A 70,600-nucleotide genomic window follows, 5' to 3' on the forward strand; every position below is an offset into this window, starting at 1 on the left:
CAGAATAGCATCACTGCTAAGACAAAGGAACAAACGAAGCCATTTGGATCATGCAGATTTACCCCTTGGGCCAGTGTAAGGCCATTAGCAATCTCACCCTTAAATCCTCGAGCATGTTTCCATATTTTCTTTCCCAAGATGAGTGTCATCCTGAGATAGCTTTATTTTTTAGTTTTGTTTTTAAAACAAAGTAGAACTAAAAGGCAAACAAACAAAAACCCTGACCATTTAGAACCCTGTAAATACGATAAATAAATTGCATATATTGTATTAAAATGTATTTAATAAATAAATACACCCCATGTAACATTCTACCAACACCATCCCCTGAAAAGAGGGAAATAATGGAGGAACTTTGTCCTTTCTTCTGGAAATACTTTTCATTTCATTTTTGTTGAGTTAAATGGCATTCATCTTTCAAATTTGTTATGTGGGGATTCCTTGAAATATAGGTAGTCTATGTACGGTTCGGTCAAGCTTTCCCTGAGGTCATGAAACAAAAAGGCTCGCAATAAGATTCTCCAATAATGTGGTTTATTCAACAGATTTAAACTGGCCAGGCACAGTGGCTCACACCTGTAATCCCAGTGCTCTGGGAGGCTGAGGCAAGAGGACTGCTCGGGGTCAGGTGTTCAAGACCAGCCTGGGCAACATAATGACACCCCCATATCTACAAAAAGTACAAAAACTAGCCGGGTATGGTGGTCCATGCCTGTAGTCCCAGCTACTCAGGAGGCTGAGACGGAAGGATAGCTTGAGCCCAGGAGTTTGAGGCTGCAGTGAGCTATGATTGTGTCACTGCACTCCGGCCTGAGCAAGACCCTGTCTCTAAATAAATAAATAAATTCAAACAATCAGCAAGAAGCAAAGGAAAACAGGCAGGACAGGTTAACACACACGGAGGATAGAGCCACGTGAGCAGATTCCTTGGTTGTACGCTGCTCGTTTGTCCTGTGTCTTTCTCTCTCTGACGCATGAGTCTTTCCCACTGTTGACGGGGTTTGGAAGAGCAGAATTTTTTTTTTTTTTTGCACACAAAACAATAAACATTTTCTAAAAATACATACAAACAAAAAGATGCGTATCAAACATATTAGGAAGGTTGCACATGGGAAGACGGGGAATAGAAATGGGGAGTGGGAATTAAAGAAAATAAATGAGAGAGGGACTTTATATGGATCAGTGATAATAACTCAATCCTCTATTTGACAAAGAAGAAGGAGAAGGAAGAGGAAGAAAAAGAAAGTGGCATAAAGGATCAGAAAGGGAGGAAAATAGAAAAGATTAGAGTAGGACTCCAGGGTAGACCTGTTCTGTTGTCACTGGGTTGGTTGGTTGGTTTGTCTGTTGTATTTTTCATATGTTTTGCCATGTTGGCCAGGCTGGTCTCGAACTCCTAGCCTCAAGTGATCAACCCGCCCCGGCCCCCCAGAGTGCCAGGACCACAGGCGTGAGCCACCACGTCCAGCCCCCACATTGCTTCTGGCCTCCGTGGTAGACCTCCCAGACGGGGCGGTCGGGCAGAGGCGCTCCCCACATCCCAGACGGGGTGGCCGGGCAGAGGTGCTCCTTACTTCTTCCCAGACGGGACGGCCGGGCAGAGGTGCTCCTCACTTCTTCCCAGACGGGGTGGCCGGGCAGAGACGCTCCTCACTTCTTCCCAGACGGACGGCCGGGCAGAGGCGCTCCTCACTTCCCAGAGGGGGCCGCCGGGCAGACGCGCTGCTCATTTCTTCCCAGACGGGGCGGCCGGGCAGAGACGCTCCTCACTTCTTCCCAGACGGGGCGGCCGGGCACAGGCGCTCCTAACTTCTTCCCAGACGATGGGTGGCCGGGCAGAGGCGCTCCTCACTTCCCAGACGATGGGTGGCCGGGCAGAGATGCTCCTCACTTCCCAGATGGGGCGGCCGGGCAGAGGAGCTCCTCACTTCTTCCCGGACGGGGCGGCCGGGCAGAGGCGTGAAGAGCAGAATTGAGGGCAAGCAAAGGTCTACACAGAGGCAATGCCTGCTCTCTTTTTTCTTTTCTTTTCTTTTTTTTTTTTTTGAGACAGTCTCACCCTGTCATCCAGGCTAGAGTGCAGGGTGCGATCTTGGCTTACTGCAACCCCTGCCTCCCAGGTTCAAGTGATTCCCCTGCCTCAGCCTCCCAAGTAGCTGAGATTACAGGCATGCACCATCATGCCCAGCTAATTTTTTATTTTTTAGTAGAGCCTGGGTTTCACTGTTTTGGCCAGGCTGGTCTCGAACTCCTGGCCTCAAGTGATCAGCTGGCTTCAACCTCCCAAAGTGCTGGGATTACAGGTGCGAGCCACCACGCCTGGCCCGTGCTTGCTTGGTCTATCAGAGAGCAGAGGCAGGAATGTGGGTCCCACTGCCCAGCTGCAGCTTCTTAATGATCCACCGGGCAGCATATGGGTTTTTATCTGTGTCCCTCCATCTGGAGAGCCCCCTTGTTTGTCCTCAGCCCTAGTACCAGCTACGTTAACTCTTTCTTTGCAGGAAAACTCAGCTGAGCTATACTTAACTAGAGTGTCCAGCATATATCAAGTAGATCAAGTGACTATAAATGGGGAGGTTTCTTAATTTATATATATATATATATTATTTTTTTTTTAGAGATGGGGTCTCACTCTGTTGCCCAGGCTACATTTGAACTGCTGGGCTCAAACGATCCTCCCGCCTCAGCCTCCAGAGTAGCTGGGACTTCAGGCACATGCCACTGTGGCCGGCTTTTATTTTTTATTGCTATGTTTATTCCTTCATTTAATGCCAAAAAAGGCTTAGAGGAGTTTTCTGGCCCCAACATTGACAGCACACACAGGAGGTCCTCATTAAGTCTTTTTGCCTAATTGGCTTAATTGTGGTGCACTTGGTAAATCCGTGAGGAAATCCCGTGCTCTGCTCCGGGGCGAGAGGACCTTGCCACTCTGCGCATTCCGCGGCCAAGCCTGGAAGGTTGGGGACTGTGAAGGGGACGCCCCTGACTACATGGGGAGAGGCAGCCTTGCGGTGAGCGTTGAGTTTGAGTCCGGGAACCTGACCAGGAAGGCTCAGCTCTCTCCTTGCCTGCTCCATGGCCCTGAGCGACCCTCGCATTCTTTTTCGCTAAATCTCGGTCTGTCTCTCTCCCTCACAAGCGTACTGCAAGGCCTACCTGGAAGAGTGAGTGAGGATGCTTTGTACACCGCAGAGTGGCCCCACGTAGGGCCCTGCCGTCAGGGCCTCAGGGCAGGGAAGGTTCTAAGGCTGGGCCAGGCCTGGGAGTTGTGTCAGGGAGCTGTGTGACAGACTGGCCACAGTCCTGGTCACTCCAGTTCCATCCAGGTGACCGGCAGCCTCCTGGGGCATCCGAGCCCAGCAGCCCCAGGGATAGCCAGGAGGGAGTCGGTTCTGACCTGCTGCCGGGCCGGGGAGGGGTCAGGCCCGGCTGGGAGTTACCTAATGGCAGCGAAGAGCATGTCTGATTGCTTGACCGCTGCCCTCCTGCAGCTGGATTAGCAGCTGTGGCTTGAGGGAATAGGCTTGTTTATCATGCCTGAGACAAAAGGAGGAAACTGAGAGCAGTTAAAACAACAGTTCTTCCTGTTGCCCCTACGCCTTTCATCCAAGGAGGCCGTTGTGAAGGAGAGTCCTCTTGGTGGTCAGGCCAGGGCCTGGGATGCCATTCGAGGGGGAAGGGAAGAAGGCAGGGCCTCAACTGTGCAGGCAAGGCTCAGCCAATTCCACTACAGCCCCACAGGGCAAATGCGATGTCCCCATTTTACACAGGATGGTGACTGGCTCAGAGAGGTTGATTCATTCCTCCCAGACTTCACAGCTGCCAAAGGCTAGCCCTGGGATGCTGAGGGGTCTGGCCGCATGCAGACCGGCTCCTCTTCCCTTTGCCTCATGTTGACACTTTCATGCTGGACAAAGAAAGAGTCACCGGCCCCAGATGCCCCCACAACCCTTCTTTTAAGCCCAGATGTTTGGTGTCCTGGAACTCTTGTTAGAGACTCAGAAAGTCTGAGCAATGGCAAGGCCCATAAGCATTGTGGAGTCCAACTGCATTGCAAATAAGTTATTTGACAGACGAGGAAACTGAAGTCCAGAGAGGTGAAGCAACTCATCCACGCGAAAATAGCATGTTAGTATCTTGCAGAAGGCACGTGGTCAGCAGAGCTGTTGAATGATGGAATACGTGGCAGGGAGCCAGACTCGCATCCCCACCCCAGCAACCTGTGCTCTCGGGCCTGTGCCAGCCTCTTCAATGGGGATGGTTTTGTCCGGATTGATGCTACAGCCTGACCCGTGGGGTCTTCCAGCATCTGCTGGCTCCAATCATCCCACCTGGTGGCCTTCTGCTGATCCTGAGTCCCCCACTCTCTGCACTTTGTAGGTAACTAGTATTTATCCTGGATTAGTTCCAAATCTGCAAAGTTGCAAGAATGGTACAAAAGTCTCCCACATCCTCCACCGTCTCCACAAGCACTCGCTGCTCTTACCACTTACTTTCCTGGCCATCAGTAGCTCTGTGCCAGGAGGGCAAGAAAGAAAAGAACAGAGAAGATGGAGGCTGTGGGCATTGTGTAGATCAAAGACTCCTCCCTTTCTCAATTCCACGGTCCCCTGGAGAGTAACAGAGTAAAGAAGTTACCTGGTCTTCTTTTGTGACCATGCCCAGGCTCAGTAGGTATTCAGTAGGGATTGGTAGAGTAGAGGAATGGATTGATCTCATACAACCTGAATTGCGTTGGCTACATTCCTTCAGGACACCTGGGGGAGCAGAAAGTGCATGAGGCGTTGGATCTCTGGGGTGCGCTGGGAATAACCCGCCATGGTAGGGTGAAGAAGACCAGGGATTAGCCTGGGACCGGGGAGCATTTCTGGATGCCCAGAAGGGTCGCCTCTTAGAGAAGGTGACAGAATTATGGGCTGCTGAGGCTAAGGGGTCAGTTGGAGGGCACCTGAGCCTCCATTTCCTCCCCTACTTTTCAGAGGGGAAAGCCAGGTCCTGGGGAGGTAAAGTGACTTCGTCAAGGACATGCCCTGGCCAGTGGCAAGATGAGATGAAGACCGCATCACCCGAGTCCCCAGCCTCTGCCTGTTCCCTCCCTGGTTCCATTGCTCTGTGCGTTTATGAGGATTAGCCCATGTTAATGCGGCAAAGCTCACAAACACTTTCATACATCCCAAGTGGCGCTGCAGGGAAAAAGTGACTAAGAAGCCCCAGCACTCTCTAGGGTTGTGGTGGATGCATTTCTAGGGGAGATGGGCCTCTTGTTCCTGGTGAAGAGAGTCTTGGGGAGACTAGAGGGGCAATGACTCTTGGTGTCCCTTGAGGAGAGGGAGTTCCAGTTGGGGTTGGGTAGACTCACACCAGGTGGAAGAGCCATAATGCCTGCAGGTGGACTTGCTCTACCTGAAGGTGGACAGGGGTCCCCTGGGCTGGTGGTTTCTGTGTGGGGGCCCCTGCAATGCTAGGTATAGCAGCCACTGTAGCAGCCGTTCCCAGGCCAGTGGACTCATTCCTGGGGATGGCTCCTAATCCAGCAGGAGCCTGGGTGATTGGCACTCTTCTGCCAAACCTAGAGCCTTCTGCAGTTCCAACAATGCCAGGAAGGCTGGGGGTGGTCCCCGGATGGAAATGGAAACCCATTTCTCTCCACACAGCAACACCAGACCTGATCCTCACTTTCTGCATGTCGGCTGTTTTGTATTCTTTGTGTTGATCTTCCCTACAAGCCACATCATAGAAAACTGGTCCATATGGCGGGAGAAGCCTCACAGATGCCGATGATGACGATGCCGTTGTCCTGGACGGTGGGGCTCTTCCTAGGGTCCGTTGTTGCAGCCTCTTGCAGCTCTGCCCACAAGCATCAGTGCTGCTCCTTCTTGGGTCCTGGGAGAGCGCATATTCAGAACTGTTTGCAGGAGAGGGTGAGAGGCACGTGGTTGAGTTCATTTAGAAGGTGGATAAGTGGGGTGGTGTCAGAGATGAGCCAGGGGACTCTTCTTTCCTCTGGCAGGTGCTGTGTGGCATGAGTACTGTGCCGTGTTATGCTCCCATCACTTCTCTTCTTATTCAGACAGCTGTGGTATGGTCCAGCCTGACCCTCTGAGCACTATCTGCTGTGCTGTAGTAGCTGAGGCTGCCTCAGGCCTGCAGCTGGGGATCAGGGTGAGTTGAGCCGCCTGGTCAGGTCCTCGGGCACCCTCCTCCACAGGCAGAGAGAGAGGGAGGATAGGGTGTCAACAGTCCTGAAGCCTGGGTTCCCCTCACATCGCTCAATCAGTTTTCTCAGCTGAAAAACTTCAGGGAAGCTGAAAAGGGATATAATTCATGTGTCCCTCATGGAACTGTGTGGAGATTAATGGGACGTATACCTTGTATTGTAAACCTACAATAACTGGAATATGCCTTACCATGAAGCAGTGGTTACTGAAGCTCGTGTAGTCTGTACGTAGGTCTGGAGAATGTTCCAGGGCAGTTTGGGTCACGCCCCGGAGGTTCGGAGTCCTCCTGGTGCTCTGGGTGGGTGGTGGACTCAAATGATGACCACAGAACAGAAGTTGTTCTGCCTCCTGTGCGGGACGCTGAGCTCCTCTGAGTGGGCTTGCGATTTCCCGGGCCTCTCCTGCGCTTAGCGCATAGTAGAGCCATGGAGGGTGTTTGTGGGGCCGAAGGGCACTCGAGTTTGCAGGGATTGGACTGGTGTCCTTGCCTGGGGTTTTTTTTAGCTGGAAGCTGATGTGATTTGGCGTTTGGGCTTATTACATCCCTGTCTGCCCCGGCCCCCAGATCTACCCTTTGTCCTTTGAACTAAGGGTCTGGCCTCTCTGGGTTGCCTTGTCAGGCTTCTTGCCCTCTGATTTCGGGTTGGATTTGGTCAATGGGGGCACCAGTGGGAGATCAGAGAACGGAGGGAGAGAGAGGTCAGCATCTCTGCTTCCCCATCCTTGACCTGGCTGCGGCTTTGTGAGGCCAGCATTCCCGGCTCACGGCCCCGGGGCAGCTGCTGGTCCCCTCTAGCTCCCACTGGCCAGCAGTCTCCCCTCATCCCTCCAGCCACAAGTGCGGTCATCGCTGCTGCCGTCTCCTGGGAACGTTGCTGTGCTCTGTTGGATTCAGAGTGTTGGACACAGCCCATGTCTCTTCCATAAACCCCACGGTGCAGACCCTCACTTTCAGAGTGACCCCCAAGGCACTGGTGCTCCTCTGCCCCCAGCAGTGAGTGAGGAAGCACACATGTCATTTTGCAGCCTCCCCCCAAGGAGAGGAGAGTGGACATGGATGGCGCTGAAGGATGGGCTGGGCATCCTTAAAGGGATAGCTCATTCTTGGCTCTGAGTTGTGTCAGAGCCATCAAGGGGTCCTCAAAGGCTTCCAAGTCCTCAACTTGACCTCATCCATCCTATATCAGGTCAACCTCAGGCTGGGAATCAGGGGACCCCTGTGTCGGATGAATGTTGATCCGTTTACTCATTCGGTCACTCAACAAATAGTTCCTGAGCACCTGCAAGGTGCTGTGCACTGTGCTGCACACTGGGGAGCCAAAGTCAGCGGCCTCATCCTCACACTTGGTCTAGCGGGAGAAATAAGGCGTGTACACACACGGGGATTCTATAGGCCGTGAGTTGGCAGCAGAATGAGAGGAGCGGAGACAAGGAGCTGCAGGCGTGTAGGGGGAAAGGAAAAAGTCCGGATGAGACGGGGGCCCTCCCCAGGATTTTAGGTGGAGATATCTGTATATGTCAATCAATCAGATTCATAGCCAGGAGCTATTGTTACCAAGGAGTTAAATGAAAATATGTGAAAGGTGGTTTATAACCACCATCTCAGACATGCTGCCTCCATTTCCAGAGGAGAAAAGGCTGAGGAAAAATGTTCTAGAACGTTCTAGATGACGCCAACCCAACTCTAGCATCACAGAGTATTGCCCAGTTATAGCTAAATCTAAGCAAGGAAAATGGGGGATTTCCCAGAATCAGACATTGGTGCCCCTGGTTGCCTCCCGTTGTTTGTTGGAAGCAGGGCGGGACTGCAAAACCACACTCCTGCCTTCACCCGAAACCTCCTCCAGGCCAGGGTCGTCCCATCTTTGTGCTCTTTGCTTCCTCGACAGGACCTGTCCTCTGGTGGCCTTCAAAGGCTCCCTCCCCCACTGCCCACCGTGTGAAGCACGATGACAAAATGACAAAAACATTCTCAAGGAAATGAGCTGCTCTGTTCCTGGGGCCACCGCGAGTGTCAGAGAAAGCAGGTCTGGGAGTGATTCACTCACGTCCATGGCCTGACTCCAAATCCGCCCCGTGCTGGCTTCCCCCTTCCTGTTTTTGAATCCAGACCTTGCCTGGCGGTGTCTTCCCCGCCGTGGAGAGCCCCCCAGGACCCATCGCCCTTGGTCTTCGTCTGTTCAGGGGTGGGCTGCTTCCCTTCGGCCTCCAACCAGCCCTTGTCCACAGGCTCGGGCGGCACCGGCAAAGAGAACCCAGCGCTTGCGGTCTGAGAGCCAGCTCCAGCCTTGCTGTGGTCGTCTCGGAAGTGGAGGAGGGGGGACAGGGACAAACCGTGGAACTTTGCCAAGCCTCGGATGTCTCCTTTGTTCAGTGGGATTTCCCGGCCATCTCTCTAGGTAACTGTAGGAACAGTTGAGATAATGTTTATGTGTATATATAATCCCGCTATAAATGGAAAAGAGCTTCACACATGTCATTACGTATTTGAAGAAGTGCTCCCTACCCAGAGTGCGTGTGTGTGTGTGCATGTGTGTGTGTGCATGTGTGTACGTGTGGGTGCGTGTGTGTGTGTGTTTTTGCAGGTGCTTTTGCCATGACAACATTCTCGCCTGGGCCCTCCAAAATATCCTGCTGGTTGATCTTGGGTGATCAGCGCTTTCACAACGTTTGGCCCTGCTCCGAAGTTGACCATGGCTCCCAACTGTGGCAGCCGTAAACAAACCTCCTCCCCACAAACCCGGCAAAGCCATTCCCCCTGAGAGCCAGGCGTTCGCTCCACTCAAGCAAGACTCCACCTGCAACGGGGCCTCCCTTAGCCCCACTCTGCCGGTGTACACCTCCCAGCCCCCACAAGCCCAGCTGGGAAGTCTCATCCAAATTCTCCTACTGCGATGACCGGACTCCTACGAATCTCTGTTGTAGACTTAACATCACATGAGTTGGCATGCAGTTGTCATTCCACCATGTCCAGTGTTTTAGCTCAGTGGGTTTCAACACTGGCTGAGAATCACCTGGAAAGCTTTTTAAACATGAAAAAATTCACTTCTTTGTGCAAGAAGTGAATTTAGAGGTCACTTTACTGATGGGAACCTGAGTCTCAGCCATGGAGGGCAATTTGCCTATGGTTATCTACGGAGGCAGAGCCCAGGCAAGCAGAGGTGCAAAGCTCCCTCCTCTGACCCCAGCTCCCCTACAGGCTGGGAAACAGAAAGTGAAACTGAAACCCTCGACTCTCCGGAATTTGTCTTGACATTTTCTTTCAACCTGTCCTTGACAACTCTCAAACTTTACCCCCCTTTCTCTTTTCTCCACTTGAAGGCCCAGGCTGGCTGAGAGTGACATCCCTGCCGTCCCTTCCTCCTGGCTCTCTGCGTGTGTAGGGACAGTCCTTGAACTCAGCTCTTCAGTGGGGCGGAGGCAGGACTCGTTAGATGGAGAGGTCAGGTCAACCTCATATGAGGCCAACTCAGTCTGTGCCTTTGCCTCTCCCCATCCTCCTGCCTGGGGTGTGGATGGGGTGGCAGAGAGAAGAAAGGTTAGGGACGGAAGACAGCAAGATGGGATCTGGTCCCCACTCTACTGCACTCGCAGCTGGGGGTCAAGGGGGGGCCATCCAGATATAGAGATAGATGCTCCAGGGACAGAGGGCCTTTGCCCAGCTAAGACCCACGACTGAGCTCTAAAGGAGACCCCCCACCAACCTGACTCCCACTCAGGATGGGGCCTCAGCAAGGCATGTTAAAGGCAAAAAGATTGGAGAAGTCTCCGACCTTTGACTCCCTGAGCCACCTTGATGCCTATGTGGTGTGGATAGGGCCATGCGGGTGCAGGGGATTAGTGGTCTTGGTGAGCACAGAGACTTGGGGACAGACCACTAATGCCAGGCAGAATGGGATCTCAGTCAAACTACAGGGCCCACAACAACCTTCCTCTGACTGTGAGGCATCTTGAGGAGGGAATAAGTGGTAAGGACGGCAGGGTGGAAAGACAGGAGGAGCCGGGGACATGGGTGGCACCATGGAGCCCCCATGCCAGCGTGGGAGTGGCCGTCTCTAGACTATTTCTATGTGAGAAGAAAATAAACCTCTACCTGGTTTAAGTCATTCATGGGGAGGCTCTCTGTTGCTGACAATAAAATGCAATTCCTGATTGCATTTGGTTGCACAGTAGCCCAAGCTGCCTTGGGTCCACACCTGTGGTTTACAGTTGTTTGCTAAGCTGAGCTGAGATCTGCCTCAGAATCCAAGGAAAGCCTGGCCAATCCTAACTTCCAGTTCCACCAGGACCACCCCAAAGAAATCTAGTCCCTTCCTCCTCTCCAGCTTCTCCCTATTCCTTCCCATTTACTTTTCGTCTTGATATTCTTTGCTTCATCTATCTGTGACTGTTCATTGGCTTCCAGGCCCCCTTAGTCACCTTCTCACTTGCTCAGGGCCATGGGTAGCCCCAGGCAGGGCGCATGCCCTGCCCATGCACTTTCCAGATCCTTGGCAGCTACCTCCAGCCCCAGCAGCTGCTGGATTTGCTTGTTCCTTGGCTGTTTATATGTTTCCTCCATACACTTGCTCCATGATTGGGCAAGAGAGCTTTCTACCTGTCCTGTGTTTTATTATCATCCTGTTCTGTGCTTACCGTACTTCTCACTCCATTCTCTTCCCTGCTCAACTCTCCCAGCATTATTTGTTCTTCAAACATTTGTCCAGCACTTGTGATGTGCCAAGCACAGGCCAGAGGTGCACCAGACCCACTTCCTGCCTTCAAGGGAGCTCTGACGAGGCTGCACATCCCGCTTGGTGTTGTAAGCCCTGCAAATCCAGGCCATCTCATTAACCTACTTCCCTTGCTGATAAGTGGCCTAGAGACTATTAGCAAGCATGTGTTTGTGGGGGGTGGACAGGAAGATACTCTAGTACTTGTTTTTGTTTTGTTTTTTGACAGTTTCCAAGGATTCTACTTCCGGTGTCAATATCAGGTTTCTTCCAATCCAAAGTCTTTTATCCTGAGTTGTCATGGATGTGTCCCTCTTTTATTACCAGACAGAACGGGAACTATCATTGGGAAAATTTTCCCAGTGACTACAGGTTGGACGAGAAAGTCTATATTCAGGAACGTGATTTCTTTTCTTCTTTTGAAGTCATACCATCAGGGCTCCATGGCCAGCCCAGAGCTCCACTGTCACTCTCTCTGTTGTTTCTCCTCTCCTTGTTTTTTTCTCATCACCAGGGATTAGATCACAGGTTCTTAGCCTGGGCTTCCTGGATGTCTGGGGCTGGGGGTGGGGGGTGCATCTATGATGAGCTGCAGGAGCCCATGCTCTTGCATTTGTGTGTAGTATTTTGTGTTTATGGGAATGTGCTTGTTTTTCAGGAGGGGCATTGGTGTTATTCATGGTTTTCGCTATCATTGTGAAAGGGAGGGGGGCTACTACCTAGACAATTTTATGAATGAATGCCTTTGGTAATTTCTCAAGCGGTCTCTCAGATTGAGGGACAGCACAGCCTCTTGTGCTAACTTTTCCTACAAACTCCTAGTGTAACCTCAGCCATCCTGTGGTTTAGCCTCTTTGTTTATGGCTCAGACAGTGGAAGCACAGACAACTCAAGTAGGTCACTCAAAGCCATCAGCTTGCTACTGGCAGAGCCTAGCTGCGCTCATGAACCTGGAGCCCTCCAGCAGCAGCTGGGTTGCCCATCCATTAAAGAGTGAGGACCTTGGTGCTGTCTGTATTCTTTCCTGGATTATAAATTCCAGGAGGCATGAGCCTGCCTCCCCAAGCTGTGCCTCAGTCTCTGTGTCTAGGTAAAGGTCTGGCACACGGTAGGTGGTAATCATTTGCTGCTGGATTGCTTTGTGCCTGTTCATCAGAAGTACTAACTACCCTTGTGAAGCCCTCTTTCCCTACTTGCTCTGTTACTCTCCATCTGAATTTACTGCCTAGAACCTGGGGCGCCAGAGAGTTCTGTTGTGTGGAATGGTGTGATGTTTCCCTAAAGTCTCACTGGTTTAGGAATTGGCTTAGGGAAGACGTCCTCCACCAAATTACCTTCTTAAAGGGTAATTCATCCTACCTCCTTCTTTTAAATTTAAAATTTATATATGTATATATATATACATTTTTTTTTTTTTTTTTTGAACGGAGTCTCGCTGTCGCCCAGGCTGGAGTGCAGTGGCGCGATCACGGCTCACTGCAGGCTCCACCCACCGGGGTTCACGCCATTCTTCTGCCTCAGCCTCCCGAGTAGCTGGGACTACAGGCGCCTGCCACCTCGCCCGGCTAATTTTTTATATTTTTAGTAGAGATGGGGTTTCACTGTATTTGCCAGGATGGTCTGGATCTCCTGACCTCGTGATCTGCCCGCCTCGGCCTCCCAAAGTGCTGGGATTACAGGCGTGAGCCACCGCGCCCGGCCTTTTTTTTTGTATTTTGTATTGTGATAAAATACACACAAGATAGAATTGGGCATCTTAACTATTTGTAAATGTACAGTCCTGTGCCATTGGTGTGCAACCACCATCACCACCCATCCCCAGAACTCCCCGGGGTGAAACTCTGCACCTCTGAAACATTAACTCCCCGCTCCCACCTCCTCCCAGCCCTGGTGTCCCCCATCCTACTTTCTGTCTCTATGAAATTGACTGCTTTAGGGACCCCATACAAGTGAAATTATACAGCATTTGTCTTTTGCAAGCGGCTCATTTCTCTTCACGTAATGTCTTCAAGGTTCATCCACGCTGTAGCATGGGCCAGATTTTCCTCCCTTTTCAAGGCTGAGTAACTCTCCTTTGTTTGTGAGTATCACATTTTGCTAATCTGTTCATCCACGGATGAATGTTTGGGTTGTTTCTACCCTTTGACTACTGTGATTAAAGCTGCAGTGAATGTGGGTGCACACATATCCCTTTGAGCCCTGCTTTCAGTTCTTTTGGGGAGATACCCACAAGTGGGATTTCTGGATCACGTGGCAATTCTATGGTTCCATTTTTGAGGACCCGCCATATGCTGCAGCAGCCACATCATTTGACCTTCCCACCAGCAATGTTCGACCTTCTCCCCATCCATGCCAACACGTGTTTTCTGGTTTTTACAGTAGCTGTTCTAATGGTGTGAAGTGGCATCTCACTGTGGTCCCTCCTTTTTTTTACAGGTCACCTTCACCCACCTGCTAGGCCTGACCTGTCAGGTTGGAGCACACTGGCTCCTGCCACTCTAAGCACCCAGAATCAATCGAAATCACACTTGATAACATGCTGTGGCTTTTTCGTGGAAATGTGAGCAACTTGTGCTTGGCTTTTTGTCATTCTGTCTTTCTCGAACTTTGATACACACAGATTTGGGTTTTTTTCCATATGTTAATATATCTGAAATGGGGATACATCTTTGCAATGAATGGCATGTCTTTGTCTTCATTTGTCACTGTTTCTTTTTTTTATTCTTCGTTTCTTCTTGGTTTGTAAAATGCCAGTGCTCTTACGACCCGTGGCAAGTGCGAGCCACTGGAAGGCGGTGCTGAAAACGGCTGCCTGACCCCGTGCGGCCCGTGTGGACCCGTGTGGTGATGGAGAGCCTGCCAAGGACCCAGCTCCTTGCTGCGTGCCTGCAGCTCTTGTTCTCTCTGGGGGCTGCATGCCCCACGCGTTTTTCTCTGGGGACATGTGGGCTTCCCATCATGCTTGGCTTCTTTCAGTGATCTGCGTGTGATACTGATCGGCCCTTCAAGGTCTTGCAGCAGCCCTGTCCCCCTCCCTGCTCAGCCCTCTGGGGCCTAGCCTGGGTTCCTGCCACTTGCATTCTCTCCTGCAAAGCCGAGCCTCCCCCATCCTCCCCCTATTTACTCTGTTCCTGAATCCACTGCCTCTGATGCCTGCACCTGCTGCCAGCCCCTTACCCAGCCTAGCCCACTTCTGCTCCCAGGGCTGCCAACAAAACTGTTTCCTCCCTGCAGGTCCGCCCTGCCCATTCCTCCACAGGGGCTGTCAACTCTTGGAGCATTTCCTGTGACTTCTATTTTTTCTCCTTTTGCCCCGTAATCTGTTTTTCCTTGCTCCGTCTGCCCCCTCCCACACACAGCTGGAAGGCCTCTGCTTTCCTTCCCTGCTTCCTCCCAAAATCCCCGGCACCGCCCCCTCCTTTTCCATCCCACAATGCTGCCCTCGTTGCCTGCCTCCCACCTGCACTGACTCAGCCTTCTCTGGCTCTGATCGGTGCAAGTGGACCCTGAGGTTTGCTGGGGGCTGATCAGCCCCAGGGGTGAATCCCTTGGTCTCTGTGCGTACCGAGACCACCCACCACAGCTCCCCGCTTCCTGCTAGGCCCTCTGCTCCTGCGTGGTCCTGTCCACAGCCTGGGGCACCTGGATGGTTCAGAAGTGAAATGTTGGAGCCTCTTCCAGTGCATTCTACCTGCCCACACCTGATGAGGCCCTGCCCTGTGTGGGAGGTGGGTTGGGGGGCACCTTTATCGCTCAGTCATGAGGCTTGGCTGGGCAGAAGTCCTCTGCCTGTGGAGCATCTCACACCTCATCTAGATGCTTCCCCTTCCACCCCCACCCCCACCCCCCAGGCTCCCCGCTTGACCCCCAGCTGGTCACGGAGTGGAGGGCGAGGACCATTCCCCACACCCGCCCTCCAGCCCAGCCCTCTTTTCCCTTTGTCCTTCCTCCCAGCATTTCCTCATGTCCCGAAGGCCCAGGTTCCTGGACTCACGCCCCAGGTGAGTGGCACTGGAGGAAGAGCATTCTCCCTCCTGGGAGCTTCTGTGACCCTGTGGGCGGCCTGATTCCCGAGATGGTGGAAAGTTCCTTGGTGCAGATAGGGTGTTCTCTCTCTGGGCCCAGCCTGGCGCCCACCCAGCATGTTTCGTTAAGGGGTCAGGTCTTCCCCTGCTCCTGCTTGGAGGAGAAACCTCATGATTTTGAAAGGAGGAAACCAGCAAGGGGAAAAGTGACTGATATGCGACTGTGCGTATCAGCTGATTGTTCACCCTCAGTCCAGCTTCTGAAGGCCGGTCTGGAATGTAGGAATGCAGTGATTGTTCCCTGTCATCCACTGGACAAAGTAGGGGATCTGACAGGAGCCTTGGCTCCCACCCCCACCCAGGCTTCTTCCTAAGTCAGAAATCCAGCTTCAGAGTCACTGAAGGTGAGGTGCTTGCTGTTGTCACTCTCTGGGGCCCACATCTCAGTGGGGCTCTTCCTGCTCTACAAGACAGAAACCCCAACTCAAACCCACTCAGCCAAGGAGAGATTTGTCAGCTTATCAAACTGAAAAGCCCGGTTTTCCAGGCTGGGTTTTGAACACCCCGATGCAGGGATGGCAGGTGTCCGGCACCCAGAATGGCCCTGCTCCACCCCGACTCTACGGCAGCTGATCCTAGCTTGCAAAAAGCCTCCAGCGTTCTCCTCCCAGCCTTCCAACACCACCCAGCTGGTCAGAGAAGGAGCCAGGGCCATATCTATTTGCTGTGGTCCTAACTTCTTCCTAGAGCCAGAGAGGCTAATCCCTAAGTTGTTTTTAGGCTTCAGCTCAGGAGTCTCTGCATCACCTCCTCCAGGAGGCCTTTGTTGACATGCACTGCCATTCCTTTTACTCTGCATTCAGTCACACCCAGTGTATATTGTGGTGTATGTGTGAGTGTGTGTGTATGTACAGATATGCATATCAGAACATTTATTACTGTGTGTAGGAGCATGTCTGTTTGTCACACTGGAATGTGAAGTTTCTGAAGATCGGTGCCATGTCCTACTAATGTTTGCATCCCAGGATTCCACGCAGAGCCTGATACAATAGATGCTCAGAAGTCTTTTTTGGCTACATGAGAGAGTGAGTGATGAGTGACAGAATGCGTGGAGAATGTGATGAGTATTCTAAGAGTGAGGACTGGAAGGTGATGCCTCTTCCAAGAAGAAAACCTTCCACGTTTGCAACTTCCTTCCCCATGGCTGCAAGATAAGGTCATAATGGGGACAAGACAGTGCTGAAGACACAGTGATGCAGGGATATGGAGGTGCTGGGGACATGGTGATGCCGGGGACATGGAAGTGCTAGGGACATGGGGATGCCAGGGATGTGGAGGTGCTGGGGACATAGTGGTTCTGGGACATGTTGATGCTGGGGACATGGGGGTGCTGGGGACATAGTGGTGCTGGGGATATACATGGTCATTTTGGTGGCATGAAGATGCTGTGGGAAAAGGTGACAATGAATCACAGCAATGCTGGGGACATGCGGTGCTGTGCTGTGGACATAGTGATGCTGGGGACTTGGTGACTCTAAGCGCATGTGATTCTAGGGACATGGTAATGCTGGGGACATGGAGGTCCTGGGAACATGGAGGTGCTACAGATGTGGCTTTGCTGGGGACGTCGCAGTGCTGGGGACGTGATTCTGGGGACATGGAAGTGCTGGGGACATGGTTATGCTGGGGACATAGTGGTCCTGGTTTCATGGTGGTTCTGGGCACATGGTGACTCTGAAGGCATGTGGTGGGAAGATGGTAATGCTGGGGACGTGGTGGTGCTAGAGATATGGTGGTGCTGGGGACATGGTAATGCTGGGTTCATGGAGGTATTGGGAACATGGAGGTGCTGGGGACACGGTAATGCTGGGTTCATGGAGGTATTGGGGACATGGAGGTGCTGAGGACATGGTAATGCTAGAGGACATGGTCATTTTGGGGACACGGTGATGCTGGGGGACATGGTGACACTGAAGACATGGTGGTATTGGGCACATGGTCATGCTGGGCCATGGAAGTGCTGATGACATTGTGATGGTGAGAACATGGCGGTGCTGGGGACATAATTGTGGTGCTGGGCACATGGCACATGGTGATGCTTGGGACATTGTAATGCTGGGAACACAGTGATGCTGAAGACATCATGGTGCTGAGGGACATGATGACACTAGGGACATGGCAGTGCTGTCAACATGGTGTTGCTGGGGATATAGTGATTCTAGGGGAAATGAAGCTGGATGATACAATAATGCTGGGACATGGTGCTGAGACAAACAGTGACACTGGGGACAAGGTGGGCTTCATTTCTTTAGCTCCCTCAGCGTGAGCCAGATGGATGCTCAGAGTGGCAGGTGCAAACGAAAAGATGTTGGAAGAAGGGCTGTCCCGCAGCAGCGTCTGGGGGAAGTGCTCCAGCCCTGCAGGAAGGTGAGCTGAGGGCTGGGAAGAGCAGCTTCAAGGGATTAAATGTTGGGGGGGAGGAGTTGGCCCAGCTAATTATAAAGCTTGTGTCAGAGATGAGGGCAGATTATCAGGTCTTTTTCTGCACCATGATTTTGAATAAGAAGAGTTCTTTCTCTTGGGGCAGATGGGGCTACATGGAGAGGAGGGTGAGAAGGGGAGATGGGGGCCCCAGCTACCCCAGAAATGGGCACAGTGGCCACAGCCAGGGAGGACCGCGGCTGCCCATGGCCTGTACACCAACGGGGGTCCTGGGCTGAGCCACCTGTAAGCTGGGACGACTCCTCGCCTCTGGTAAGTGCTCGGGGCCAGCTTCCAACAGGCCTGTGTCTAGGAAGCATCAGCTTGGCTCATCTGTGTGCATTTCTCAGCCCAACTCTGTGCGGAACACAGGGCTGGAGCCCTGCGGAGCACAGGTTCTGCCTCCTGGGCCCTGGTGGAGTTGGCCAGAAAGGACGCAGGCCCAGATGTGGGTACTGTTGGAGAAGCCGCACTGAAGATGGGGTTCCCCAGGTTTTGGGGGCTGAGTAAAACTCTGTGACGGAGGAAAGCGAGGCCAGGGCCTCAGGACAGGGGACATCTTGTGGGCAGCCCTTTGAGCCAGGGAGCCTGGTGGGAATGGGGAATTCCCGTGTGAGCAAGAAGCAGGAGGTGAGGTGCCCAGAGCAGGCGTGGCCTGCTGGGCTGGGAAGAGCACAGAGAAGCACAGAAGGCCTGTGCAGCCCTATGTGACGCTTCTCTCCGGGGAACAGTAGGAGCAAGAATGGACTGTGGGAGACTGGCCTTGACCTCCCACAGCAGCTCTGAGCCCCCATCTCCCATGATGGCAGCAGTGGCTGGGATATTCACCTGTAGGGTTTATCATGCACCTTGCGCAGACTTCAGGGGAATGTGAGAGGCAGCATCGTGTTTAGATGAAAGCAAACCTCAATATATAATGAAGACACACAGCTTCAAACAGTGGCACCCCCTCTGGGTTAAGGACACAGAGCTCCAAGTCTCCCTGTCTGTGCCCCTGTCCCTCCGTGGCTTGAAACCCATGCCTTCCACTTCAGCCCTCTCACCCAACATCTGGAGAGGGGGAGTCCGAGGAGGCGAGAACCCCCAGGGGCCGCGCAGGGAGACCTCATGAGCAGGGCTGTGCTGCCCGAGCCTCCCGGAGTCTCCGTCCAGCCTTCGTACCCCTGTGTTTCATGGTCCTCTCTTACTTACCCGCCTCCTTAGAGACAAACCGCTAAAATACTATTCAAAAAAGTTCAAGGTTGGTGGAAGTGGGCAAGAGAAACAAGAGGAAGGAAAGAAATAAAGATTTATTGCTGGGCGTGGTGACTCATGCCTGTAATCCCAGCACTTTGGGAAGCCAAGGTGGGTGGATCACCTGAGGTCAGGAGTTTGACCAGCCTGGCCAACATGGCAAAACCCCGTCTCTGCAAAAATACAAAAATTAGCCGGGTGTGGTGGCGTACACCTGTGATCCCAGCTACTCAGGAGACTGAGGCATGAAAGTCACTTGAACCCGGGAGGCGGAGGTTGCAGTGAGCTGAGATCGCACCACTGCATTCCAACCTGAGCAGCAGAGTGAGACTCTGTCTCAAAAAAAAAAAAAAAAATTTGATTCTTGCTCAGTGTCAGGTGCTTTCATGTCTAGACTCATCTAATGATCATAACCACTATGCAGTGTGGCTCTGGCTGTGGTTTACTGATGGGGGCCACCAAAATCCATATTGCATTTTCACCTTCTGGGCCACACAGGAGTAGGTGGTAGGGCTGGGATTTTTTTTTTTTTTTTTTTTGAGACAGGGTCTTGCTCTCTTGCCCAGGCTAGAGTGCAGTGGCATGATCATGGCTTGTTGCAGCCTTAACTTGCCAGGCTCCTACCATCCTCCCATCTCAGCCTCCCAAGTAGCTGGGACCACAGGCGCACACGATCCAGCTAATTTTTGTATTTTTGGTACAGATGAGGTTTTGCCATGTTGCCCAGGCCAGTCTTGCACTCCTGAGCTCAAGTAATCCATGGGGTGGAATTTGAACTCAGATCTGTCCCATGCCCAACTTTTGTCCTTCCTTCTGTTCCATTCAAATAGAATCACTTGCCTCTCCATAGTGGAGTGGAGCACATTTGGGGTGGGCAGGAAGCACCTCTATAAAGAAGGGGAGAGACAGGAAATGCCAGTCCCCCAAGCTGCTCTCTGACCCCTCTTCCTCTGCCCTGTTACAGCTGCCAGAGCCCCCCCATCATGAACAGCACCCCAAGGGATGCCCAGGCCCCGAGCCACCGTGAGTGCCTCCTGCCCTCTGTGGCTCGCACCCCCTCGGTCACCAAGGTCGCGCCAGCCAAGAAGATCACCTTCCTCAAGCGAGGGGATCCACGGTTTGCTGGGGTCCGCCTGGCCGTTCACCAGCGCACCTTTAAGACCTTCAGCGCCCTCATGGACGAGCTCTCCCAGCGCGTGCCTCTCTCCTTTGGGGTGCGCTCTGTCACCACCCCCCAGGGTCTGCACAGCCTCAGCGCCCTGGAGCAGCTGGAAGATGGTGGCTGCTACCTCTGCTCTGATAAGAAGCCCCCCAAGACCCCCAGTGGACTGGGCCGGCCACAGGAGAGAAACCCCACTGCCCAGCAGTTGCGGGATATCGAAGGCCAGCGTGAAGCCCCAGGAACCTCCTCCTCCCGGAAGAGTCTTAAAACCCCCCGGAGGATACTGCTGATTAAGAACATGGACCCTCGCCTCCAGCAGACAGTGGTTCTCAGTCACAGGAATACCAGGAACCTGGCTGCCTTTCTCAGCAAAGCCTCAGATCTCTTGCGCTTTCCTGTGAAGCAGTTGTACACGACCAGCGGGAAAAAGGTAGGCTGTTGGGGTCTGACAGTTCCTTGAAAAAGTTCTGTAGACCTCAGGTGAAAATACTCACATGGAAGAGGGAGATTATTCCTTAAAAAGAGGCATTTGATTGCCCTGCTACTTATTAAAGGTGAATAGCATGGAGACCCTCATTCAAGTCAACAAATCAACAAGCAGCTGAAATTCACGTTTTTAGGTACATTTAGAGAGCATGTGGTAAGTGGCAGGCATTGTGCCATGCGTACTCTTTTCTTTTTTTTTTTTTTGAGATGGAGTTTAACTCTTGTCACCCAGGCTGGAGTACAATGGCATGATCTCTGCTCACTGCAACTTCTGCCTTCTGGGTTCCAGTTATTCTCCTGTCTCAGCCTCCGAGTAGCTGGGATTACAGGCATGTGCCACCATGCCCAGTTAATTTTGTAGTTTGAGTAGAGACAGGGTTTCTCCACATTGGTCAGGCTGGTCTTGAACTCCCAACCTCAGGTGATCTGCCTGCTTCGGCCTCCCAAAGTGCTGGGATTACAGGCATGAGCCACCATGCCCAGCAGCCTTGTGTACTCTTATTGTTGTCTTATCCAATAACCTGTTATTGCAGGAGTTCAGTGCAGGAAACAAACTACTCAAGGTACCTTAAGTAGAAAGTGATTTAATACAGGGCATTGGAGGGCTTCATCTTTGGGAAGCCAGAGAGTGAATTGGAAGCTGGGTCTGCAGGAATGGCTCCCAGCACGTTCAGGAAGCTACTACCTCTGCTGGAAGCTGCTATGATTATTGAGTTCAAGGACACTTGTGAATGTAATTTTTGCCTTTCCAGGTTCTGCAGAACATGACTTTTCACCAAAGGTGGGCAGAATGGAGGATGGAGGTTGACTGATCTAATTCACAGTCTCCTCAAGATTCAGTCCTGTTGCTACTTAACATGTGTATGCACCATTCCACCAAAACTTCATAAACATCGTATCACTGGGCATGGTGGCTCATGCCTGTGATCCCAGCAATTTGGGAGGCTGAAGCAGGTGGATCACCTGAGGTCAGGAGTTCGAGATCAGCCTGGCCAACATGGTGAAACCCTATATCTACTAAAAATACAAAAATTAGCCAGGTGTGTTGGCGCATACCTGTAATCTCAGCTACTTGGGAGGCTGAGGCAGGAGAATTGCTGGAACCTGGGAGGCAGAGGCTGCAGTGAGCCAAGATCGCACACTGTACTCCAGCCTGGGTGACAAAGCCAGAATCCATCTCAAAAAAAAATCCTATTCTAACATCATTACAAAAAGTTCATTATAAACATCAGCTACCACAACATGCACTCATGCAGTAACAGAGCTCTCCCTCCTACAATCAAAAACACATTCACCTTCTCCCCACAATCACATTATCACTGGACCCTTCATCTTCTATGCTGTGACAACCTCACCTTGATATCATCTATCTCAAGGTCTACTTATGTAGTGCAACACCATCAAAGTACCCTATGTTAAGTAGTATAGGAAATAAAGAACAAAGAAAAGGGAAATTGATTAATATGTATACCTAGCAGAGCTGTGAAAAAAATTAGGCTATCTACTGCAAGGCCTTCGTTGGTGTTTAAAGCTTCTTTCCACTCTCCACTCCCTATTCCTCTGTCTCCCACCAGCACCTCAGCTGATCATGGTTATGTACTCAGCAGAGTGACTGAACCATATTCTTGAGGGGTCTGAGCCCTTGGGGCTCCTCACTACATGGGCCATGGTCTTGCGTTGATGTTTATCCGTGGGCATGACAGCCAATGGGCTGCGTGGGTAATAGATGACTTCCTCCCTATCGCATTGTGTAATAGTAGCCCTATTTCCGCCTTGGACAATCAGAACCAGCCGCCTCATCCAACACAGAACTGCCTTGTTGCCTATTGGTTCGTTGTCACGAGAAGCCTTGTATGTCCAAGGTGACCGTCTCAGCTTTCAGCTCCGTGGGGCCACTATTGTGTCTTCCTTTTTTTTTGAGACAGAGTCTCACTCTTGTCACCCAGGCTGGAGTGCAGTGGCGTGATCTCGGCTCACTGCAATCTCTGCCTTCTGGATTCAAGCAATTCTCCTGCCTCCGCCTCCCAAGTAGTTGGGATTACAGGCATTCACCACTATGCCCGGCTAATTTTTGTATTTTTAGTAGAGATGGAGTTTCACCATGTTGGCCAGGCTGGTCTTGAACTCCTGACCTCAAGTGATCCACCCGCCTCGGCCTCCCAAAGTGCTGAGACTACAGGCATGAGCCACTGTGCCCAGCCCACTGTTGTGTCTTCTAAGGGGGAACATTCTCCCTTGGGTCCTGAGACCTCCAAACCCATGCCATAACCCATGCAGCTTACTTCTATCCACAGAACTAATTTTATAGCAAAAGAAGTGAGACCGTGGACTAACATCCATGGAATTCACTGTATAGCTTGCAGTGACCAAAACTGCTGGGATGGAAAGCAAAATGTTTGCAGTGAGGTCACAGGTGTAGTAGACTAAGATACAGGTGTCTTAGTCGCCAGAGAAATAGCACTATGTATCAGTTGCCATTTCAGAGCACATACCACATTCTGTAAGACAACATCCCAACATCATAAAGTGATGTCTTCCAGCTGCTGTCCAAACTGCGTCTTCCGTAGACTATTCCATTGTTCTATAAGTTAGAGCTGCTTTGGGTGATGGGGTCCGTGGCCGCATGGTGAATTTCATGGGTGTTAGTCCGTCTTCTCACATCTTTGCTGAAAAATCAGTCCTTGCGTGGAAGTAATCTTCACAGGTTTTGGCAAGCATGGGCAAAGCGTTCAGTGAGTCCATGGAGGGTGGAGAAGGATGATGGACCAAGTGCAAAATCTACCTGTGAAGCAGGATTACAGTTGGCACAGATTGCTGAATGCCACCATATCAGAGGGGTTCAATGTCATTAGCTTTCCACCAGGGGTCTGGCTGCATCCCTCAGGGTCTGATATGAATCACTGGTCTCTGCTCTTAGCAGATCAGGCCCTGAGAAGAGGTGGCAGCCAGGTTTGCTTGAATGGAGTGGAGCATCTGCTGCTAGTTGATGCTTCTTTGCCACTTTGTTCAGGAGCCGCCTGAGCATGCCCTGGGGTGTCTGGAGGAAGAGGATGATTGACTCTACAGAGCTGGTCAATGTATCCGCAGGATTTTCACCTTTTGGTAAACATCCACATGGGACACCAATGTTCTTACCCTCTAGGCCAATTCTCAACGATCCATTCACAGGTCCTTCTCTGGACTTCCTGTCACCCATCCTCCCGTCCCCTTCCTTCCAAGCCCCTTGATTGTCAGATTTAACTGCTAACCACTGCCCATAAATTGCTCCAGAACCTCTTGCCATTGCTTCTTTTTAGTAGTCACCAAATCATACTGTCTCCTGGGTTTTCCTTCCCCACTGCTCTTCATGGCTGCAGTGGGTCTGTCATGCAGCAGCCAACTCTTGGTCGTGTCAACATACTCTGTGCAACCATCTGAAAGCCAGAATTGAATCTTGTCTTCTTCAGTTAGCTGGGAGGGGGAATTTCCCGGGAAGTCATAGGCGTGTGCTGAGGAGAGATGGGAACGCGGCAGGAGGAGATGAGCTGGGGTGTGAGCCACCTGCTCAAGCAACTTAACTGAGGCCTCAGTCAAGCTTCTTGAGCCTGATGTAGTCCACGTCATCTCCACCTGGGGATCAGGGGCCACTTCTGCACACCACCCCGCTTTATGGCTTGATGAAACACTTAACACCCAGTTCAGCTGTCTTTCAGCCACCAGCAGAAGCAGTTCTGCATTTGAGTTTTGACAAGAGAAAAGAGACTCTTTGACAGCAGTTGCAGAAGCCCCCAAGTCTTCTGGCCATCCTCGAACCAGGGCTTAGACCTTGAGCTTGCCTTTTTTAAAAAGTTGGAAGCATCCAGCCCACTCCATAGCCCTTGCAGCTCCTACTCTCATTGTAAGAGGCTCGGCAGCCAGCGGTGGGTCAAAGTCCTGCTCTCAGGAAGCACTACTTTCTAGTATCAGAGGGGATCATCTAAGAACTATTTTGTCACTGTGTGCCATGCGCTATGAGTGTCCCATTGTCACCAGGTTATCACCACCTTCAAATCAACCAGATGAGAACACGAATCCCGGATTCCTATCCTTGAAGGTCCATTGCCTGTGGCCACCTCTGATGTTATACGCTTTATCAGCCATGCTTCAGTACAGGAAACAGAATCTTCTCTCAGCATCTTTCCTTGGCGTTCCAAAGTGCTGGGATTACAGGTGTGAGCCACTGTGCCCAGCCCTCTCTCAGCATCTTAAGCAGGAAGGAATTCCACTCAGAGGGGTTGATGCTTAGAGATTCAGTGAAAGGCTGCAGGAGCACAGGCTGGGTTCTTGGAAAAGATTCCCAGAGTGTCACAAACCAACCTGTCAGGGATGTCTAGGAAATGAGGAAAGTGGGTTTTGGGGGGTTGCCTCTGGAATGACTGAGCTCTGAATTACCCCACCATTGCTGCAATCCCAAATGGGAAGATGATGGTTACTAGAACAACGAGGGCGTTGTTTTGATATCTCAGCGGCACACGCCTCTCTGCATCTTTGACTTCCTTTTGCTTGTGGCAAGAGTCAGGAACAAAAGGAAGATGGCCTGTGCTTCACTGCCACGTTCCATGCCCTATTCAAGTGCATCTAATTAGTGGGACTTATTTCGCATTTAGATCCCAAGCTGCAAGGGAGTTCAGGAAATGGGCTGGCGGCTTTCTAAACTCTGCAGTACTGGGCCACACATGGTGGCTCACCCCTGTAATCCTAGCAATTTGGGAGGCCGAGGCAGGTGGATCACTTGAGGTCAGGAGTTTGAGACCAGCTGGCCAACATGGGGAAACCCCGTCTCTACTAAAAATTCAAAATTAGCCAGGCATGGTGGTGCATGCCTGCAGTCCCAGCTACTGGGAAGGCTGAGGCAGGAGAATCGCTTGAACTTGGGAGGTGGAGGTTGAACCCGAGAGGTGGAGGTTGCGCCACTGTACTACACCCTGGGCAACACAGCGGGACTCCATCTCAGAAAAACAAACAAACAAAAAAACACCAAAACCAAAACAAACCTCTGCAGTACTGGAAAGCACCCCAGAAAGACAGTGGGATAGATGCAGCTGGTATGGGGCATAGCATTCACTACACAAACTCACGAGGTAACTGATATTACTCTTATTAATTTATTAATTACTATTATTAATATTTGAGACAGGGTCTGGTTCTGTTGCCCAGGTTAGAATGCAGTGGCACAATCTCAGCTCATTGCAGCCTCGACCTCCTGGGCTCAAGTGATCCTCCCATCTCAGCCTCTAAAGCAGCTGGGACTACAGGCACATGCCACTATGCCTGGCTAATTTTATTGTTTTTTTTTTGTTGTTTGTTTGTTTGCTTTTTGTTTTTGAGATGGAGTTTCACTCTGTTGCCCAGGCTGGAGTGCAGCAGCACAATCTCGGATCACTGCATCCTCCGCCTCCCGGGTTGAAGCAATTCTCCTATCTCAGCCTCCCGAGTAGCTAGGTTTACAGGCATCCACCACCACACTCAGCTAATTTTTTTTTTTTTTTTTTTTTTGTATTTTTAGTAGAGATGGGGTTTCACCATGATGCCCAGGCTGATCTCAAAGTCCTGGGCTCCAGGGATCTACCCGCCTCGGCCCCCCAAAGTGCTGAGATTACAGGCGTGAGCCACTGCATCTGGCTGGTAGCTGATATTATTATCCCCTTCGGACAGATAAGAAAAGTGAGGCACAGAGGTTAAGTAATTTGCTCCTAGTTGCATGGCTCGCCAATGAGAGAGCCAACATTAATGCTTGGAAAGTGACAAAGAACATGCTGTGTGCTTTAAAGATGGAAATACATCCCCAAGCATTGCTCATTACAATGTAATGCAAGTATGGGTTTGAGTTAGTGGCATTACCGTGGACTAGCATGTGCCACATAGACAAATGAGACCAGGTCCCTACTTTCAGTTAGCTACAGTTTAGTGGGTGCGGTGATGGGGAGAGAGCTGGCATAACATGAGTGAACTGGAGAAAAAGACTTGGGATATTTTCACCTAGACTTATTGTAGATCTGTGAGAGTTTCTGTAAATATAATGACCTCATTTCTCCCCAGGAAGGACTGCGACATGATTATCAGCTTTCAGATTCCCTCCTGGATAGTCATTCTTGAAAATGCTCCTTTTTCTGTAGATTTTAGACTCTACCTCTCCCTAGGAATGGGAGCATCGTTTAGTCTTCAATTTTTTTCTTCTTCCCTGGAGAGTTTGATTGCCTAGAAACATGGCTACATCCATGAACTGATAGACTTGGGTCATGTTTGGAATTTTTGATGAACTAGGAATCTAAATCAAAGAAGAAATGGACCTCGTCATTTAAAACAAACTTCTAGGCTGGGTGCGGTGGCTCACGCCTGTAATTCCAGCACTTTGGGAGGCCGAGGCCGGTGGATCACGAGGTCAGGAGATCAAGACCATCCTGGCTAACCCGGTGAAACCCTGTCTGTACTAAAAATACAAAAATTAGCTGGGTATGGTGGCGGGCACTTGTAGTCCCAGCTACTCGGGAGGCTGAGGCAGGAGAATGGTGTGAACCAGGGAGGCGGAGCTTGTAGTGAGCTGAGATGCGCCACTGCACTCCAGACTGGGTGACGGAGCAAGACTCTGTCTCAAAAAAAAAAAAAAAAGAAAAAGAAATAACTTCTAATTACCTAGGCTGAAAGATCTGGTGCACAACAAACTTCTATGACATGTTTTGGGGAAGAAAATATAATGTTCCCTTTTTATTTCATTTTTTTTGTTAATGAGCATACCCTTATAATTCTAGAGAATGACAAAGAACATGCTCTGTGCTTTAAAGATGGAAATACATTCCCCAGCATTGCTCATTACAGTGTAATCCCTTAATAGTGCAAGCCCTCAGTTCTGCAGGGGCCTCTGGGTCCAGGGACCGGTTTCCTGGAAAGGAATCCTGCAGCGACATGGTCTGCCCTGAGCCGAGGCATGCATAGGGGACGTTCTGATGGGTCTGGGGAGGGTCAGGAGCCCAGAGACCATTGCAGGAGTCTGGAAGGGAAGGGGTCACTGTAGGGAGAGTGGTGCCTAGCCCCTCTCCCCTCCACTTGGGCAGAGGCAGAGGCAGCAGACTCAGATTGTGCCAGAAAACACAGGTCAAGCAGCACAGAGGCTCCTCCATTTGGGAAAAGGGTGAGAGAGTGAATCGGGCCCCGCTGTGGGAGCTGGAGGGCATGCTGCTCCAGCTGCTTCAGGGAATACATATTCTGGAGGGTGGACACGTGGGCAGAAATGCAGCCTACAGAAGTCTTTTGCTGCAGGGGCATCCAGAGTGCTCTTCGATCACGGGCCTCACGCCTGGTGGAGGGAGGGGTATAGCTAGAGCGGGAGATCATGGTGGTGGGACCTCAGCCTCCAGCTAGTGATGGAGGTGTTATGGGGAGTGGATAAGACCCCTTCTTGGACCAGGAGTCTGGGGTGAGATGTGCAGAAATCAGGACAGGGCTGGTGAGACTGGATCCTTCCTCCCCCAGGCCTCAGGGTAGAGGGGTTTCTGCAGCCCAGGCCTCCTGACTCCGCCCGCTCCTCCCTCAGGTGGACTCGCTGCAGGCCCTGCTGCACAGCCCCTCTGTGCTGGTGTGTGCCGGGCATGAGGCCTTCAGACCCCCAGCCATGAAAAATGCCAGGAGAAGCGAGGCTGAAACTTTATCTGGGCTGACTTCAAGAAACAAAAACGGTGAGTTGGTGTTTGGGTTTCCCCCATCTGATTTGCACTGGATGGTGATTCAGTAGGGCTGAGTGGATACCCTTCCAGTTAATTCAGGAAACTTCCCTTTGGCCCCAGATCTTGGGTATCCCAGTCATTTTAGGATCTCTCTTGCCTCTTCCTCCTTCTCAGTACTGTCAGTCTTACTTGGGTTCAACATTTGACCAAGATAGGAGAGGGCAGTGTTTGGTATATAAAAGGAACAGAGGCTGGGCATGATGGCTCATGTCTGTAATTCCAGCCATTTAGGGGGCCAAAGCAAGAGGATTGCTTGAGTCTAGGAGTTGGACACCAGCCTGGGCAACATAATGAGACACTGTCTCTAAAAAAAAACACAAAAAAATAAGCCAGGCATAATGGCACATGCCTATGGTTTCAGCTACTTGGGAGGCTGAGGTGGCAGAATCCGTTGAGCCTAGGAGGTTGAGGCTGCAGTGAGCCGTGATCACATCACTTCACTCCAGCCTGGGTGACAGGGCAAGATCCTGTCTCAAAATAAATAATTAAATGGAACAGGGATTAAGAGATCTTGAACTTAAAGTTTCTAGAATCTAAAATAAATTTTATTAAGTACCACAGGCGCAGAGGCTCACACCTGTATTCCTAGCAATTTGGGAGGCCAGGACAGGAGGATCACTTGAGCCCAGGAGTTCAAGACAAGCCTAGACAACAGAACAAGACCCTGCCTCTACCAGAAACATAAATAAGTAAATGAACAAATTAGCCAGGCATGTTGGTGCGTGCCTGTGGTCCCAGCTACTCAGGAGGCTGAGGCAGGAGGATGATTTGAGCCCAGGAGTTTGAGACTTCAGTGAGTCATGATCGTGCCACTGCTCTCCAGCCTGGTCAACAGAGACCCCGTCTCAAAAAAGAAACAACTATAGTAGCCAATGCATCATGGCAGCAATGGGCCGTGTGCGTGGCGTTGCATCCTTTCAGGGTCACGATGGTCTCAGGCGACAGTGGTGGCCTGCATGGGGGTCAAAAGGACTAAAACTAACCATGACCACAGGTCATCCATCCATCCATACAACCAACCATATATCCAGCCCAAGAGCCACAGTCTGGACTGTGTTATTTTTTAAAACCACACACGCTTATTTTTAAAAGCACAATTAACAAATGCAGTCTGACGATGGAAAAATTTGGTGAGTAAACAAAGTACTATCCTTTGTGAAAAGCTCAGAAACAACAACAAGCACAGGCTCAGTGATCACTGTGGGTCAGGTACTGGAGGCACAAGGACAGGCTCGGTGATCACTGTAGGTCAGGTACTGGAGGCACAAGGACAGGCTCGGTGATCCCTGTGGGTCAGGTACTGGAGGCACAAGGACAGGCTCGGTGATCACTGTGGGTCAGGTACTGGAGGCACAAGGACAGGCTCAGTGATCACTGTGGGTCAGGTACTGGAGGCACAAGGACAGGCTCGGTGATCACTGTGGGTCAGGTACTGGAGGCACAAGGACAGGCTCGGTGATCACTGTGGGTCAGGTACTGGAGGCACCAGGACAGGCTCGGTGATCACTGTGGGTCAGGTACTGGAGGCACCAGGACGGGCTCGGTGATCACTGTGGGTCAGGTACTGGAGGCACAAGGACAGGCTCGGTGATCACTGTGGGTCAGGTACTGGAGGCACAAGGACAGGCTTGGTGATCACTGTAGGTCAGGCACTGGAGGCACAAGGACAGGCTCGGTGATCCCTGTGGGTCAGGTACTGGAGGCACAAGGACAGGCTCGGTGATCACTGTGGGTCAGGTACTGGAGGCACAAGGACAGGCTCGGTGATCACTGTGGGTCAGGTACTGGAGGCACAAGGACAGTTTACTCTGGGTCCCTACCTGGAGGAGTCTCCAGTCTCATTTGGTCCCTGTGGAGGGGCAGCACTGGGCAAAGCCATCTTCTGCTCAGATGTGCACCTGGGGTTCTTTTGCTGGCCGTATGCTCAGCCTCTGCTAGCCTGACCCTTTTGCCACATGTCGGCTCAGGAGATGGAATTTGAAAGCACTTAGGACCTTCGTTCATTTGTTCTTTTTTTTTTTTCCTTCCTTCCTTCCTTTTTTTTTTTTTTTTTTTTTTTTTTTTGACAGAGTCTCTCTCTGTCACCCAGGCTGAAGTGCAGTGACGTGATCTAGGCTCACCGCAACATGCACCTCTCGGGTTCAAGCGATTTTCTTGCCTCAGCCTCCTGAGTAGCTGGGATTACAGTCTCCCACCACTATGCCCAGCTAATATTTTGTGTTTTCAGTAGAGACGGGATTTCCCCATGTTGGCTAGGCTGGTCTCGAACTCCTGACCTCAGGTGATCTGCCTGCCTTGGCCTCCCAAAGTGCCGGGATTACAGGCATGAGCTATTGCGCCTGGCTCATTCTTTCTTAGAGCCACTCCTTTGCATCCCCAGCAGCGCTTTCTTCTCTTTTTCATGGCTGGGGTGCAGGCTTTACTAGCAGGACCTGAGATGTTTTGCCCAGGTCCTTCCCTGCAGCCATTTATCAACGCAGGAGCTTGATGAGGGTTAGGGTGATGAATCACCACTAATAATCACAGAGCATATAACAGTTTCCAATCAGGGTCAGATGCAGCAGTTTATTGATTTCACCTGCTGTGCTGGGTGTGGGCATGAAGGCGGCCAGGAGGAAGCTCTGGGCACTGCCACTCTGCCTGCCAAGTCTGCCATCTCTCGAGAGCCTACTGTGTGCTAGCAACTATAGAGGAAGTTTTATATGCACAGCCATGCATCAATACGAACCGAACCAATCAATATTAGTATGCTTATTTTACGGTTCAGAAAACAGGCTCTGCCAAGGACTACGCAGCTAGTAAGCGGCAGAGTTGAGACTGAATTCAGACTCAAGTTCTCCTTGCTAGACGATGCCAGTTCACAGACTGGTAGCTCTGTGGATTGTCATTCTAGAATAGCTCTGCCCTTATCATGCTTTTTTTCTTTCTTTTCTTTTTTTAATGGTCTTGCTCTGTCATCCAGGCTGGAGTGCAGTGGTGCATAGCTCACTGCAGCCTCGAACTCTGGGACTCGGGATTCTCCTGCCTCAGCCTTCCGAGTAGCTAGGTAGCTGGGACTGTAGGGACATACTACCATGCTTAGCTAATTATTTTTTTACTTTTTTTTTTTTTTTTTTTTTTTTTTAGAGATGGTGTCTCACTAAGTTGTCCAGGCTGGTCTTGAAACCCTGAGCTCAAGCAATTCTCCTGCCTCGGCCTCCCAAAGTGCTTGGATTACAGGCCTGAGCCACCGCGCCCAGCTGTTGCCGTGCATTTTGGAGGCAGTGGTGATGTTCCGGTTGTGGGAGGCTCACGACTGTTTTATTCCTTTACCCTGATGCTGCCCCCATGGCTCACAATCGTTTCTTCTTTTCTTTTCCTCTTCACTGCATGCCAGGGAGCTGGGGGCCAAAGACCAAGCCAAGTGTGATCCATTCGCGGTCCCCGCCAGGCAGCAGGCCACGGCTGCCAGAAAGGCCCAGTCCTAGCAACCCCCCGGTGGGCCCTGCTCGTGACAGGCACCCTCAGGACACGCCAGTGCAGCCGGGCCCGCTGGTGGCCGGTGATGACATGAAGAAGAAGGTCCGCATGAATGAGGACGGTAGCCTGTCCGTGGAGATGAAAGTCCGCTTCCACCTGGTCGGCGAGGACACGCTTCTGTGGTCCCGGAGGATGGGCAGGGCCAGCGCCCTCATAGCAGCCAGTGGGGAAGACCCCGTCTTGGGGGAGGTGGACCCCCTCTGCTGTGTGTGGGAGGGCTACCCTTGGGGCTTCTCAGAGGCTGAGGTGTGGGGACCCCGGGCCTGCAGGGTGGGATGCAGGGAAGCCTTTGGCCGAGGCGGGCAGCCAGGGCCCAAGTATGAAATCTGGACGAATCCCCTGCATGCCTCCCAGGGAGAGAGAGTGGCGGCTCGGAAGAGGTGGGGACTGGCCCAGCACGTCCGCTGCAGTGGCCTGTGGGGCCGTGGGGCTGCCGGGAGGGAGAGATGCAGCCAGGACAGTGCCAGCCCAGCCTCCAGCACTGGCCTCCCCGAAGCCTCGGAGCCAGACTCCTCTTGCTGCCCCAGGACACCGGAGGACTGGGTGGACAGCGGCAGCCCCTCTGCCCAGATAGGGGCTGAGCGAAAAGCTGGAGGGAGCCTGGGTGACGACCCCAGCCTGTGCACAGATGGAGCGGGGCTGGGCAGCCCAGAGCAAGGCGGCCGTCTGACACCCAGGGCCCGGAGTGAGGAGGGGGCTTCTTCGGACTCATCGGCCAGCACCGGGTCTCACGAGGGATCCAGCGAATGGGGTGGGCGGCCCCAGGGCTGCCCAGGCAAGGTAAGGGCCGAGACCTCTCAGCAGGAGGCCACCGAGGGAGGCGACCCTGGTTCTCCTGCCCTGAGTCTTTCGTCTTTAAGGAGTGAGGGCCTGCAGGCAGAGATGGAAGGACAGGGTACTGAGCAGGCCAGGGGGGCGTCTGTGACAAGGGAGCCTCTGGTTCTGGGCCTTTCTGGCTCCTGGGACTCGGAAGGAGCCTCTTCCACCCCTTCCACCTGCGCTTCATCCCAGCAGGGGCGGGGAAGGCACAGAAGCCAGACCAGTGCAATGTGCTCACCCAGCAGCCCTGGCCTTGGCCGAGTGGCCCCTAGAGGCCACCCCAGGCATTCTCACTGCTGCAAGGACACCCACAGCCCACTGGACTCCTCTGTAACCAAGCAAGTGCCGAGGCCTCCTGAGCGGCGAAGGGCCCGCCGGGATGGCTCAGTGCCACGATCTTCTGGAAGCTCATCCAGCACCAGGATACAGGCCTCCGGGAACCTGAGACCTCCCTCCTCAGGATCTCTTCCTTCCCAGGACTTTCTGGGAACCAGCAGTGCCACTGTCACCCCTGCAGGCCACTCGGATTTTGCTTCTGGAGTCTCCCCCCACAACGCTCCCTTTGCCGAGTGGGCAGGGGACACGGGGTCCAGGACATGCTCGCCGGCCCCCATACCGCCCCATACATCCGACTCCTGCTCAAAGTCGGGGGCTGCCAGCCTGGGGGAACAGGCCAAGGGCACCCCTCAGCCCTCCTCACCCTCGGTTCTGCAGGTTGGACAGCCTGAGCAAGGGGCGGTGGGCCCCCACCAAAGCCGCTGCTGCTCACAGGCTGGGACACAACCGGTCCAAGAGGCCCAGTGGGAACCCTCCCCTGAGGCCCGCTGGCTGTGTGGCAGGTACTGTCCCACCCCGCCCAGGGGGCGGCCTTGCCCCAAGAGGCGCTCTTCCAGCTGTGGGAGCACTAGCAGCAGCCACCGAAGCGCTGCCCGGGGGCCAGGTGGGAGCCAGCAGGAGGAGGGGACACGCCAGGCGGGCCCCACGCCGTCCCCGGGCCCCAATTCAGGGGCATCAAGGAGAAGCAGTGCCAGCCAGGGTGCGGGGTCTGGGGGGTTTTCCCAGGAGAAGACCTCAAGGAGTGGGGGAGACCCCCAGGGGCAGGAGGAGGCCAGTGCTGTGTCACCCAGGTCTCTGCCCCGCTCGTCTCCAGAGGCTGTGGTCCGCGAATGGCTGGACAACATTCCAGAAGAGGCCATACTCATGACGTATGAGTTGGCAGACGAGACCACAGGTGCAGCCGGGGGTGGCTGGAGAGGCCCCGAGGTGGACCCTGAGGATGACCATTCTCTGGAAGGCCTGGGGGAGCCAGCTCAGGTCAGACAACAGCCCCTGGAAGGGGACCCCGGCCAGGACCCGGAGCCAGACGGTGCCCTCCTGGGGAGTAGTGACACTCGTCCCCAGTCAGGAGAGGGTGTCCCCCAAGGGGCAGCTCCAGAGGGAGTTTCTGAGGCCCCTGCAGAGGCCGGAGCAGAGAGAGAGGCCCCAGCCGGCTGTGAGGTGAGCCTGCGGGCACTTCCTGGCCGGGTGTCTGCCTCTACGCAGATCCTGAGGGCGCTGATGGGCTCCAAGCAGGGCCGGCCCAGCAGCATGCCCGAAGTGTCTAAGCCCATGGCCAGGAGGCTCAGCTGCTCAGCCGGGGCCCTCATTACTTGTCTGGCCAGTCTCCAATTATTTGATGAAGACCTTGGGTCTCCTGCCAGCAAAGTGAGGTTCAAAGAGTCCCCTCGGTATCAGGAGCTGCTCAGCATCTCGAAGGACCTGTGGCCAAGATGTGACCTTGGGGAAGATCAGCTGGACTCAGGCCTCTGGGAGTTCGCATGGAGCCAGGCTCTGCCAGACCTTGGGTCCCATGCCGTGACGGAGAACTTCACACCCACGTCCTCTTCTGGTGTGGACGTCAGCAGCGGCTCTGGAGGCTCAGGGGAGAGCAGCGTACCCTGTGCCATGGACGGCACCCTGGTCCCAGAGGGGACAGAGCTACCCCTGAAAACCTCCAACCAGAGGCTTGATTCCAGAACTTCTGAGAACCCAGAGGATCTGGAAAACCAACAGCAGTGTTGTTTTCCAACGTTCTTCAACTCCCGAGCCGGCGCTTGTGCCACCAATGAGGATGAAGCAGAAAGAGACAGTGAGGAGCAGAGGGCGAGCTCGAACCTGGAGCAGTTAGCTGAAAACACAATGAAAGAAGAGGTGCAATTACAGGAAACTAAAGAAGAAACAGAAGGAGAAGGGCTGCAAGAAGAGGAGGCGCAGTTAGAGGAAATTAAAGAAGAAACAGGAGGAGAAGGGCTGCAAGAAGAGGGGGCGCAGTTAGAGGAAGTTAAAGAAGGACCAGAAGGAGGACTGCAAGAAGAGGCTCTTGAAGAGGGTCTCGAAGAGGAAGGACTTCCAGAAGAAGGAAGCGTCCACGGGCAGGAATTGTCAGAGGCCAGCTCTCTGGATGGGAAAGGCTCCCTGGAAGATGACCCAGTCCCGGAGGAGGAAGTGGGAAGAGCCTCTGCAGAGACGTGCCCCCCAGAGGGCACAGAGGAACCCACAGAGCCCCCTAGTCATCTCAGTGAGACGGACCCAAGTGCCAGCGAGAGTCAAAGTGGCTCCCAGCTTGAGCCTGGCTTGGAAAAGCCGCCCGGAGCCACCATGATGGTCCAAGAGCACACGCGGGCCCAACCCACCCAGGGGGCTGCAGAGAGGAGCTCTTCGGTGGCCTGCAGAGCGGCTCTGGACTGCGACCCCATCTGGGTGTCCGTGTTACTGAAGAAGACGGAGAAGGCCTTCCTGGCCCACCTTGCCAGTGCAGTGGCTGAGCTCCGAGCACGCTGGGGCCTGCAGGACAATGATCTGCTGGACCAGATGGCGGCCGAGCTGCAGCAGGACGTGGCCCAACGCCTCCAGGACAGCACCAAGAGAGAGCTCCAGAAGCTCCAGGGTCGGGCGGGGCGGGTGGTGCTGGAGCCTCCCAGGGAGTCCCTCAGTGGGGAGCTGCTCCTGCAGACCCAGCAGCGCAGACACCGTCTCCGGGGCCTGCGAAACCTCTCGGCCTTCTCTGAGCGGACCCTGGGCCTGGGGCCCCTCTCCTTCACCCTGGAGGACGAGCCATCCGTCAGCACAGCCCTGGGGAGCCAGCTGGGCGAGGAGGCTGAGGGCGAGGAGTTCTGTCCCTGCGAGGCCTGCGTGAGGAAGAAAGTGAGCCCTACGTCCCCCAAGACCACCATGGGGGCAACCAGAGGTCCCATCAAAGAGGCCTTTGACCTGCAGCAGATTCTGCAGAGGAAGAGGGGAGAACCCACCGATGGGGAGGCAGCAGAGGTGGCCCCTGGCAAGACCCACACGGACCCCACGAGCACCAGGACTGTCCAGGGAGCTGAGGGAGGGCTGGGGCTGGGCCAGGGGCCTGGGGTGGACGAGGGTGAGGACGGGGAGGGGAGTCAGAGACTCAACAGTGACAAAGATCCCAAACTGGGGGAGGCAGAGGGAGATGCAATGGCTCAGGAGAGAGAAGGGAAAACCCACAACAGCGAAACCAGTGTGGGCAGCGAGCTGGGGGAAGCCGAGCAGGAGGGAGAGGGCATAAGTGAAAGGGGAGAAACTGGGGGCCAGGGCTCTGGGCACGAGGACAACTTGCAGGGTGAAGTTGCGGCAGGAGGTGACCAAGATCCAGGACAGAGTGATGAGGCTGAAGGTATAGAGGCCCTGGAGGCTGAAGGGGAGGCCCAGCCAGAGTCAGAAGGTGTAGAGGCCCAGGAGGCAGAAAAGGAGGCCCAGCCAGAGTCAGAAGGTATAGAGGCCCCAGAGGCAGAAGAGGAGGCTGTAGAGGCCCCAGAGACAGAAGGGGAGGCCCAGCCAGAGTCAGAAGTTATAGAGTCCCAGGAGGCAGAAGAGGAAGCCCAGCCAGAGTCAGAAGATGTAGAGGCCCTGGAGGTTGAAGTGGAGGCCCAGCCAGAGTCAGAAGTTGTAGAGGCCCCAGAGGTTGAAGGGGAGATACAGGAGGCAGAAGGGGAGGCCCAGCCAGAGTCAGAAGGTGTAGAGGCCATGGAGGTTGAAGGGGAGGCCCAGAAGACAGAAGGGGATGCCCAGCCAGAGTCAGACGGTGTAGAGGCCCAGGAGGCAGAAGAGGAGGCCCAGCCAGAGCCAGACGGTGTAGAGGCCCTGGAGGCTGAAGGGGAGGCCCAGCCAGAGTCAGAAGTTGTAGCAGCCCCAGAGGTTGAAGGGGAGATGCAGGAGGCAGAAGGCGATGCCCAGCCAGAGTCAGAAGGTATAGAGGAGGCCCAGCCAGAGTCAGAAGGTATAGAGGCCCAGGAGGCAGAAGAGGAGGCACAGGAGGCTGAAGGGGAGGTCCAGCCAGAGTCAGAAGGTGTAGAGGCCCTGGCGGCTGGAGAGGAGGCCCAGCCAGAGTTGGAAGGAGAAACTCAAGGTGAGAAAATGGGGAGCCCTCAGGTCAGTCTAGGAGATGGCCAGTCTGAGGAGGCTTCTGAAAGCAGCAGCCCAGTCCCTGAGGACAGGCCCACTCCACCCCCTTCCCCAGGTGGAGACACTCCTCACCAAAGGCCAGGCTCCCAAACAGGCCCTTCCTCCTCCAGAGCATCCTCTCGGGGCAACTGTTGGCAGACAGACTCAGAAAATGACCATGTACGTGGAGACATAAGGAGCCCTGACGCCAAGTCCATGGGGGCCCCTCATGCAGAGAGGAAGGCCCCCAGGATGTATCCAGAAAGTTCCACTTCTGAGCAAGAAGAGGCCCCTTCAGGCCCAAGGACTCCAGAGCTGGGGGCCAGTGAAGGCTGTGACCTACAAGAGGAGCAGGCACTCGGAAGTCTCGCCCCCACCAAGGCAGTGGGCAGGGCAGATGGCTTTGGCCAAGATGACTTAGATTTCTAGACAAGATCAAGCTACAAACCAATCACGAGCTTGGGAGCTCTGTTTTTATTCATATTTTTTCTACAAAACTGAGCAAAGTTCAGTCCACTGGAGACGTCCACAGTACATGGACAAAGACCAAGGACTTGCCAAGGACACAGCCCATGCCATGCTGTCCCCCGACTCTAAGTCCAGAAGCTTCAGAGAGCTCTGTGGCCCATCCCACATGCAGTGTGAAGAAAGGGGGGTCTGCGGATCTGCCTGGTTATCGGAGGTCAGCCCGGCTCCCATTCATTTGTCTGCAGAGCCCGAAAGATGGAACTGATTGGAAAGGCTCCAGTTCAGCTTTTGTTTGTGGGTCTGTTTTCTGCTAGCGAGTGTTTCTCTCCGTCTTTTCCTTATTGATCTCATGTTACTTTTCTCCTTGGCCTGTGTTGGCACTCACCTCATTTGACTTTGAGGTGCTTTTTTTCTAGTCTTGAATATATTTGGTGACTCTGCAGAAATACTTGGGCAAAGCAGGTAACTTCACAGTCATTGGATAAAGTTTGTTCTCAACCCCAAAGTCCAAGTTGTTTTTCCTTAATTCATACTTTTTGTAATGAAAAAATGGAAAATGCAAAAAAAAAAAGCAGAAAGAAATAATTCTGTCACGCAGAGACTTCTGTTAGCAATTGAATGTATTTCCTTCTCCTCCTAACCATTTTACAGTCGAGACGATTCTTTATATATATATTTACATGTTTTAAAAACTTAACAATGTAAGATTTTCCCCTATTTATCTCAAAATCATCATAAACCTATCCCTTAACCCCTGAATAATGTGCCGTTAATGAGTATATTGAATACTTTCTCATTTTCCTATTTTTGACCTTTCAGATGGTTTCCCTTATTTTGTTCTTAACACTTTTTTTTTCCTTGAGCTTCTAATTAATTCCTTAGGATAGACTCCCAGGCATGGAATTACCGGGCCAAAGGATATCAACATTTTTAAGGCTTTTGATATCCTGCAGCCAAACTGTTTTTTCTAAAGATCTGTACTCATGGTGAGAGTATGATCAGTGTTTGGTATTGTCATTAAAATTGAAAAATCATCTGCAAATTTCATTGGCAAAAAAATATCATTTTAATGCAGTACTATCTTAGATATATCTTTGATAACTAATAAAATTAAATTTTTTTCTAGGTTTTAAAAAACTATTTTAATGTAAATGATGTGTGCATGCTTTTGACCCATTTTTCTACTGAGGTCCTAGCTTTTTTTCTTTCAATGAATTGATTTGCCTGTGCCCTTTATACATTTTTTTAAATTCTATTTCTCATTTGTAAGATTTTAAAAATGCCCTCTCTGCAGACCCTTTAAAAGCAGGGCTTAGATTGAGCCCCATGCAGGTGGAGAGCTCCTAGATGGGGTAGAATGTCTTTGACTGGTTCTCACTGGCTTTCCTGCATATACCAGAGCATTTTGTGGCATCCAGATGTATTAAAATGGAGTGTGTGCTACAGTGGCAGGTACTGCCCACCAGTTATCTAAATGTATTCACACAAAGCAAAGGTTGGGTATCTGTTGTCTCTACATGTCTGCAGTCTTCTATCTCCAAATGGAGATGTTATTTAAAATTTTTGACATGTGCCAGGCATGGTGGCTCACACCTGTAGTCCCAGCATTTTGGGAGGCCGAGGCGGGCAGATCACCTGAGGTCAGGAGTTCGAGACCAGCCTGGCCAACATGGTGAAAACCCATCTCTACTAAAAATACAAAAATTAACAGGGCCTGGTTGTGCATGCCTGTAATGCCAGCTACTTGGGAGGCTGAGGCAGGAGAATCACTTGAACCTGGGAGGCGGAGGTTGCAGCGAGCCAAGATTGTGCCACTGCACTCCAGCCTGGCTGACAGAGTGTGACTCTGTCTCAAAAAAAAAAAAAAAATTGATATGTTTTAAAAATGTTCTGCAAAGGTGATTCCTTAAGGTGTTTACAATAAAAGCATAATTTTATATAAATGTAAACTGTGATATATTTGGGGGGTAGTGTTTCTTCATATTGGATGAAGGGCTGGTGAAGAATTACACTCACAAGTCACATGTCAGTCAGAACTGGCATCTTAGCTAAAAGCCCCCAGTGGAACAGATTGCACTGTGAGCTTATTCTGGAAACGGTGACATGCAGGGGCGTGCAGCACTTGTCACCACTACTGGCTGGCATTGAAGCATCCACCGGGCACCTCTTCTGTGATTTGAAGTTCCCATTCATCCTCTGAGAGATGCTCCAACCCCTTTGTTTCACTCCCTGCCCCCCCAAATGCTAGTGACAGCCAGCCCTGCCACCTACTGACCTGGCACCTCATTAAAATGGCATCGTCCATCTCTAGTTAAAAGAGCATGCAATGAAAAGAGCATGGGACCTGGAGCTGAAGGACCTGGGCTGAAGTCCCAGTGATCCCAACTCAGTGTCACCATCTGCGAAATGGGCTAAATGATGTTTTCCTCACTGTAGTGTTGAGAAATAGATAATATGAAACTTTATCACACGTATGGTGGGGACAGATCCATATTTTAATTATAACTGCTAAGTATTCAATGCCTACAATGTGTCAGGTATCGTACTAGACTCTTGACATAAATGATCGTTTGCGAGATTTAAACTTCTCAACATGTCTGTGAAACAGGCAAGTAGGTGTTCCATTTCACAAAAGGACAAACCGAGGCTTAGGAGAGAGAAAGTCTTGCCCAGACTCACACAGCTAGTTAGGAACAAAGCCAGGATTTAAACTCAGATGTTTCAGACTCCAAAGTCCACATCTTCCATTGTGTCATAATTTTTCTTTTTTGTTTTGATTTAGATCTGTAAATAAACACCTTAGCTAAAGGTAGCCAACACTTTGTTGAATGACTTTACTGCAAAATAGTGACAACTTAGGGGAGTAAATTAAATGGGATTTTTGGTTCAGCTGATTCCATTCTGCCGCTAGCAATGTTCTCCTTCCGTACAGATAGCAGCAGCTGCAGATAACCTGGGTTTATAAAGCCGATCATTAAACTGAAAAGTTATCTGCATTAAAATGAAGTTATCTGCCCGTGGGATTCTCCTTTTAGTTTACAAACACACCCGCTTTAAACCACCCCGCCCCATATGTCTGCACTTCATATTTAAAAAATTTGTTGTTAATGGACAACTCTGTGTTTCCTTCTGACCTGGAGATAAAGAATTTCAGGGCCATCGGCTGAGAGGATTTTTGTGCCTTCTCCTTGATTCCTTTCTCTACAGCACTCTTTTAGCATCTCTTAAAATGCTGGCATTCCTATAGCCTCAGCCTGCCCCGAATCAAAACCCATGTTATGTGTCACTCAAATGCTGACAAAGCAACCATAGTATCAGAATAATGCGAAAGCTTTTGGCCAGGGGAGTTTCTCCTTGAAGGGGAAGGGGAAGGAACGAAGCCCTTCTCTCCTGTCTATTGTGCAGCTGGTGGGGATCAGAGACTTCAGTTGAAAAGGATCACCGTTTAGGGGTTAGAACCAAAGACCCGTGTCCAGCCTCACACCTGGAGATGCTGACTTCACCAGTCTGGGGCAGGGCTCCAGCACAGTGCTCTTGGAGGGGTTGATGTTCAGTGGAGGTGGCTGATGGCTGATTCAGTCCAAAACCCCACAGCTGTATGAGTGGCTGAGCCCAGACCAGATTCCAGGCCTTTCTCCATCTGTCACTCAATGTCCCCCATCGCAGAACTCGGAGAGGCCCTGCAGAGAACTGCAGGCAGGCAGCAAAGCCACTCCCTTGCCATCCAGACCCATTGTCCCCTCACCCACATGCCCCCATTCCTCTCCATTCAAACTCCCTGGGTCGTTGGGGTCTCCACGCGAGGGCAGTCTGTGTCTCCAGAAGGGCCCATCTAGCCTGGCCAGGGGAGAAGGGGACCCATCTTTAATCTTACGGGGCCTTCAACATAAGCGCTTGGTTGGAACGGGGAGGTTCCTGAGGTTTCCAAAGATCTCACAGGCCCATGGGCTTTTTTCTTTCACTTAAATGAACATGAAAACCACCTACGGAGCTTTAAGATGAGCAGTTCCACTTACGAAATTTTGATCCAGTGTGTCCGAGGCCTAGGAATGTGCATTTCACCAAGCACCCAGAGGAAAGCAGGCACAAACCACAGCCTGCCTGCATTCTACATCCGGGCCACCCTCCCACCAGGATGTGTGGTCCTCGGAGAGGCTGAGCACCTCTCACCAGCCCCAGCCCAACAAACACACACACGGACACGCACACACACACGCACACACAGACAGCTGCTTTCTTGCTGTCATTATGTAGTCTCCCCAGGGGACAGTGGGGGCAGCCAGAGTCAACCTCCCGCTCTGTCTCCCTCTCCGGAGAGGCAATTAGGGTGGATACGGAGCCATCTCGCTCCTCTGACCCTCCTGCCCCCCTGTCCACAGGCACAGCTGGCAGCCCAGGCCCACGTCTGTGGAGATGGGACTCAGCCCCCACAGACACACGCCTGGGCCGCAAAGGCGCCAGGGCTCGCTCCCTCTCACTAACCAAGTACCCCGGGCAGAGGGACCCTGGCTTGTTTCGTGACTTCCGCTGGAGCCAGCCAGGCCTGGCCTCCTGGGATCATCGGCCTGGGGTCTGAGCTGAGCCTCCAGATCCAGGGGGCGGGCGGCAGCCTTATGGCGCGCATCCAGGGACCAGGTCTCCAACCTTCCATTGGTTCAACCCTCACCCTAAGAGGCTGACAGAGCCCACCTGTGCCCTCCTGGGTCCCATATTTTGAGACCTGGTTGGGGTGATCATGGCCCCGGGCACTCAGATTGTGGGTGAGGACCCTGCAGCTCTGTGGGTGAGGAGCATACTCTCCCCCGCCCTGCCCGCCTCCTCCATCACCTCTTTCTCTCCTCCCCTCTCCACTCACCTCCCCCACCACCCGCTGGGCCCTGAATCACTGCTGGCTATGATCCTATTTTCCAAAGGCTGGGGTGTTCTCAGTTATAATATCCCTAGACGGTGGTGGCCAGCACTCCTAAGGCACTGACCCCAGCTCGGTGACCATCTCTGGCCCTCTCTAGCCCAGCTCTGGCACCTCGAAGGGGGAACGTCGGTGTCTCCCTATCCTCCACCCACTGCCTGCCTGTGCCCTCAGCCCCCCGGGTGAGCCCATCCGTGCTCTGCTGTTCCTGCCCCTGGTTTTGTGCAGAGGACTCCCAAGTCCGTGGCTCAGGCCCAGGATCTCTCTCAGCTCCCTTCACCACATTGCCTGGGAGCCACACACCCAGAGCAGAAGGCACGCACTGTCCTCGTCCTCAGCCTGCTCTTGTTCCCATGGCTAGATCAGGCCCCCGGCCATCCCAGGCTTATCCACCCCCACCCCCAGCTCTCAGCCCTGAATCTACTAAAGCTGCCCCAGGCACAGCAGTTCCTGCCTTCCCAACCCCTCCACCTGCCTCCTCAGGGTGTCCCCACATCCAGACTTCCCCACGCCACTCTGTCCTCACCACTTGCCACCACTTACCTCTGGAAAAGAGAAACCTCACCATGCTGCCTCTGCCTGCAACCACCCAAGGGCCTCTCACTAGCCCCAGCCAGGGCCAGCCCATCAGCCTGGGTTCTGCTCCCCCCATTTCCCTACCTCCCTTACTCCCCTCCTTCTCCTTCTCTCTCCTCCCACCCCTCCCCCATCCTAGCCTGCTGTCCCTCCCTCTTCACCCATCTTCCTCTTGCCCCAGCCTAGCAGCTCCCAGTGTCCAGGAAGCCACTAGTCCAGCACCAGATGCCTGGGCCTGCAGGGCCTTTGCTCTATGGAGTACTCCATGCCCGTCCTGGGCACAGCACCCACAGGCTCACATCGGCCTGGGTTAAAGGGCCTTTGCCGTCTGGAGCACCCAGCCCCTTCCTGGGCTCAGAGTGTACCCACAGGCCCACACACCACTGCCTTGGAGGTCAGGGCTGCCCACGGCCCCTCCTGCTCCGGCCTGCTGACAGCGACCTGCACATCACAGACACCTACCAAAAGCCTTATTGTTAATGACTTGGAAAAAAATGTGCTTTTACTAAGATATTTTGCTGAAGCTCAGGGACGAGGAGGAGGTTTCCTCCTGGCTCCTTTCCCCAGGACGGTGGCTCAGGCGCATCCTGGCCGGACCCTGTCCTGGAGGCAGCACCGGGCAGGCGGAGGGCAGGCTCTGGGGGGCACCGAGGGGTTCCAGCCTCGCGGCACCAGGAGCTGCCGTTCACTTAACTGCCTACATCTGGAAAGGAGGAAATTAATAGTCCCTGCCCCACTGAGCTGTTGAGATGGCCGTGAGACAAGGCTTCTAAGCCATCAGCCGCCCCTGGTCACCACGGACGCTCCTTGTTGGCAAATGTCATCACTCTGTTCCTTTTTTCTTTCTTTCTTTTTGAGACAGAGTCTAGCTCTGTCACCCAGGCTGGAGTGTAGTGACACGATCTCAGCTTACTGCAATCTGCGCCTCCCGGGTTCAAGCGATTCTCCTGCTTCAGCCTCCAGACTAGCTGAGATTACAGGCATGCGCCGCAACACTAGGCTGATTTTTGTATTTTTAGTATAGACGGGGTTTCACCGTGTTGGCCAGGCTGGTCTGAAACTCCTGACCTTAGATGATCCACCCACCTCGGCCTCCCAAAGTGCTGGGATTACAGGGGTGAGCCACCGCGCCCGGCCACTGTGTTCCTTTTTTCTAGCAGAGTTGGGTATGTCAGTCCAAGAAAAGCAACTTGAGGTATTTTTATTTGGGGGTGACGGAGTTTCCCCTAAGACCAAGGCTGATACGCTCCAGTGAGAGTGGAGCAGGATGTAGGTGGACGCTGTGGACACTGCAGGCAGCAGGGGCCTCCCCGAAAGCAGTGGGACAGTGACGCTTGGTCCAAGCTTGTGGGACGAGCTTTGATGCGGGAGATAAAAGTGGGGGATGTTCCAGATGGAGGTGGCCACAGGAGTGTGGAAACAGAGAGGCCAAGCGTGGACTCGGATGGTGAACAGGGAATAGTCAGGGGCGCAGGTCAGAGAGTGCGTGGATGTGTGCGGGGCCCCATTGCTGAGGCCCTTGGGACCTCCAGACCCCAGGATAGCCCTGTCCTTGGGGCAGAGGTATAGAAGCAGCCCTGCGATCATCTGGGGCCTGACTGAGTTCTGCACTCCGGGAGCTGGACCGCTGCCTTTTCCCCTGGGCTTGGGTCCTCGCCTGGGGAACTCAGCTCTGCCCGGGAATTCCTTCCATGGGGGCTTTGCCTTGTTCTTAAAGATGCAATCTCCTCCCTCTCCCCAATACAACTTTCCTTCACTCATTGCACTCCTCATATCTATACCCCAAAGGCTCTTGTGTGCAGAGCCACTTTGAATCCTGACCACATCCCTGCAAGTTTGTCTTGGATGAAGAGGCAGGTTCAGAAGAGACTCCTCCAAGGACATTTGGCAGGTGGATGCCCAAGGCAGGATTTGGACCAAACCCCACTCCCTCCAAGCAGGGGCTCCCTTTTCCATGCAGCCTGCCCTAACCCTATGGGCGAAGAGTCCTCTGGCCTGCAGCCCCTGGGCTGGGCTTCACCCCCATCATCTCTCCTCGAAGCCCCATCGCCCCCGCCTGCTGCGGCTGAGACTTGCTGGGCCGCACTCTGGGCCATGTTGACTCCCTGCCCTTGGTCTGCAGGACAGAACCTCCCAGGCTCTCCTGGGTGTGTCTCAGCCCCACCCCAGGACCCGACCTGACACCCTCCACCGGCCTGTCTTTTCTAAGGAACAGGGATTTTGTGGATTTCCAGTTGTGGGCAGCCTTGGAAAAGTGTCAAGTGTTTTTGCTCGTCCCAGGGACTGGGGATGCCGGTGCTATTTTACCTCCAGGGGCTGGAATATGAAACATTCTGCAGCACATGGGCCTGTCCCGCATGAGGACAAATAGCCTTGCCCCCAGGGCCCCAGTGACTGCTCCACTCTATAGCTGAAAAGACTGAAGTTCAGGGCCACGGTGCCTGCCCCAGAGCCCACGGCCAGGAGGGGATGAGCATTCCCCTCCTGATTCCTCACTCTTCCCACTGCGTCCCAGAAGGAGCAAGACTGACCCCAACACTCCAGCCTGGCTCGGCAGCACCCGGTCTCCAGGCAAAGCAACGGACTGGGTGACTTCCCAAAGCTCCACCTACCACAAGAATTGCAAGAAACGGCAAAGCCAGGGACAGGCACCCGCGGGGTTAAGCAGTGGAAAAGTGGGAAGGGCGAGAGCTGGAAAGTGACTCATCTCCCTGGAAAAGGCTGGGCCCCACATTCTATTTGCCTCAGCAACGTGAGATTATACCTGGCTTGTGAGAGACAGGCCCCGACAGGACAGGCAGCTTCCCAGAGTGTTGGGGACCCAGAGGTACAGAGAATGCTTTGCAGCTCTTTCATTCTGCCATAGAGTAGCAATGGTTCTTTTCTCATTTTTGAGCTCAGCTTCCAAATACACCTGAGCTCCCCAAATGCACATCAGAATTAAACCTGCAAAAAGTTCTCAATTCAAGAGGCGAAGGTGAGGAGAGAAAACTATAGGATAAGCTGAGTCCATTCCCTCCTGGGTCAAGAACTCTTCATCTCTACTGTGAAGCTAGATGGTGTCCCCTGCATCCTGGTCTGAGCAGCTGTTCTGGGTCAGGCCATGTGGCAGCAGCTGAGGCTGCAGAGCCGAAAGCACTGCCCCTTCCTGTCCCCACTTCAGTGCGCACCTGCCGTGTGTACCACCTCTTCCTCCCCAGGGGTTTGTTGGTCACAGGTGCTGCCCTCCTGATGGATAAGTGACAGAATAGAGCAGCAGTCCTACTCCATGCACCCAGGGGTCTCAGTGACAGCACCGAACCCAGAGGGTGGCTGAGGAAATGGAGAGTTGCACAGAAGTGGCCTGGACAGCAAGTGCCATGTGAGGTCCTGGGCCGGGGACAGTAGCAGTGAGAGGCTTCTCCAGGAGGCAGGGCTTGGGCTAGGATGGCTAGTGGTCACGAGCTGGGGCTAGGGGGCTGAGGGGACCTTAGGATGGGGTGACCCCTATCACGAGAAACCCCAGACAGGTTACACAGCATGCACATGTGTGCACACGTGCATATGTGTTTATGTGCGTGCGTGCAATGCGGGGGCAGAAGGGCCTCTGAGTAGTGGGCGTGGGGCAGAGAGGGAGCTGAGAGTGACAGAAATGCTGCCCAGCTGAGGAAGGGACTCTGATGTCCCCCAGGCCGGAGAGCTGAGAGGCGCCCATTTGGAAGGTGTGAGTGTATCGTTAGAGTGGCCAACACTGGGAGGAGGAAGCGTGGCACCTCCTCAGGGTCTATCAGAAAAATAACGCGGAGCTTTAGCCAATGAGGGGCAGGCCTGTGAGGTCCTGCCTGTGGCTTTAGTGAGGATGGGGCCCAGCCAGCCCAGCCGCCAGCTCAAGGCCTGGCCCTGGGTTGAAGGCCACGCAGCCACCAGGCCCCCCAAACACAGACCCAGAAAGGAGTGGCTGAGAGTCTGAGAGAGGTGAGGGTCGCTGTCGGTCAGGCTTGTTTCTTGTAGGGGACATGGCTGTGTGTGTCAGAGAGAGCCCAGGACTGTCAGGATGCCGGGGTTCCTGCGGGAGGGTGTTCAGGCCAGCATGAGAGGTCTGGCGTTCTCCCTTCCAGATGTTTCTGCCTGAGGCCACACACTTCTCCTGCCACAATGGCCTTCCTTACTACACCTGGCTTCTCACGCCAGCTCTGTCCCCAACCAGCATGGTGACCCAGGGTGCCTATGCCTCTGGCGGACTCAGCCGCCCCTTCTCAGCTCTGGGAGCCAAGGATTCGAAAGGCCCATGCTGTGGTTAGCAGCCACGGCATCGGGGCCAAGACGAGAAAGGAGGACTTCTCGCCATATCCAGAAACCCTCAGTGTCTAGGGCTGTGACAGTCAGCCACTGGAGCCTCGTCGCTGTTTCCCAATTCTCATGCCATAGAAGCACAGGACTTTGGCACCATGAGGGCCACGCGCCTGCTGCATCTTAGCTCTGCCATGCTGCCTCTCTGCGTCGCTGCAGCTTGTGTAGTGCATCGCTCTCATTTGAGAGATAACAGCATAGAGGCCCAGAGAGGTTGTGTACCTGCCTAAGGTCACACAGCAAGTCAATGCCAAGCTAGGCCTAGGAACCAGGTTCTCTGATTTGCAGGCTCCATGGGCCTGAGAGCGTAAGCCTCAGATCGCCACCTTCCTGCACAGGGGTGGGCACGGGGCCGGGGTGGGGAGGACAGCGTTCTGGCCTAATTAAGACGCTGTCGAAGAGCAGGAACATGAGAGGCCGTGCTCGGAGATTAGTGCCCCTCCATAGATCATAGGCACGCCAAGGACATAATAAATAATCTGCCCAAAGGTTTTAAAGGTAAAAATCAGCAAACCATTAATAACGTCCCCAGCACCATACATCACGCTGAAATCTTCCCATTACGCCACTCCCTGAGCCGATGTGCGTTTTCTTCGCTGTCTTTTCTTCGGCGGGGGGGAGGGGTGGGGGGAATTACAGTTGATTTTATTCTTTTAAAAAACATTTTGCTTTAAGTTCCAGGATGCATGTGCAGAACATGCAGGTTTGTTACATAAGTATGCATGTGCCATGGTGGTTTGCTGCACCTGTCAGCCGAGATTTTAAGCCCCACATGCATTAGGTATTTGTCCTAATGCTCTCCCTCCCCTTGCTCCCAACTCCCCGACAGGCCCCGGTGTGTGATGTTCCCTCCCTGAGCCTTTTTTCCCTCCCCTTTCTAGTGTGTTCCTCTGGAGCCTCGAAGCCCCTTCCGCACAGCCTGCTGAGCCCAGACAGGGGTGCAAAGCCTTTCAGGGTTTACACCCCGTTTACACTCAGGCGTGGTGGCAGCCGCGAGGTGAGACAGGGGAGCTGCCCACCCCCTCTCTCAGCACTCCGGGCTCTGCTTCCACATTTCCTTCCAGGGAACAGGATGGAGTCTCAACCACCCCTTGCACCCCAGCTCTAAGCAGGCACAGCTCTGCCGCTTCTCAGAAATAGAAGACATTTAATTAATTAATGCAACAGGGCCCCATTAAATAACAGAAGTGCTGATGGTGCATTTTCCATCCCTGGCTTGCCTGCCCTCATTCAGGAGCCCCAAGGCAGCCGGCAGGCACTGGGGTCCTGGTTCCCCACATTTGGGTGTCTGGATGCGTTTATTTAGCATTTGCAGGTGACCTGTGGTGTGCAGCAAATCAAGAGCTGGGGAAGGAGTGAGGAAGATCAAGGAGAGAGCAGCTAGAACAGTGGCCCAGACTGGGCCAGTCCCGTCCTGGCACATAGCGCTGTGTGTGGGTGACTTGCCCTGCGATGCAGGGAGGCGCGGGGGTGTGGCAGCGCAGGAGCAGAACCAGGGGCTGCACTGGGGTCTCCTCTCCAGCACAGAGGGTGAGACTTTGACCGAGTCACACCCTTTTGGCCTGAACCTCCTCAGCGGCACAGCAGGTGAGTTATTCGACAATTCTGCGCGGTTCTTTGCGGGTCCCATGCCTCGCTCCTTCGTTAATTCCTAGAAGGAGATGTGGATTGAGAAGCTCCTAACACTGCCGCGGGGAAAGTGGTCTCTGGAACGAAGAATCGAGACTAAAGACAGAAGAATTCTGTACTCGCCAATTGTTAGTTTCTACGAAGACCCCCTAGAGGACCGTTGTAGGGGGACCCTCCTGGCCACCTCGGGAGGGGGGTTCTGGTGTTAGCTCTTTTGTAATAAGCTGGATGACCTTGAACCTTGAACCAGCTCCTTCACTCTTCTGGGCCTGTTTCCTCACCTACGACCTGCTAAAGCCCTTTGCCGCTCTGAAACACGGGGCTGAGTCACCCCTAAATTTCCGTGACACTCCCTGGAGTAGAACAAAAGCCATGTACTGGACTCGAGTAGTCCTGGTTTAGAGCCTGGGGTCCACCAGCCTCAGCCTTTTTCTTCTTTTTGTTTTTTGAAACAGAGTCTCTCATTCTGTCGCCCAGACGAGTTCAGTGGCACGATCACAGCTCACTGCAGCCTCCACCTCCCAGGCTCCGGTGATCCTCCCACTTTAGCCTCCCAAGTACCTGGGACTACAGGTGTGCACCACCTCTCCTGGCTAATTTTTTTTTCTTTTTTTGGTAGAGATGCAGTCTCGTCATGTTGCTCAGGGTGGTCTTGAACCTGTGGGCTCAGGCCCTCCTTGGCCTCCCAAAGTTCTGGGATTACAGGTATGAGCCACTGGCACCCAGCCCCTGCCTCAGGCTTTTTGAACCATGGCGAAGACATGACCTTCTCCACGGCTCAGGGTTCCATTGCCCTCCCTTCCCCACCCCACAGAGACAGATCAGAGGAACCCAGTAGACGACACCTCACGGGTGAGTTGCCCTGTACATTTCACAAAGCCCGGCTGGTTTCCTCTGTCCCTCAGCACGACCCATGAAGCGTCAAGGCCAGGCTTGCTAGACCCATTGGACAGATGAGAAAACTGAGGCAGAAAGATCAGCAGGAGACTTGGAGAGCTCCTCCAGAGGAAGGGCCTCTTGTGAGGGGAATCCGGAGACTGGCAGAGCACGAGAGTCAGCAGAGACGGGGGCGTGGGCTTCTCTCTCCCCTGGCAGGCACCCCTGAAAGCCCACATCCTCCTGAGGCTGGTGGAACTTCCAGAACCCGATCATCCAGCCAGCCATTGTCCTCCCTCGATCTAGCCTGGGTTCCCCAGTAGCCCATCTGTAGGTCCTGAAGGTGCAGCGGGTGGACCCCGTCACGCCTTCTTCCGTGCCTGCAGTTTGCCCGTCTGCCACTCTCTGCTCCTGAAGAGCACGACTCAGGGCAAGTTCCCAATGTCTCTGCACCTCGTTTTACACGTTGGCCTCCCACCCACCTCGGTGGTTGTGGGAATTCAGATGGTACAGACACATCATCATGAATATTTAATAAGTTAGTTATTGTGACAGGCTGACATTGGCTTCAATGGTTTTGAATGCTGCTGCTGCTAAGCCAGGAGCAAGAAAGCACATTCACGCTGGGGTGGAGGTGGAGTAAATGGGGAAAGGCTCCTTGAAGAAAGAGGAGCGTTGGGGTGGGGGAGATTCCAGGGCAGGGAACAGAAGTGTCCACAGTGCAGAGGCTTGGAAGACGGCCAGGGTCCAGCTTGGCCAGAGCTCAGGCGTTGGGGGAGAGGGAGGCATTTTGCCTCATGCCTGGTTCCTGGAAGCCAGGCCTCACTCCCTGCCCAGACACTAATTCTGATGATGTAAACCACTTTGCCACCCGGCCGTCCTGAGATTCTCTGGCTTCACTACCCCCCCCACGCTGCCACCACACTCCCTGTCACTGTGACAGGCCCTCGGTCCCTCTCAGGCCCTGATGGATGGCCCCTATGCTGGGTGTCATACATCTCCGTCTTCCCTACAAGCTATGACACAAGTAATTGGTGTCACCACTGTTGATTGCATGCCAAGTGCTGACAAAACAGACCATAATAGGAGCTCTGGAGTAACAGCCTTGATTGTGTTGGGGAGGGGCCTGCTGGGACCCAGCCCAGTGTGGTCCCCCTGGGTACGCGAGGGAGAGGCAGTGGCCCATTGGACCAGGGCAGCAAATGCTGCCGGTGGTCCCCACCCGGAGAAGGTGCTAGAATCCCTCTGAACTGCACAGCTCCGTGCTGGGGACCCACGATTGGCCCCAGGGTAGCACCTGGTGTACAACATGCACCTGCCCAACCCGGGCAGCGGCCTGTAGGCCCCCTAGGGGTGGAGTCAGAGGCCTCGAGAGCTACCCTCCCTGGCTTTTACCAGCTGAGCCTGCTGTTCCCCTTCACAGCTGATGCTTTGAGGTGACTGCAGGTGTCTGCCAGGGGAGGTGCTGGGGGCTGGGCTTGGCGGGTGAAGACAGGTGTTCCTTATTAATGTATTTGATCCTGTTAAACTGTTTGCATCTTATAGGTTGCTCTAAGGCCTTTTCAGTATAAGGTGGAGCTGGAGAGTGAACCCACAGACGTGGTCTCATCCCCAGCCCTGTGAATGCTGCAGAGGAAAGGGGCTTAGCCTTCACTCCGCGGGCCCCCCTGGTGAGTATCCCCATTCCTGCTGGGAGGGTGGGATTATAGATGCCACTCACATCCATGCCACCCCTACTGCGTGCCATGAGCCATAGAAAGAGCATGCTGCCCTCCTGCCATCTCAGCCACCAGCCGGCTCAGGGCAGAGGCAGCTGCTCTTGGGGACCGTTTCAGCAGCTCCCGCAAGGCACGTGGCCATCTCTACAACATGGTCCGATGCTGGGCCAAGCCTCGAGATATTTTGTTTCCCTGCCGCCCCAGTGGCCAGCCTACCTGAGTGACCGGCAGGCCCACCTGGGTGTCCTTTGTGGACACAGACGCTCTCATGGGCTCGGGGTGAGAAGGCCTCCTGCTGGGTGTTGGAGGGACAGGAGAGCGACAGAGTGAGAGGTTCCTGGATCGCCTGCGGTCATAACTGTGGCCATCCTGGAAGCTGCTCTGACAGGCGACCTGCCCTCCTGCACATGGAAGGCAGGAAGGGCCCATCTCAGGGACAGGGGTCCCTGTCTGCAGCTGCCCCACCCACAGGGATGTGTGGCTGCCTCCCTGGGGAGTGGAGCCTGTGGCGTCCCCCAAGCGCCCGCCGCGGTGCAGTCTCCAGCCTGGCCCCTGGGACCCACGAGTCCTTCCTCGCTCCCGCCGGCCTGGGAGAGTCCTGCCGCCGGCTCATTGTCCTGCTCCTGCCACTTTTCCTCTGCGGCATTGTTCCCGTTATCAGCATCCTACACCCTGCAGCGGCTGTACAGGAAAGCCAGGCTGCCGCTGAGGCTGCCGCTGGGGCTGTCGCCGAGGCTGCATGGACGGCCCAGGTGTCCTGCTGGTGGGGGCAGCTGCACAGGCGGTCTCACAGGCCTTTCCCCGAGTCCCGGCCGTCTGGTGTGCTGGGCAGTGGGGTACCGAACACATGGCTGTGCTCTCTGTGTGGAATCCTGGTCTCGGTGCTCAGGGTGGGGGAAAGGAGACTGCGGCCCAAGCACCCACTTTCCAGCTGTGATGTTGGGAGGCATGTGCTGTGCCCCCAAGTGTGTCTGTTGAGTTGATGCCCTGCACAGGTTGGAATCTCTGTGCCTCAGTTTCCCTCTCTGTTAAGCACAGGCCTGTTGCTTTATTGAAAGGACCAAAGAAAGCGGAGGAAATGCGAGTCTTTGTGGACTGTCCATCAGACAAGAAGAGGTTAGGGCGGCTCCATTGGCGTGGCCCGAAGCATCCACTATTCCTTGCCCTTTCTGAAGCGAGGGGTTTAGATTGGAGCGTCTCTGGTATGGAAGCTCCTCCAAGGAGTTTTGGGGAGAAGGGGCTGGGGTAAGGGAGAAGGAACCCCACTTTTGGTCTGTGCTGGACTAGAATATTCTAGGAGCCTCACGAAGAGAGTGGTAATGACTTAGCAGATGAAAATACAAGACACCTAGTTACATTTGAATTTCCACATAAACAAAGACCACTTCTAAAAATATACGCATATTCCGTGCAATATTTGGTGCAAGCATACTAACAAATTTTTCTTTATCTGGAATTCAAATTTAATTGGGCGTTCTGTATTTTCTTGGGCAACCCTATTCTAAGAACCCCGTGTAGGGTCTGGAACGCCGAAGGGAGATCTTTGGGATGTTCTGGCCGAAGGAGGTGGGCGGGGCGGGGGGGTCTGTTCCTCCCTGGAGTTTCTCCCCAGCATCCTTCCCTGAGTTTTTTAGGGGAGACCTGAGGGCCAGGCTGGCTCTCCAGGGCTCAGGGGATGCTCGGAGTCTGAGACCCCCGGCGCAGCCTGGCTGAGACGTTCAGGCCCAGGCACCTCGGCTGTCTTCTTAGATGGGGCCACTTTGTCAGGGGGCGTGGGTGCAGTAGGGAAAGCCGCCTGGTGGCCCCGCTGATCCAGGACAGATCCCTGGAGCCTTCTTCGGCTCTGTCCCTGCAGGCGGCTGTGTGTCGCCCTCTGCTGGCGAGTGCGGATACGACAGGGCTTCGTACGCCCAGGACAATCTGGATGGCAGCTTTTCTGTGAAGAAAAATTCACCCTCATGAATCTTGGTTACTGAAAAAACCCATTTCCTTCCCTCTAGCCAAGCAGGAACTCGGAGATATCAAAATATAAAGCCCATTCATTTTGTGTTGCAGAAGGAGGAAACTCAGAAACTTCTAGAAACAAAAACGTACCCAACACGCTGGGAAGTAAGGCCTCCCTCCCAGCCATTAAAAGGATGGAAGCACCGGGCCGGATGGCCACACTGAGGGAAACTTCTAGCTCCTGGTGACCCAGTTTGGTAGGGCAGGACGCCCTCGCCAGAGACCTTCAAGTGACCAGCGATCTCAGGACGAAGCTCTTGACAGCCTGCCCGGCAGGCCCGACGGCAGCATGCCTACAAAGAAATCGGGGGGTGAGTGCGGCGTGCGAGGAGAGGTGACGGTGACTCCAGCCAGACAACACGTTCCCCTCTTGTGCTGAATGCCAGAATGGGAGACACTTCACCATCAAGACAGCCACAATCTGGATTTGGCGTGGTGGCTCACGCCCGTAATCCCAGCACTTTGGGAGGCCAAGGTGGAAGGATCACCTGTGATCAGGAGTTCGAGACCAGCCTGGCCAACATGGAGAAACGCTGTCTCTACTAAAAATACAAAAATCAGCCGGGCATCGTGGCGGGTGCCTGTAATCCCAGCTACTCAGGAGGCTGAGGTAGGAGAATCTCTCCAACCCGGGAGGCGGAGGTTGCAGTGAGCCGAGATTGCGCCACTGCACTCCAGTCTGGGTGACAGAGTTAAGACTCCATCTCAAAAAACAACAAAAACAAACAAACACAAAGACAGCCGCAATCTGAATGGGAAAATGGCTCGGTTGTCAGCATGAGCCGTGCAGCTGAAAGGATGTGCTACACACATAGGGCCGACCCAGGGTTTGTGGCGGCCAAGAGTCCGCTTCTGGAGAAGCAGAGTCCAAGACAGTGAATGCATAATTAGGCTCAGAAGTTCATATTGACTAGGCATGAGGAAGTTAATCACAACAAATAACAGATTTTAAAATAGGCTTTATATTTCAGAGCAGTTTTAGGTTCACAATAAAATTGAGCAGAAGGTACTGAGAATCTCCCTATATGCCTCCACCGACACACACAGCCTCCCCCACTATCATCACCATCCCCCTCCCCCACAGTGGTGCATTTGTTACAATCGATGAACCTACATTGGCACGTCATCACCCAGAGTCCATATGTTATATTAGGGTTCACCCTTGGTGTTGAACGTTCTGTGAATTTTGGCAAATGTGTAATAACCTGTACCCACCATTACATTATCATACAGAGGAGTTTCACCGCCCTAAAAATCCTCTGTGCTCAGCGTGTTCATCCCTGCCTCCCCACAACCCCTGGCAACCGCTGAGCTTTATACTGTCTCTATAGTTTTGCCCAAATAGTGCATTTTTCCAAAGCTAAAAAACTCCACAAATATCACAAAACCAGAAAAATGATCCTTACAAGCTTCTGGGTCTGTACATTTCAAATCTTCTTTCTCTTCCACTGGATACACACGGAAGCCCTAAGACATGTTCCCGCAGAGGCCCCGTGACCAGCCTTGTATCTTCACCTTGTGGCACTGGTGTGTCCCCAGCGAGTGCCTGCAGGCCATGTCTACACCAGGATAGTTATCGATGCTTATCATTCTACAGAAATGACTGAGATAGATTAGATAGCTACATAGATGGTTAGATCGATAGATAGATGGATAGATGATGGTTACATGGATGGATGGATGGACGGATGGACGGACGGACGGATGGATGGATAGATGGATGGATGGGTGGACGGATGGACGGATGGTCAGATTAGATCCCATTAAACCCGCCTAAATAATTCTTCAACTCAACATCCTCTTAGCCAGATTTCAAAAATGTCCTTGGCCACTGCAATGCCACCCAACAATAGGGCAAGACAATGGAAGGGAAGTCAGAGGGAAAACAAACAACAGTCTTCACCAATTTGTGATGAAATTTACTTTTGCATACTTCATGAACAAACGGCTGTGGGAACACATTGCAAGGGTGCTTTGAGGCTTCACCTCTGCTAGCTTTACCCACAAACCTCCCACACTACACCTTACACTAAGGCGAAACCTCAACACAAATAAGGTTAACATTAGCCACAAAAAAATGGCTAATATTGAAAGAATTATCAGTGTTTCAAGTGTTTTAGGGACACTTTTCTAAGAAGCATAGCCTGGTAAGAGTGACTCTGATTTTTGCCTGTGTTTATAGAAACCAGGTTTCCTACTTGTAAGCCCATTATCAAATGCTCTTTAATTACCATTTACAAGATCGAGCGTTATCCTGAGCTCTTAGACAATGTTACATTGAATCTGCCAATGTTTAAATTAGGCCCAATTTGTCCTGTTCCAACCCTACCCTGTCCTCCACCCTAGAGACATTAACATGGTAGCGAATGCCCGGTAAACAAGAATAATAGAGGGAAGGCATTTTGGGGAAGTAATCTGATCTGCTGCAATGTGAACCTGAGGTTCAAAGTCAGTGGAACAGAACGGGAGGAAATGGAACACAATGGGTGCAGGTTGGTTGAAGGGTTTCTCAATAGAGAGGATCTGCTGTACCCACACCGAGTTCCTGAGTAAGGCAGGAGAGGTCTTTGTGAACGTACAGCCTTCTCATCTATCGGGCTAGGTGGACTTGGTTTGGGAGAGACTGGGGAGCTGACCACTCTTAAGATGTCAGAATGCTAACTTTCTCTTGGCCTAGGTTCATGCCTGGATTTTAAGTAAACAATGCCCTCTACTGCTAAACAGCTAGCATGACAGCTGGGAGGGCTGCACAGCTTTCCCACGGGAGCTCTGTCTGCAGGGAACCCTCCAAGGCAAGTGGAGCAAGGTACACATGAGAGTTTGATCCTTAAGACATAGAGCACCTTCAGCGAAAGCAGAGATTTCCAGCTCAGCAACGTATTTAGGGTGAAGCATCGCGGTGAGGTTTGACTACGTGGCTCTTCGAACTGTGTCAGCACCAGCATACAAGACTATGTGATTTTGGTTGGATAATTTAAAAAACAAAGCAAAACACTTTTTCTGCCTGTTTAGATCCAATGGATTGGCTGGTGTGTATATCTCCCCAGATCAGGTCTTTGCAAACAGAATGGGGGGCTTTGTCAGTTCGGAGCTTGTTCTAAGAAACAAGATTCAAGCACACCTATCTCTCCAGGACCTCCAATTTTACGTAATTTAAGAGAGGTGAAGGTATGGACGTCTGTGCTTTAAGTAACTTGAATGTCTCCCTGGGAAACCTGAATATTCTTTGAAAGACACTTGGAGCTACAATGTACATGGTTATCTAAAATAACCCGGGTTCAGTCGTTGGTGACGAAGGCCCCGTGTCCATGTTCTCTGGCTTCTTCTGTTCCCTGGTTGGCAGAGCTGTCACTCCCTTCTTAGCTGGGCTTTTCAGACGAATGCTACCTCTCTCTTTGGCCCCTCCCTGCAGGCCGAGGGAGGAGGCCAGCCTCCTTTGACCTCAAGCACTTTGCTTGACTTGCTCAACCTCACTCTTCCGTCCTGCAAAATGGATTGAACTAGATGATGGCTGTAGTATCTTCTAGCTCCCTCTGAGAACCAACAGTCCCACTTCTTTCTCCCCCAGCCTTCCACCGGGCTCCTTCTGGGTAGACCAGTCACCTCACTGTGAAGGGGAGAAAGGGTCCTAGTAGTGGACATCTAATGGTAGGTAGCCTCTGCAACCTGGGACACTACTACTCTCTGTACAATCTGTGCGTTAACATCTGACTTAAATGGTTACGTCAGGCAAAAATGCCAAAACTCACCTGGGTTTATATTTTCAAGTCTTAAAATTAGCAGGGGGTCATACCCCAAGAATTCAGGCTTATTGTCTTTTCTTTCTTTCTTCTTCTTTATCTTTTTTTTTTTTTTTTTAGACGGAGTTTCGCTCTGTCTCCCCGGCTGGAGTGCAGTGGCGCGATCTCAGCTCACTGCAATCTCTGCCTTCCTGGGTTCAAGCAATTATCTGCCTCAGCCTCCCAAGTAGCTGGGATTACAGGTGCTCACCAACACACCTGGCTAATTTTTTATATTTTTAGTAGAGACAGGGTTTCACGATGTTGGCCAGGCTGATCTTGAACTCCTGACCTCATGATCCACCTGCCTTGGCCTCTCAAAGTGCTGGGATTATAGCCGTGAGCCACCGCGCCCAGCCCAGGCTTATTTTCTATCTAGACTTGCACCCCAAGGGACTGCATGCTCAGAAGCATCTTTAGGCATTCAGGTTGTTAGGCAATTGGACGCCTGCCCTGTGCCAGGTACTAGGCTGGGAGGCCTGTGCCCGCCAGGAGCGCCCGGTCAGCTCTAGTTACCCACCCCCCGGGTGCACCAAGCCTCTGTCCTGAAGGAGGCAGCTCTCCATGGAGATCAGACTCCTCCAGTCGTGCTCCATTTGTTTCTCCTCTAAGCTCCTTGGCAGCTGAGGATGGGAGGAGAGAGCCAGATAAAATCAAAAAGGAATCCATGCGATTTAACCAGGTGCCTGGAGAGCTTCTGGGAAACTCCCCGGGGCATGGAACCACCCAGAAGGTAATAAATAATAGTGACAGAAACCAGCGCCGAATGTCTCCCCTTTCATCTTCTGTTTCCTCCATAGGATCTTGGCGCCTGGGTTCAACACTGACTTGGGAGTTTTGTTCTACTGTTTGACTGTGACTCGGTATGAAAACAAAAACTTCAACTTCCTCTGACTGCACGGCGACCCTGGGTGGACCGAGGAGAGACTCCCCAGGGGCAAGGGGTCCTGCTCATCCCCACTCCCTCCCGCCCTAGCAGGTCTCTGTCTGGGGAATGGTGACACCCTGATCTATGCTCAGGTTCAAGTGGAGAACTTGGAAGGTGACAAGCCAGGCTTCATACCTTGTTAAGCCCACATGTGCATGCGCGCACACACACACACACACATACGCGCTTGCGCACACAACCACACACACCCATCTCACTGTAAATACAGGATTCAGCCTATAAAAGAAACAATGAGAGCTGGATTCAATGAGGTTCCCCCAGCAAATGGAGTGTTTAGGGTTTTGTTGGGATTCTATTGTGTAGACTAGAGTTCCTTAATACAGTGAGACAGTGAGCAGCTTCCTGTTATGGAAACAGTCAAACCCTGACATTTAGCAAGTCAATCTATACAGCAACTGGATAAACAACCAAGATAATCATCAGCCATCATCGGCACAATAGCCAAAATGGCATTGCCTGGGGACAAGGGGGCTGGCTCAGACCCAAGCAATTCAGATGAATACAAGCCATCTCCTGGCCAGCAGGACCATTCATTGTGCCCGGGATTGTGCACGCCGTCCTGTACGCCGGGCCGGGAGTGTGCATGCCCAGATCCAGATGCTGTTTATAGGTCTGCTCCCCGGGAGCTGTGCGTCTGGCTCTCTGGGTGACCTTCTGAAGGCCTGTGTAGGGCACTGGGTCGGGACAGGTGTCCCCATCTTTGCCAGCACTGAGATTGAAGACAAGACTCTAGATCCCATCAGTTGTGGGGTGAGCTTGGTCAAGCCAGGCCTTGAATGCAGTTCTTAGCTTCCCCGTCTTCAGAAGGAGCACCGTAACCATGTGTCCAACTCTTCTGCTTTCTTTCCTCTGAGGGCCGCACACATAGCCATGCCTTTGACTAGAGATGAAGGGACGGCCGGGGCAGCTTTATTTTAGGAAGTGTCTGAACTCTGGACTTGGCCCTTTCACAGTTGCTAGGCTTGTTACTGGAAAGGGGTCTGGAGCCAGACCCCAAGAGAGGGTTCTTGGATCTCACGCAAGAAAGAATTCAGGGCAAGTCCATACAGTGAAGTGAAAGCAAGTTTATTAAGAAAGTAAAGGAATAAAAGAATGGCTACTCCATAGACAGAGCAGCCCCCCGGACTTCTTGTTGCCCCATTTTATGGTTGTTTCTTGATGATATGCTAAACAAGGGGTGGATTATTCATGCCTCCCCTTTTTAGACCGTATAGGGTAACTTCCCAACATTGCCATGGCATTTGTAAACTGTCATGGCGCTGGTGGGAGTGTAGCAGTGAGGATGACCACAGGTCGCTCTCATGGCCATCTTGGTTTTGGTGGGTTTTGGCCGACTTCTTCACTACGACCTGTCTTATCAGGAAGGTCTTTGTGACCTGTATCTTGTGCCAACTGCCTGTCTCATCCTGTGACTAAGAATGCCTTAACCTCCTGGGAATGCAGCCCGGTGGGTCTCAGCTTCATGTTACCCAGCCCCTATTCAAGATGGAGTTCCTCTGGTTCAAATGCCTCTGACAGGCTGAGTGCAGTGAGACCCATCTTCTGTCCTCCAAACTGTGCTGTCTGACACTGAGAGAGTCCTGGTCCCTGATAAGCCCTTACTCAACTCATGTCCAGCTGGTTAACCTGCCCTTGGCATCAGATTCACACCGGGAAATACACAAGCCCTCTACCTCGGTGGCATCACCGATCACCTATGTATTCTGGCCTGGAGGGTCAGAGAAGATCTTACAATCCCCTAATCTTTTCTGTAGCCGTCAACATCTGTCTGAAAGCAAGTGGCCAGCATTTGACTCTTTGGGTTAAACCAAAGGTTGGGGTGCATTGCAAGTTGGGGCACAGTGTCAGGGAACCCTGCTGGGGTGGACGTAAGCCTGTGAGGGAGATGTAGGGCCTCAATCTCTTTGTTTGGGAAGAGAGAGCAGGTGTCAGACAGGGCCTGGGGAGTCAGAGGCCCTGGATAGACACTGTAGGGGCAGGAGGGACAGAGGAGACTGGCCTGGGGTCTGGGGACCTCTCGGAATTATTCAGGGGACAGAGGGGAGAATCAATCTATGAGTGCTTGCCTGTAACATTAAATTATGAAATCTAAGCAAAAATAGTGGACTAATACATTTTTTTCCAGGTACAAACACTACTTCACTCAGTCTCTATTTTTCTTCTACACATGATGGACGCCATTCCAATTATGAAACAAACAAAATTGTCAATATATAAGGCAATCAACAGAACCAGACTCAGAGATGGTCCAGATATTGCAGCTATTATACAGCAACTTTAAAAATAACTATAATTACTATATTAAAAGACATACCAGAAAAGGAAAGCAAGCAACATGCATGACGGTGAACTTCAGCAGAGAGGAAGTGCAAAAACGAGTTAAATAAAATCCTCGAAATACAAAAAAAAATTAGATAGAAAGGATTAGTATTAGAAGCCCATGGATCCCTATCCAAAATTTAGTTCAGATCGGAGTGGACTAATAATACATTTTGAGTGCTCAAGGGGCAGGGATTCACTTTTCAGAGCTAGTATACGTCTCAGAGACTACTCCAGGCTAAATGCTGAGGCTCAGAGGGAGGTTGTGACTTGGTCGTGGTCGCAGCATGAGTGTGATGGGTCAGAGGTGGAAGCCTGGACTCTCCTGGTCTGGCCTTGCTCCCTACACACCTCACAGCTCCCACCCCGCAGAGCCTGAGATGGCAGCAGATGTCCTGAGAGCTTCCCAGCTTCTCAACCCCAGAGAGAGGCCTGACCCAGCGCCCTGCTCAGGGAGTACTTGCATTCGTCGTTCCCCGAATCCCCAGCCTACCTGCCTCCCGGGAGCTCACAGCACAGGGCCTCCCCAGCAACCTCTCAGCAGGGAGGAGGAAAGCAGGCTTGCTGGGTGCAGCAACCTTTCTTCCCTGCCTGAGAACGAGGCTTCACCCGGGCCAGGAGAAGCCCATGACCAGCCACCGGACCTTACCCCTGGCCACTCTGCCTTCCCTGCCGTCCAAGGAGAGGAGGGAGACAATGGTGAATGCTAGCAACGATGACATGAAAAAAAAAAAAAAATCACATCCCAGGACACCAAACTCACTATGCCAAAGGGAAAAGTTCAGCTAGGAACTGAGTCACACAAAAACTATCCTCCTTTTGTTCCCAAACACAAAGCTGTAATGCCACATTCTTACTTTATCTCATGTAAAATGTGGATTTACTTTCACACGTAAAATATGGATTGGCTGGGCACGGTGGCTCACGCCTGTAATCCCGGCACTTAGGGAGGCCGAGGTGGGTGGATCACTTGAGGTCAGGAGTTCAAGACCAGCCTGGCCAACATGAGAAAACCCCGTCTCTACCAAAAAAATACAAAAATTAGCCAGGCGTGGTGGTGCATGCCTGTAGTCCTAGCTATTTGGAGGCTGAGGCATGAGAATAGATTGAACCCAGGAGGCAGAGGTTGCAGTGAGCTGAAATCACACCTGGCTAATTTTTCTATTTTTTGTAGAGACGAGGTCTCACTATGTTGCCCAGCCTGGTGTTGAACTCCTGGGCTCAACGGATCCTCCCACCTTGACCTCCCAAAGTGCTGGGATTACAGTCATGAGTCACCACGCCTGGCCTATTTTGTATCCTTTAACAAATCTCCCCTTATCTCTCCCTTCCCCTGCCCTTTCCAGCGTCTAGTATACTCTATTCTACTTTTTGCTTGTATGAGATCATTTTTTTTTTTTTAGCTTCCATATAGGAGTGAGAACATGTAGTGTTTAGCTTTGTTCCTGTCTCCAGCCTGGGTGACAGAGGGAGACCCTGTCTCAAAAAAAAAAAAAAAAAAAAAGTACTCAGCGAGTGCTAACCGGAGCCTCAGGGGAAGGGAACCACTTGCTCATTTCCTACCCTCCCCTTTTCTTCCGCCTTCCTCTCCTGCCCGTTCTTTCCCCTTTAAATGTTGAAGTCCTCAAGACCGTCTTTGGAAAAAAGCATAGGCCACAGATCCTACTGTAACTTGTGTTTCTTCCTCCTGGGCGCATCCTCAACCTTGGCAAAAGAAACCTTTAACTTGATCGACATCTGTCCAAGCACTTTTTGGTTTACAACTTTGAGCAACAGGGAATTCAGGCCAAGAAAATCAATCCTAGAACCCCCAAATTATAACCCTTGCTATTTCTACGGCACATAAAGCAGTACCGGGCCCTACATACACGTTACGGTGTCTAAAGCATTTTCAGGTTCACACACCCTTGGCAGTTTCCCATGTTCACAGTATCCATTATTCCATTTACAGACAAGAAGCACTAGCACCTGCGGGGCTCAGTAACTTACCTGAAACCACACACCTGGTGAGTTCCGTAGTCAGGATTTCAGGCGGGCCCTGTGATATTGAGCCCAGTGCTCATTCCACTAATTCTCCCCAAACCTCAACTCCACAAAACCCCTGCTTAACCATCACCCATGGAATTCAGTGGCAGGAGGGACGCGCATTTACTTTGTTTATAGCTGATAACTTTCAAACTTAGGTGAATGCCATTGTTCAACTGCTGCTGGTTCATTTCAAGAATCTCAAGTTCTTGAAAGTAAAAAAAAGAAAAATTCCACCGTGATTCTCAAATGAGGTGAATGTAGCTTGGCTTACTGTGAGCCTCATCTCTCCATGGTGGAGAAATTAGCTTTCAGTTACGTACATATAACAATAAAGATGTGGCCTAGGCGAAGAGGCCAGAGGGAAAGGAAACCTCTCCATACAGCTCCCTCCAGAAACAGGGTATTTTCTGGCCTTTTTTTTTTTTTTTTTTTTTTTTTTTTGAGACAGTCTAGCTCTGTCACCCAGGCTGGAGTGGTGCAGTGGCATGATCTCTGCTTACTGCAATGTCTGCCTCCTGGGTTCAAACGATTCTCCTGCCTCAGCCTCCCGAGTAGCTGGGATTACAGACACACGCCACCAAGCCCAGCTAATTTTTTGTATTTTTAGCAGAGATGGGGTTTCACCACAGATGGGGGTTTCACCACGTTGGCCAGGCTGGTCTCGAACCCCTGACCTCAGGTGATCCACCCGCCTCAGCCTCCTAAAGTGCTGGGATTACATGTGTGAGCCACCACGCCCAGCCTCCATTTATGTAGAGTTTTTACAGCTTTATTGAGGTATACTTGATGCACAATAAAAGCTACACTTTTTTTTTTTCTCTTGCGGGGCAGCAGCGGCAGCAGAGGCTGGACTCCGGATTGTTAGGCTGTGGGTCTGGTGATCCTTTCTGCATGCATTGCCGCCTGATACCCCATCCCTCAGTCCCGCAGTCTTAGGCCCTTTCTCGTCTTGACCCAGTGAAGCTCCAGCCGTACTCCTGGCCCGGTCTTCTCCTGCCCTGCTGGCCTCTGGTCCCCACCTCTCAGAAGGACCAGATCCCATATTTCAATCCTAAGAGACGCCGCTGGCTCTCTCCTCCTCCCCTCTCATCGCACTTTCTCAGGAGCAGAACTTGTCAGTGGCTTTGTCTCCCTCTCGCTGATTCCCTTGGCATGGACAGCGTAGTGGGAATCATGAGAAAAACTTCCGGGCTGCCAGCACCCCAGACCTGCGGAGTTGAGGGAAAGACATGCCTGGATCCCAGGCTCCTCACGCTCTCTGCCGTTGCTGGTGCTGGTCTCTGGCCTCCCAGACGGCTCCCCCATGATACCACAGGGCCAATTCTGACACAGACCAAAGGCCCAGCGCAGGTGCCTCCCGGGCTCCACACCTTCAGCAGCCCCTCTTGGCTTCAGAGGAGGCCCTGCCGGACTCGGCTCCCTCATCTCATGCCCCAGTTGGGCAAAGCTGCTCTCGACCCTCCCTCCCTGCAGCCCTCGTCCCACAGCCTCTCCTCCTGCTCTGGCCTCCTCCAGATCTCATCCACGCTCCCAGGCGCCACCCACATGCTTGCTCCTTCTGGAAGTCTTCCCTTGTGATCCTATTTTGCAAAGGAGGAAACTGGGATGGGCAGGTTTCAATAACCTGCCTGAGGTTCCGCAGCTAGTGGGGAAGGGCTGGCTTCCTTCATCTGTTGGATCTTCATCTTTTGGATGTTTCCTCCCTCTGATGGACTCCAAAATCAGGCATCTCTCCGCGAAGCCCTGCCTCCTTGGGAAGGACAGGGGACGTGTCTTTAGTGCACTGCCCAGCACAAGGCACTGCAGCTGTATGAGCTCCCCTTGCCCCTCACATAGGGGCAGGAAGCTCAGAATGTGCTTCCCACCACCTAGAACACTTTGGGGGTGTAGGCAGTTCCCCCGGAAAGACCTCAGTATTAACTGATAACATCAGCTGCCACTTGCCAAGTGCTAACCGCCTCGGAGCCCTCTGTTAACTCTAAGCACATGGCCCCATCTAATACTCGCCCCCACCTCTCACATTAGGTCTCATTATTTCCACTTTCAGAGGAAGATGCTGTGCTTAGAAAGCCTGCCGGAGCTCAGCATTTTCCCCACACTTCTGCCTTGCAACCATGTGAGGTGTTATTTCTACAGGACGGTTGGCAAAATTGCGGTTCAAAAATCTTTAGCCACTGGCCTTTGCACGTGGTGGAGCTGGGATGAAAGTCCAGACCTGGGGACTTCGTTCCCTGGGTCCACTCTGCTGCTATTGACTGGGTGGAGGGAAGGCTTACCGTGGGAGCCCTGCAATGGCCTGCGGGCATTCCCATTGCTTCACTGAGTGGAGGAAAGGAGGTGAGGAGCTTGTCATTGCTTTCAAGGGACAATGAGGCACATCACATATGATGCATGAGACAATTAACTAGGGGGTCCCAAGACCTGGGAAGAGGTCTTGCTTTTGTTACTAGCTGTGTGTCATGGGCAAATAACTTAACCTCTCTTAGCCTCCTTTTCCTTTAACTCTAATTCGGTGTATTAGGCCGTTCTTGCGTTGCTCTAAAGAACTTTGGGAGGCTGGATAATTTATAAGAGGTTTAATTGGCTCACAGTTCTGCAGGCTGTACAGGAAGCATAGTGGCATCTGCTTCTGGGGCAGCTTCAGGAAGCTTCCAGTCATGGTGGAAGGCAAAGGGGGAGCAGGTATGTCACATGGTGAGGGTGGGAGCAAGAGCAAGGGGGGGGTTGCCATACACTTTTAAATGACCAGATTTCATGTGAACTCAGAGCCAGAGCTGACTTATCACCAAGGGGATGGCCTAAGCCATTCATGGGCGATCTATGTCATGATCCAAACACCTCCCACCAGGCCCCACCTCCAGCATTGGCGACTACAATTCAACCTGAGATTTGGGCAGGGACATACATTCAAACTATATTACTTTCTTCCCGGCAAGAAGCAGAGCGGGAAACGGTGAGCAAGTAACAAATAAGATGCTTGCAGGTAGTGATAATCTGATCACTGATATGGAGAAGAGGAACAGATTTGGTAGGGGGATGGGAGAGGGAGAGGGAGGCAGGGGATGGCATCAGCCTGTCCCTGCTGAATCTGTCCCTCACCCCCACTCCCGCCAAGCTGGAGCCAGGCCTGACCTTTCTCCCCTGTGCCTGAGTCATGGGTGATTTGCTTCCTCTTGTACCCTGGGCTTGAAAATCTCCATCCTGTGTTTCTTCCACCTGCCTCCCCCTTTCCCTGCCCGGAAGGCATGAAAGCAGTGGCCTTCCTGGTGGTCATATTCCAGTTCTGCTTCCAAGGGGATTCCTTTGCTACGGGGATAGATTTTTCAGCTCTGGGGACAGTTGTTTAGTGGCTAGCTCACTTACCTCACAGCCCTGGCAGCAACCGCAAGCAAAGTCCAGAAACCAAGTGCAAAACCACAACATCTGCATGAACACAAGGAAACGCCAGGCAGCCAGTTCTCCCCACCTCCCATTCCACACCCTTCCCCAAAATACGAAGATTAGAAAGCCATCTACAGCCAACACAGCCGTACCCAAAGTGTGAATTCTAAGCCACAGAGAGGGTCCTGGGGCCATTTTAGAATCGCTTATAATAAAACTGGATGGAAGCACAACAGAGCATGTAATTGAATTCCTCCACTTAACAGATGAGGAGACCGAGGGCTGCTCAACTAAGATCACGCAGGTAGAAAGTGGCTGTCCTGTGGCTGTCCCGTGATTCGACACAGATATTTGGCATCTAGCTTGGTGGCTTTTTTTTCTACCACACTTCTCATCTGCCTTATGCCCAGCAGCCCTGAGCCTGACAGGCCTACAGACTGAAGGATGGAGGAGAGACAGCCTTGCATCCTGCGGAGTCTAGCAGAGGCCCTAGGTCACTTTGCTTCCCAGAGGCACATCCGATTTCCCATACGTGTTGTAAGAGAAACTACAGTCGTCTAGTTCCAGTGGTGTTTCCAAGCCCAACAGACTCCCCCAGCAGGGCCAATATTCTGCTGGCCTGGAATCTTCTGGGCGGTGCCACTGTGCTAGGCAGCACTCTGCAGACCTGACTTTTTGGCGGAAAAGACAAAAGATGGTCTCTCCCACTCATTAGTTATGAGACTTCTGACAACCCATGTGACTTCCTTGAGCCCCCGTTCTCTTATCTGTACAGTAATCTATACTCTTCTTACATCAATTAGTAGCTAGAACAAAAATAAAATATCTGCTTTGAAAAGTCCATAGCTCTGCATTCAGCCCGAACTGTTTATCTGTGTCTCCTCCTCCTGACCATGGCCTGGGAGAGCTGAAGATGTGCATTATCTTGCATGTCATTATGCATAACTCTAATTAGTGATTACCAAAGGCCTCAGGGGACTAATGAGGATACCGATCAGATACTTGGACTGCCCAGAGTTGGAACGTGTATTCCCAACAACTTCCTCTTTTTTTGAGATAGTGTCACTCTGTCACCCAGGCTAGAGTGCAGTGGTATGATCTTGGCTCACTGCAACCTCCACCTCCCAGGTTTAAGCAATTCTCCTGCCTCAGCCTCCTGAGTAGCTGGAATTAAAGGCACATGCCACCATGCCTGGCTAATTTTCGTATTTTTTGTAGAGAAGGGGTTTTGTCATGTTGGCCAGGCTGGTATTGAACTCCTGGCCTCAAGTCACCCACCCACCTTGGCCTACACGCATGAGCCACTGCACCTGGCCTCAGAACAGTTTCAGTGGGAGGACTGCTCTGCTCCCAGTAGTTTCTGTAAATACTGATTTCTTGACTCACCAACCTCTCCTGAAGGTGGAACCCAGAGAGGCTGGGCATGGAAGTGGTTATATTTCGAGCTCACAACTGGAGGTTCTACCACCAGCCCCGGCGATGCTGCAACAGCTGGAACAGCACAGTGATCTCTGTAGAGGCATGCCTCCCAGACACTGCAGGCTCTGTTCCAGGCAGAGGCACGCCTCAGAGACATTGCAGGCTCCATTCCAGACAATGGCAATAAAGTGACTACAGAGCTAAAGCTACCCAACACTAATTTTTGGTTTGTTTGTTTCCTAGCATATATAAAAGTTATGTTTCCAGCCAGGTGCGGTGGCTCATACCTGTAATCCTGGCACTTTGGGAGGCTGAGGGGGGCAGATCACCTGAGGTCAGGAGTTCGAAAGCAGCCTTGCCAACATGGTGAAATCCGGTCTCTACTAAAAATACAAAAATTAGCTGGGCATGGTGGTGGCATGCCTGTAATCCCAGCTACTCGGGAGGCTGAGGCTGGAGAATCACTTGAACCCAGGAGGCAGAGGTTACAGTGAGCTGAGATCGCACCATTGCACTCCAGCCTGGGCGACAAGGGTGAAATTCTGTCTCAAAAAAAAAAAAAAAACTACTTGGCTGATTGACTAGTAAAGGCTGGTCTGTTACCAGACTATATAGAGGTGGGAAGGCTAAACTGAGGAATTATGTCTGACAGAAGGGAAGAAATGACTGCAGTGGCCTTCTCAGACCCTATAGGAAAGGCCTCTATGTATCTAGTCAAAGTGTCTACTTAGACTAAGAGGTATTTTAGTTTTTGTGACTCGGGGCATGTTGAGTAAAGCTAATTTGCCAGTCCTGGGCAGGGGCAAATCCCTGAGCTTGATGTGTAGGGAAGGGAGGGGGCCTGAAGAATCCCTGAGGAGTAGTAGAATAGCAGATGGAACACTGAGAAGTTATTTCCTTGAGGATAGATTTCTATGATGGAAAGGAAATAAGAGGTTTTAAGAGGCGGGCTAGTGGCTTGTAATATAGCATAGCCTGCCTTTGCTGGTGTGTGGCTATTAGGCCTGGTGGAACTGCTATCAATAAACCAAGGGTGATCAGGGTGAGAAACAGACAAGAAGGAAATGCGGGGAAATGGGGTGAACATCAGGTGGATCAGAGAGAGGCAGTCATGAGGGTCAGGTGTGGTATCAGGAATAATGTGGGAGGCGGGATTGAAGTCTGGGCCAGGAACAATGGTAATTGTGGGAGACTCAACAAAGAGTGAGTACAGCTGAAGGAGCCGGGGAGCAGAAAGTATATGTGTCAGGTGTTTGGAAGAAAATAGATTATGGAAATTACGAGAGCTGTAGAGAGTGAGTTGAGCATAGTTTGCGATTTTAACGGCCTCTAAAATTATTATGGCGGCAGCAGCCGCTGCACAGAGACATGATGGCCAGCCTAAAACAGTAAGGTCAAGTTGTTTGGACAAAACAGCTACAGGACGCGATCCTGGTCCTTGTGTAAGAATTCTGAGTGCACAGCCCTGCACTTCGGCTGTATGTAATGAAAAGGGTTGGGATGAGTCAGGGAGAGCTAGAGTGGGGGCAGTCTCTAAACCTGTCTTCAAGGAACAGAAAGAGGAGTGGGGAAAGGATTTAGGATCTATGGGGTCAACTAGGTTTCCTTTTGTGAGTTTATATAATGGTTTTGATAGGATGGCAAAACCAGGTATCTAAAGGCGAAAGTATCCAACTATGCCCAGGAAGGAAGGGAGTTGTTGTTTTGTAGACAGGATTGGGGTTTGGGAGATTAGTCAGACACGATCGGCAGGGAGAGCACGTGTGTTTTTATGAAGAATTATGCCGAGGTAGGTAATGGATGGAGAAGAAATTTGAGCTTTGGAGGAGGATACCTGATACTTTTTGGAGAATAAATGCTGAAGGAGCAGAAGTGTGTCTTGTTGAGAAGATTCAAAGGAGGGGCTACAAAGAAGAAGGTCATCAATATATTGAATATGGTGAGAAGAGGAGGGGTGGAAAGAAAGTAAATCATGAGAAAGAACTTGGCTGAAGTAATGAGGGCTGTCCCTGAAACCTTGCGGCAGTACAGCCCAGGTAAGCTGCTGGGACCGATGGGTGTCAGGGTCGGTCCAAGCGAAAGCAAAGAGAGGCTGGGATGAGGGGTGCAGAGGAATAGTAAAGAAATCATGTTTGGGATCCAGAACAGAATAATGGATTGTGGAGGGAGGCACTGAGGATAGGAGAATACATGGGTTTGGCACCATGGGGTGGGTAGGCAAAACAATTTGGCCGATAAGGCATAGATCCTGAACTAACTTCTAAGGCTTGTCTGGTTTTAGGACAGGTAAAATTGGGGAATTGTATGGAGAGTTTGTAGGCTTTAAAAGGCCATGGTGTAGCAGGCAAGTGATAACAGGCTTTAATCCTTTCAAAGCGTGCTGTGGGATGGGATATTGGCATTGAGCGGGGTAAGGGTGAGTAGGTTTTAATGAGATGGTAAGGGGTGCATGATTGGTCTCCAAGGAGGGAGTAGAGGTATCTTATACTTGTGGGTTAAGGTGGGGGAATACAAGAGGAGGACACAAAGGAGGCTTTGGATTGGGAAGAAGGGCGGCAATGAGATGTAGCTGTATTCCAGGAATAGTCAGGGAAGCAGGCAGTTTAGTTAAAGTGTCTTGGCCTATTAAGGGAACTGGGCAGGTGGGGATAAGTAAAAGGAGTGCTTAAAAGAGTATTGTCTAAATTGGCACCAGAGTTAGGGAGTCTTAAGAGGTTTAGAAGCCTGGCTGTCAATACTTACAACAGTTATGGAGGCAAGGGAAACAGGCCTTTGAAAAGAAGGTAATGTGGAGTGGGTAGCCTCCGTATTGATGAAGAAGGGGACGGACTTATCTTCCACTGTGAGAGTTACTTAACTCTCGGTGTCCGTGATGGTCTATGGGACTTCCGAGGCGATGCGGCAGCGTCAGTCTTCAGCCACTAAGCCAAGAAGATCTGGGAAGGAGTCGGTCAGAGAGCCTGGGGCCAGAGTTCCAGGGGTTCTGGGAGTGGCTGCCAGGTGAGTTGAACAGTCCAATTTCCAGTGGGGTCCTGCATAGATGGGACACGGCTTAGGAGGAATCCTGGGCTGTGGGCATTCCTTGGCCTGGTGGCCAGATTTCTGGCACTTGTAGCAAGCTCCTGGGGAAGGTGGTTCTGGAGGAGTGCCTGGCCACTGCGCTTTAGGTGTTTGGAAGTTCTTGTGTGCTGGAGATGTGGCTGGGGTTTGTCTCACAGTGGAGGCAAGGAATTGCAACTCAGAAATATGCTGCTACTTGGCTGCCTCTATTATTGTACACCTTGAAGGTGAGGTTAATTAAGGCCTGTTGTGAGGTTTGAGGGCCGGAATTTGATTTTTGGAGTTTTATTTAATGTCGGGAGCAGATTGGGTAATA

At 52.3% G+C, this 70,600-nt stretch overlaps 1 protein-coding gene across 1 annotated transcript; it reads left to right on the forward strand.

Annotated features, from left to right (window-relative positions):
- The first annotated feature begins 19,652 nt into the window (after positions 1-19,652).
- RP1L1 (RP1 like 1) lies at positions 19,653-37,269 on the forward strand. Its single transcript, XM_032159209.1, has 4 exons — positions 19,653-20,261; positions 27,867-28,008; positions 31,433-36,646; positions 36,677-37,269. The coding sequence occupies exons 1-4, from the start codon at positions 19,653-19,655 to the stop codon at positions 37,267-37,269; spliced, it is 6,558 nt and encodes a 2,185-aa protein (XP_032015100.1).
- The last annotated feature ends 33,331 nt before the right edge of the window (positions 37,270-70,600 follow it).

Source organism: Hylobates moloch, unplaced genomic scaffold, assembly GCF_009828535.3.
Source record: "Hylobates moloch isolate HMO894 unplaced genomic scaffold, HMol_V3 SCAFFOLD_8, whole genome shotgun sequence".
Lineage (NCBI taxonomy): Eukaryota > Metazoa > Chordata > Mammalia > Primates > Hylobatidae > Hylobates > Hylobates moloch.

What these genes read in the sequence shown, in the direction of transcription:
- RP1L1 (XM_032159209.1), top strand. Translation starts at nt 19,653, where the DNA reads ATGAACAGCACCCCAAGGGATGCCCAGGCCCCGAGCCACCGTGAGTGC. An exon ending in ACACGACCAGCGGGAAAAAG is followed by an intron (nt 20,262 to 27,866) that starts GTAGGCTGTTGG and finishes CTCCTCCCTCAG; the next exon opens with GTGGACTCGCTGCAGGCCCT. An exon ending in GACTTCAAGAAACAAAAACG is followed by an intron (nt 28,009 to 31,432) that starts GTGAGTTGGTGT and finishes ACTGCATGCCAG; the next exon opens with GGAGCTGGGGGCCAAAGACC.